Source organism: Nicotiana tabacum, chromosome 2 (genome assembly GCF_000715075.1).
Source record: "Nicotiana tabacum cultivar K326 chromosome 2, ASM71507v2, whole genome shotgun sequence".
NCBI classification, from domain to species: Eukaryota; Viridiplantae; Streptophyta; class Magnoliopsida; order Solanales; family Solanaceae; genus Nicotiana; species Nicotiana tabacum.
Genome location: NC_134081.1, coordinates 79,813,453 through 79,885,541, shown reverse-complemented (window position 1 = coordinate 79,885,541; position 72,089 = coordinate 79,813,453). Strand labels below are relative to the sequence as shown.

The window sequence follows — 72,089 nt, the reverse complement described above, 5'->3', positions numbered from 1 at the left end:
ATCCTCGCAATCTGCAAGCAGATGCACAGGAAGGAAGAATGATGTTTCAAATGTTTCTTCCATTTCCCGAAGTATGGAAACTAGCACTAGCAATTTCGTCTTCCCAGAGCTAACTGTTAGTCCATTGAGAAGGTTCCAGTTGATTGACTCTGATTCTGATGAGCCTTCTAAAAGTGAAGTCATGGAAAAAGAATCAGAACATGTAAATTCTCCTTTGAGCGGTAATCCACACAATACTGGTGCAGATTCAAGTTGCCAGAGAAATTCAGGATTTTCTGTTGGAAAGTTAAAAACTAGAGATCTGTGGGAAGACTTCTGTTCAGATAAGACCTTTAATATTTCAACACCTGCTCTTGATGAGGTTTGTGAAGAATATTTCAAATCAGTAAAACATGGAAAAAACAAGCAGACTATTAACAGTGGTTTAACTGAAAGTAGCGTGCGACCTCAGGGGCCCCTTCTCCCTGCTCACTGTTACTTTTTCCATAAAGATCCAAGAATCCAGGAGCTAGTTCGTGATCGTTTGCCTAACTTTTTTCCTTTGGGTGCTGAGAACATTCCTGGACAAAAGCAAGATGATGCATCAGTTATAGATTACATGTAACTCATTTGCTTCTTGCTTCTGTGCTAGTTTTTTTTGTCATGAATTATATGACCTGTTCCAAAAATCTATGTGCATGTTGTCTTCAGGGGCCAATTTTGTCATGAAGGATCAAAAAAGACTTCTAAGAATGGCGCTGTTGCGACAAACTCTAGAAAGAGCAGAAAGAATGTGAAACAACCAAATTCTGTGGAGGAATCACAAGGATCCGAGAGATGGGTCAACCCTAAAAGATCTGCTGTGATTCCAAAAGATGCTGGCAGAAGAAGGGTCCAGGCAGTTGGCAAATCAGCGGGTCATTGGTACACAACTGGAGATGGAAAGAAAGTAAGTTGATATTTTATTCAAGTTTTTGGAGCAGGTCATAGATGTACTTGTTGAATTCTTTTTTGTTTAAACAGTCATTGACGATCTTAGCAAATTCAAGAAGCTGTACTATAGATGCTGGTTGCTGCTGAAATTTGGGTAGAGTTTGTACTTGTTTAGCATGCTTAATGTCTAACCATGGTTGGGATATGAATGTCAGTGGGTAAATCACTAAATTTTATTCCATTCTCCTGCAACTTGGAGTACTCGTTAGACATTTGTGTGTTTGTGTAGTTTCATGGAATCTCCTCGTTCTTCTAGAATTGATTTGTGACATTCATGAAATCTCTTTGGTGTAATTTTAGAGTTGATTCATGACATCCTATCTTCTGTACATTAATCAAAGAGTTGATCTACTGCTCTTTATCAGGTTTATGTCGCCAAAAATGGGCAGGAGTTTTCTGGTCAAAGCGCATATAGATGTTACAGAAAGGTATATGTTTCTCTATTTTCTTCATTGCTACAGTTAGTAATGGATGTGAACTCTGAACTCTTTGTTCTCTTTTTATGTCAATGTCTTTTTGGCTTGATATGTTGTGATAAATAAAGTTTGATAATTTGAATATCTTTCTGTATGTTTGTGTTTGCTTACCATATGATTTACCTGTGACCAAATTAGCCCGGTCATCTTTAATCGCATAGAACTACTCTTTCGGTCTGGGAATTGGCTTGCCTACACAATGATTTCAGACTTGATATTAGTTGAAAATAGATGGTTATGGTCAACATTTTGTGGATCCTATATATACACAATCATCTGATGAAGGCATATCCTGTATTTTCCCCTTTTGCAGGAGACTGGAGCTGGTTTTAAAAAGTCAACAAAGAAGACAACCGGTAAAAGGAAAGCAGCTTCAAAGAAGAAATAGAGCCCCTGTAAGAAAAGAATATACACCCCGTGTATTTGCCATGTTCATGTCAATATGTTCTGGAAAAAGAAATTTCGATCAACCAATGTATTGTATACGAATTTGTTTTCTATGATGACAGATAATACAAAATAACTCAGTTCTTGATATTTGACAACTTATTAACTCAACCCAATGCATGATATTTCTACCTTCATTTTTTTCTTCTTTTTCTAATTATGATCCAATAAACTGTAATTGCTTAGGCTATTCGCACTGAAAATGATCATTCTACTAGCAAAATTAATAGCACTCTTTGACATGAAATTTAAAACATAAATACTGTGTAAAAATCATCTCATTATTTTGATGCGTGGAACCATTCATCTCCTCTAAAGTGCTGCTAACGCCATCTTTTGCTATGAAGAATATTTACTCGCAGTCAGTGACTGCACCAATCTACATTCATATACCTTTGAAAACAATTAATGGATGTGTTCATATAGATTAGTTAAGACTTAATACATAAAAATCCTCATAAAATTGGCTAAATTTGCAAATCGCAAAATTAAAGTATGTGCGGTTTTCTATTAGTCTCATGATATATACTTTTTAGCGTTTATTACAAATATAGAACAAAATTTAGTGGGAGGTGTTGTTCACGCGCCAGATATGTGACCAAAGTATCTGCTATGCTCATGCTAATATGTTGTGGCAAAAGAAATTTAGATTAACCAAAGTATTGTCTATATAGTACCAAATTTCTTCTATGATTACAGCAAATACAAAAAGATTCAGTTCTTGATATCTTATAAATTTAAATATGATAATCTGAGGCACAATCTAGCCACGTATAGCGGAATCTCAGTGCACCAGAGTGCCCCTTAATAGGCACACCATATTTGATTATGCAATGTTCTGCCAAAGGTCTCTGGAGTTGTTAAAGACTATACGCATCTAATCCTATCATCCTTCATTCAGTCTCTTAGATAGAATTGGTCTAAAAAAGATAGATAAAAATCAAAGCACAAATAAGAACAAAAATATTGTAAACTAGAAAAGAAAAACAAGTTTAAGAAAGAGTAGAGATATACTTTTCTATAATTCACTTTTTAATTTTGTTTTCTTCATATTTATTTATGTATAACTATAAAATAAAGTAGTTAAATTACATAAAGGATAAAGTTCAAGATTAAAAATTTAAGAGATTTTTACATTCTTATACACAATTTAAAACTTTATTACCCTCCCTACTCAAGTTTCAATTTAATTACTTCCTATATACAAATTTACCAATTATATACACTTTAGGAATTAAATGAGTATCTTGCGCTCTCTCTCCCTCCTGCGCTCTCTCTCTCTCTCTCTCTCTCTCTCTCTCTCTCTCTCTCTCTCTCTCTCTCTCTCTCTCTCTACGTCTCTCTCTATCTCTCAATCCCTAATTCCAATAATGTAGAGCAAAGGAAAAGAGAGCAGCAATTCCACCATTGACAGTCATTAAAAAGCTTTGAAGCTTTGAATTCGAATTTAGGTTTTCAAAAATCATTATTTGTTTGGATTGAGTGTTGTTGCAAACAATTAAAAATATTGTTTGGAGTTTATATCTCAATTTTGAGGGTGTTTTGGTGAAGATTAGACTTGATTTTGACTAAATTTCAGATTGAAACCGAAGAAGAAGAAGAAGAAAAAGAAGAAGAAGAAGACATGACATACATTATACTTACGAAATTGTAGTAAAGTTATAGAAAAATTGTATTATGTTGTTTATATATATATATTTTTTATTTAAATATTATATGAAAGTTGAACAATATTGTATAAAAATTGTATTTCAGTTGTATGATATTGCAGTTGTATATAACTGGGGTAGAAATAATGTATATAAGTTGTATAATATATAATTAGCTGTATAAAATTTATTTTTACTATGTATAAATCAGACACAAAATATCCAAAATACATTGTATAAAGTTTGTATAAAAATTGTAGTTAAGTGGTATGATATTGTAGTTGTAGATAAGTTGTATAATATATAATTATTATGTATGCAATTTGTTTTTTGTATAAATCAGATACAAAATATACAAAAGACATATTTGTATAAAATTTGTATTTAAATTTGTTGGGTGTGAGATGAAAGGTTTATTGTTATTTTCATATCTCTTCTCTATATCATTAAGCAGCTCTCATGCCAAAGTCTGGTTGATTATGGATATGTATATTTTGCCATAAAGTAGTAAGCGTGGTGATTTCTATATTTTGCCATAAAGTAGTAGAAGATGAGATATGGGGAGAAAGAGAGGATGACGGTACTCGAGATCTGAGGGATTAGATTCTCTAAATCCCTAAATATAAGTTCAATCTGGAGAGCTGCTTTTCTTCATCAAAAGATAGGTTTCAGAATTAACACTGTGATTTCTGCAGAAAACCGACAGCACTTTTGGGGAGGGGGGGAGGGGGGGGGAGTTTGACCGAACCACTGGTTATATACATCTCAGTAAGCTCGACCAGGTTCAACCAACTTTGCTGAACTTTTTCCTGAATGTTAAGGATGATTTGTACTTACTGCAAATCGATACTAAAAAGCTTGGGAATGGGTTGGTTTACGAAGCTATCAATGACTCATGTTCAGAAGAGTTTACGAAGCTTGTTTGTTGTAAGAGGGGAGAGAGGAGAGAAAAAAAGGAAAATGGTGTAACTAAATTCCTTGATTGAAGGCACAAATAATGGATTGAAAACTTTTTAAGATGGATTGTATACATTTTGTAAGAAAAATGTGTTTAGGTCGGGTAAATACCAAAACATGAACATTTTTCGTAATAAGGTTTCAAATAGTGTATAGGAATGAAAAAATCCCAAAATTTAAAGTCAAAAGTTATATTCACGGTTTATAATATATTTAAAGATTAGCCGATTCGCTCAAACTTCAGGACGTCGTATCCTAAAGTTCGAATATTGTGTCCAAAAATTAGAAATTTATGTCCTGAATTTTAAATTAGCAGTTCAGAAATTCAGGACACTTAAATCTGAATTTTAAATTATCAATTCAGAAATTCAGGACATTTCTTCTTGAATTTCAAATTAACAACTCAAAAATTTAGGACACTAAGTCCTCAATTCCAAATTAGCAGCTCAAAAATTTAGGATACTTATTTATGAAGTTTGGACGACTTGTCAAATCTTTAAATACATTATAAATTATGGATATATTTTAAATAGTAGACTTAAAAGTGGCTACCAGTGGAAACAACCCAATAACACAACAAACCAGCCCACTAAAGCCCAACTAACAACCCTTAAAACCCGCGAAAAGAAATGACCGGCTCCCCGAAATCTTTTATTTAAGGGAAAAGGGCCAAATGTACCCCCTATTTTCATATATTGTCTATATTTAACCTCCGTTATACTATCGGGCCAAATTTACCCCCTACCGTTATACTATCGGACCAAATTTACCCATATAATCAACAAACTTTTAAAAGTACCCCTTGATCTGTTAAGTAATCCAAAATCTCCCAAATTTTTTTTATTTAAATTACTTGTTGTTCTTCTTGATCCACTATTTTTGAAATAATTGGCATTTACCTGCTTTCTGAATTAGAGAAAAAAAATAAGAGAAAAAAATATTAAATAATATAACCGAATAAATAAAGTATAGTAAATTGAAAAATATAAAATAGGTAGCTTTTCTAAATTCTAAAACTATTTACAACATCCCAATTTTAATGAGTTCGTTGCACCAAATGTATGGAGACTTTGCAAGTATTAGTGATTGAAGTTGAAGTTTCTCGGAGACTTTACATTGTCTAATTGCTTTAATTAAATGCCTACACATTGTGCACTCTTAAGTTAGTCGATCGAACTCTATACTAACCAGACAATGATAAAATATATTTGAATATACATGTAGATACATGATGATCAGCTGCATATAATACACAATAAATAGATCCACTAAATTCTACGGTGTGTATATGATTGAAAAATAAATAAAATTTTAAATCAATTTTATTTATTACAAGAAGAGAAATGGGTGCATTGGTAATTAAAAAAAATGAATAATTTGTATAGTCTAGTAACTTAAACATTCACATCAATAGTAATTTTTGAAAATAATGGAGCAAGAAAAACAAGTGATTTAAATAAAAAAAAAATTGGGAGATTTTGAATTACTTAACAGATCAAGGATTATTTTTAAAAGTTTGCTAATTGTAGGGATAAATTTGGCCCGATAGTATAATGGTAGGGTTAAATTTGGCCTGATAGTATAACGGAGGTTAAATGTTGACAATATATGAAATTAGAAGGGTATATTTATTTAAACTTTCTTTCTAAAGTCCAAAACACAAAGTTCAAAAGTTTGTCGTTGAGATTATAAAACAGAGCATAACAAAGCCTAGGGCTTTTCCCTTCTCACAATCAATCAAAATGACAAGTAAGTCTTTCTTAGTTCATGTGATGTTATCTTATTGTGATCAGAATCTATTCAGTATTTTAACTTTATAAGTTTAGAATCTTTTGAACCCATAGTTCATTCGATTTTTTTTGTTTTTCTAACATATTATTTGTATTTATCTAGTGAATTCTTAACACATATAGATAGTGTGTGAGCCGAATCTACTGGATCGGTTCAACTTACTCCGTTAAACTATAAATCGCCCCCCGCATTGTGATTATAATATGTTCTTACGGCCTATGACTTTTAGGTAATCGCTGCAGAATTCTGCAACAATATACTATCAGATTGTAAAATAGTATTCCCTCCGTTACAATTTATGTGAACCTGTTTGATTTGGCACGAAGTTTAAGAAAAAATGAATATTTTTGGAATTTGTGGTGCTAAACAAGCCACAGTATTTTTGTGGTTATAAAAGTTTCTCACTGAGGTAGTTGTAAGTTTAAGCTAAATTATTACCAAATTTAGAAAGGGGTCGTTCATTTTGGAACAGACCAAAAAGGAAATAGGTTCACGTAAATTGGAACATAAGAACTGATTTAGGGCTAAAGGGCGAAATTCCCCTGCATCTAACTCTGATTCCTTATTCAAAATGATTAAGATTATTGGACTGTACTTATCTATTAGATTGATCAGTTACTTCTTTTTGACAAACTTGTGGAAATTAGAGAAGATCAGCCTCACTTATACCTTGACTAAAATTTACAAAAAAAAAAAAGGAAAAATATCACAGATATGGTGTAGGTAAAACACTTTTTTTCCTTGTTAAGCATTAAAAAGGGAAAAAAAAATGTTTTACTTGCACTTTTCATTCATGAGTTTTTGTTCTTATATATTTCAATTAATCAGCTTCAAGAATTTTTACCTGCACTCATCTTGTTATCATTATGATGCCAGTACTCAATCGTGTTGCCCTTCCATTGAAGACTGTATCAAAACCTATAGCTTCTGGGTTGAACCCCAAGTTTCATTGATCCATCACAGGAATGGCTCAGGTAAATAAATTATTTCATATTTAGGTTGAACACTGAAAAGTATGGGAGGTCTACGGTTCGAATCCTGCTTGCATACCTCCTCGGTCGAGCCCGTCGTACGGGACATGCCTAGTGCGGTTTACCTCTTGTGTGGTTTGCGAGCTATTACACAGGAGCGAGGTTTACCCTATGCGCACCCAAAGGGTAGCAGCTGCGGGTTCCCTTGTTAACAAAAAAAACAATGTTCCCTAGCTCTGAATTCTGATTGTAATGTTTCTTAATACATCTTCAAATCAGCAATTCTACTCTCAGTTTAGATATACAAACTACTAACACTTGAACTTCCTTTTTTGGGGTGGAATTCAGAGAAACGAAGGCGAAAAGAATATGGTCAAAGGTGGTCGTCTTGAGGAGGAGGGACATTCAGGGCTAGCCAAGTGCATTCTTATAGTATATTCCTTTACATCAATCTGGCAATGCTATTTTCTTTTCTAGAACGCCATTGCAATTTACTTATGACTACCATTTTTCTTTGTTTAGATGATAGGTCTTGCAATATTCAATCAACATAAAACAAGTCAGGCACATCATCAGAGAAAGATGGCATTTTTGGAAGGATACAAGGCGGTAAAGCAAGATTTCTATATTTCATTAGGAAGTGTGATAAATACTTGGACACCCACTTATTATTGTTTGTTAAGGTAGATAATGTTAACGATATTATGTTTGAAAGCACATGTTATTTTTGATCTCTTAAATCTCATTATTGTGGCAGGCATTGCAACAATAGAGTGCTCGACGAAAGCAACTCCCAGGGTTGTTTACTGATGGGAGCGTCTCTAAATAATGACGCGCAATTCCTTAAATCTCTTAACATTAGGAGTTTGGTTAACATTGATACTATTGTACGTTGGATGCATATATTTTAATGTTTCATTGATTGAGCGCTTCACTTCTCGCTTTTTACTTCATGTCCTATCATTGTATATTTTTTTTCGTCTTTACCTTCAGTATCATTTGCTTCAACTTGTTTTTTATGGTACATGGACTAAGCATTAGATACCAAACGCAATGAGAGCAAGTATTTTACATCAATTTAGCTACTGCTCAGATCCAATTTTTAGAGCGGGATTGTTGAAACACTCAAACTTATCTTTAGCAGTTAATCGAAATTGGAGGATCAAAATTTTGACTGAAAAGGGCTAAAAATACCCCTATCATTTGGTAAATGGTTTACTTTTGTTCTCCGTCCACTTTTTGGTCCAAAATTGCATATAACATATCTTTCGGTCTATAAACATTCCCGCAACGAATGGAATATTGTGTGGTCTCTTTTTTAATGTGATGGCATCATTTCATTGGGACACGTGGAACCTCAGTCGGAATTGAATTCTACCCGCCCCAAATATTGTTGAAGTTTTTGTTATTTAAGATGAAATAGTCTTAAAATGAGGGTGAACGAGAAATGGAGGGAAAAATAAAATTTTTGAGTAAAATTTTAAGTTTCCCCCTCTTGACAATGAGACATTGTCCCATATTGGAAGCTCTTGACAATGAGACATTGTCCCATATTGGAAGAGGAAAAGATTTTTGGTGAGTATATATATAATTGCTCTTCTTGTAGCTCTTAAAGAGTTAAGAAAAAAGCAAGCCTCGCGCCGTCGTCGTCGTCGTTCGCTCGGCTTCGGCTTCGGCTTCGGCTTTGGTCAAATGATCGATTGATTGATTAATTTCCAATCTGTGGCCAAGTGCTTGTTGTATTGACCACCAACTGTAATAGCAGCCGCCTAATGCTCTTCCCACCATGGCCAAGTGCTTGCTCCACAAACAAGCTAGTGCATGCTCCACCATGGAGTGTGGAGGGTCGTTCATCTTTAAAGCTGATTGCTATAAATATGTGCAGCAGCTGTTGAAGAAAGACACCAAACTGAAAACGCTCAACTTTGGCTATACATTGCACTCCTTCCTCTCAGCATTTCCATACGATTTTCTGAGTTTCTACTCCTTTGTTCTGCATTGTTTTAACTTCAAACAAAGCAACTGTAAGTGTGATTTGCTACCGAACTTTGTGTTCGCTGAAACACTGGGGTTTGAAGTACCGCTACACCAGTGTGTGATTCGTTCTATCCTGGGAGGAAATAATCCATAACCTTGGGTACTAGGAGGGGATTAAATTCCTTAAGGAAACACTGTGAATTCAGTGGGCTCGAATTATTTACTGTTTCATTACGATAACTTATATTTCCGAGAATTATTATTTACAAATATAGCAATATTGGCGGGACTAACAAATACAACCATATGCATTATTGTGTGGTATTCCTTCACATCAATCTGGCATCGCTTATATTTCTAGAATGCCATAGCAATATATTTATGGCCATTTTTCTTTTTTTTTTAGCCGATAGCTCTTGGTCTTGGATTAGCAAAAGAAAATGAAAAGCGTCGGGCACAGCACGAGAGAAATTAAAGATAGCCTTTTCGCAAGGATACTTGCTGGTAAAGTGGAGCATTATGATTCTTTTTCTTTTTCAAAAAACGAATTGTTGGTAAATATACATTGGGCAAAACGTGTGCTTTGTGGTCGACCGTATAAGAAACGACACAATGATAATGGAACAGTAACATCTGGAACTGACATTTCAATATAATCATTAAGGTTGGTGGTTTAGTTATCACTTATCATATTGTTAGAAAGTTTCATGTCTTGTAAAGAACTATGGTAAATGGTTTCATTTCCTTGAACATACTGTATCAAATCAGCTGTGTAGCCCTTCAACCAGATGCATATATTGCTATAAGACACTTTAGCTTAGCCAAAGCATCCAAAAAGGATACATCTAAATGAATTATTTCGTATTTAGGCAAAGGAAAGTTTAGAACTGTCCTCTAGCTCTGATTATAAATTTTTTAATACATCTTTGAATTACCAATTATATTCTCAATTCAGATATGCAAACTACCAACACTTGATTTTTTTTTTTTTTATAAATATTATTTTTGTGTTGATGAATTCAGAGAAAGCAAGCTGAAAAGATGTCTAAAGTTGGTCGTGTTAACAAGGAGGAGAGTTCGGGGCTAGCCCTTTTTACAGTATTCCTTCGCATCAATCTGCCAATGCTATTTTTCCCCCCGAGAAAGTCATTGCAATTTATGTAGTACTACCATTTTTCTTTCTTTAGATGATGGGTTTTGCATTATACTATCAAGATAGAAAACGTCGAGGCTTCACGAGGGAAAGATTGCCTCTTTGCGAGGATGCACGAAGTCTAATCTCTTGTGTATCTTAGCTTATGCTTCACTAAAAATTGGATACCAGTTGTTATTATCTGTTAAGGTAGATTATGTTGGAAAGCAATGTTATTTTGATATCTTTCTCATTATCATGGCAGGCATTGCAAGAATATGGGTTTCGATTGAAGTGAGACTCTCATTTCAGGGGCGGAGCCATGCGCCTCAACAGAGGCGGAGCCAGAATTTCAAACTTATGAGTTTGAGATTTTAATCACTTTAAGTTATTGGGTTCTAAATTAATAATTTATATATAGTCAATGAATTTTTTAAGACAAATAGAAAGTTCGAATCAAAGCTACTGGGTTCGGCCGAACCCGCTCTCGACACTCTAGCTCCGCCCCTTCACCTCAACTAATACGCGCAAACTGATCCCAACTTGAAGTATCCGATTCTTAGAATCTCAAACTTTCGAAGTATGTTCGATGTTAAATTAAGTATATTTAATTGAAAAGTAATTGTTATAGTAATAAATTATTTACATGTTAACAGCTTTAGATATTTCATTAATTGAGCTCTTCAGTTCTTTTTTGCTTCAAAGTTTTATCGGCATCGTGTTTTTTCCCCTCTTATTTTCGGGTTAAAAATGCTGGAATTTCTGTGTTGACTTGTTCTTGCTATGTGTTACTACTTACTAATACCATTTGAGGAACTCGCTTTTAATTGGTTCACGGACTAATTATAACTGAGTGATTTGGGTCAATTGGTTTTTTCCTCGTTACAAACTTGTATTTAGTTTTATGATCTCATCTCTTTTTTTTATACATGAGAGATTTGTTTTTACACATAAGAGATCTTTCTTTTACACGTAAAAGATCTAAAAAAGATATTTTCTTAAATTCAACATTGTAAAAAGCCTTGTAGACCTAAAACCTCGATTTTTTATTTGGCCAAACTCCAGGGAAGCTAAATGCACTTTTTATTCTAAAACGATTTTTTTTTTCTTAGGTTTAGCATGTTTGGCCAAAAACTAAAAGTGATTTTATGCAGCAGTAGAAGCACTTTTTCTACGGGTGGGGAGAAGCTACAAATTTCACCGACTTGCTCTTAAATTAAAAGCAGCAAGAGCAAGTAAGTAGGCTTTTCTCCGTAAGAACAATCTTGACTTTCTTTATACTTTATAATATAAGGCCCTTTAAACGATCTTAAATGGCCTGAAATGTAATGACCTATGAGAGAAGGATTTTTAGAAAAGAAAGCGTATCAATCCGGCAAACAAAGCAAAACAACGGCTTTCTTTTTTCAAGGAGCAAATGGAAAAAAATATTTTTTTCAGGAAAAAAATATTCTTACAAAAAGTTGCATTAACCAAATTGTCTCTCATTAGTTTGAGCCGTATGGTTAACTAATTGAGGAACACTACCTTTTGTAGCATGTTTTATAATTTTTAGAAGGTGTGGTATACTTTGTCAAGTATGATTCCAACTTTATTATGGGTTTCTAGGGTGTTAGCTCAGAAGGTCAGCACCCCACACCCTTGCAATCTCAGAGTTGTGAGTTCGAGTCATAAATGAGTAATAACTCCAACAAAGGGAGCGGGGAGGAGGTAAAAGAAAAAAAAGAAGAAGAAAAAAAGAACACATTGGGACTTGGAAAACAATATCCTACATATGGTACATATTGAAAGACTCCTTGTGATCGATGAGAATTAACATATCGGGACTTTGGAGTAAGTCATAAACAAAAATTTTTTGAGAAATGGAACCAAATTAATATACTTATAGTTAACGGTAGTCATAAGCCCGTAATTCGATGAGATCAACGTTGAGTAGTCTTTTAGTTTACGACAATAATGCAACTGTAATAGACTTTGGCAGAAAGGCATTCCAGCTTAGCGTTGTAAAACTAGATTTAATTTCCCTCTCATTGCCAAGCCAAAAAAAAATTATAATAAACAAATAAATAAAGAACGAGAACTTCATTATCTCAATTCTCTGTTGAAGTTTTGTTTTTAAGATGAAATAGTCTTAAAATGAGGGTGAATGAGAAATGGAGGAAAAATGAAATTTTTGAGTAAAATTTTAAGTTTTCCCCTCTTGACAATGAGACATTGTCCCATATTGGAAGAGGAAAAAAATTTTGGTGGGTATATATATAATTGCTCTTCTTGTAGCTCTTAAAGAGTTAAGAAGAAAGCAAGCCTTGCGTCGTTGTCGTCGCTCGGCTACGGCTACGGATTTGATTGATTGATTAATTTTTTGAACGTAAGATTATCCGCATTTGTAACGGATATTTTCCAATCCGTGTATTGACCACAAGGCAGCCGCCTAATGCTCTTCCCACCATGAATGTGCTTGCTCCACTATGGAGGGTGGACGATTGTTCTTCTTCAACACTGGCTGCTATATATATGTGCAGCAGCTGTTGAAGAAAGACACACAAGACACAAGACTGAAAACGCTCAACAGATTTGGCTATACATTGCACTCCTTCCTCTTAGCATTTCCATACGATTTTCTGAGTTTCTACTCCTTCGTTCTGCATTATTTTTAACTTCAAACAAAGCAACTGTAAGTGTGATTTGCTACCGAACTTTGTGTTCGCTGAAACACTGGGGTTTGAAGTACCGCTACACCAGTGTGTGATTCGTTCTATCCTGGGAGGAAATAATCCATTACCTTGGGTACTAGGAGGGGATTAAATTCCTTAAGAAAACACTGTGAATTCAGTGGGCTCGAATTATTTACTGTTTCATTACGATAACTTATATTTTGCAGAATTATTATTTACATATACAGCAATATTGGCGGGACTAACATTCTCAGCATTGCAAAAGGCATATTCCTTTTGTAGGATCTAATATATAATGGATAAAGAAGTGGACAGTACTTAGATCCAAGTCTTTAGTTTCTTTCCCCACATGATCACGACTGGCTCAGAATTTGACCAAATTCGCAATTTGTGATTTCTACCTATATATTTCATGTAGTTCAGAAAAAAGTCGAGAAATTATAACTGTGCACCAGTGTTTTTAAACTTGGATCTTAATTCCTAACTTATTATGGTGCAATTCAAATTGTGACATTTTCTTGTTGTAAATGTAGTGTTCAGACTAATTTGTATGCATGTGACCAATTGATCAGGATGTTACATTACTCTAGCGTAAATATTAACTAATTTTGTCCACTTATACTTTGATACACAAGAAAAAAAATCATCTACTGATTGACCCTTTTTTTTTTGTCTTTATTGAAATTTGAAGTCTTTTCTACCTTCATTGACAGGATACTTCGAACTATAATATCTTAATAATTTATTTTCTCTATAACTATATCACAGTGATTAACGAACAATAATATTTTTATCATTAAAACAACTCAATAATCAAGATAAAAGATATTAAATGCAATGACAACAGTACAAATCTTAGTGACCGCTTTAATACTATTGAATAATTAGATCTTTTTTCCTATACAATTGAAAAGGGGGAAAAGGGGGATATATGTAGGAGTGGTAGGAGTCCGGAACCAAAGTGTGGTTCTATTGGACTCAAGCGATCAAAATAGGTGGAAAAAAAAAAAAGACTGGGCCCCATAATATATATATATATATAGCGCGGTTATTTATCACGCTATACATAAAAATTGAGCCCACTAATATTTATTGTATTGAATTAACTAACACACCAATAATTCATAAGGTATAGTGCGGTCAATAACAGTGTTATACATAAAAGTTAGGCCCACTAATAATTCTTCTAGACTTAACTGACACACCAATAATTCATAGGGGTATAGCGCGCATATTTAAGGCGCTATACATCAAATAATTGTACCCCGGGACCCTCCCTCCCCCTCCCCCCTCCCCCGGGACTGGTTTTTTCCTTATTTAAAGAGTTAAAAATCCATTCAGGATCTTTCAAATCTTCCGAAATATTTGTTCGTTAAGTTATTTTGGATTTTGTCATAATGTCTGAAAAGCGAAGAATTAGGGTTTCATTATGTTGGGGTAGGGGGGAGGTTGTGGTGGAGAATAACTCAAAACGCGATAATTGTTCTACACAGTGTCATGTTAAGTTGCCACTTACAATGGAGTATGATACATTGATATCGTTGTTATGTAAAAAAAATGAGTGTAAGCAAACGTTCGGTGAATATTAAACTAACCGGAAGATATTTGTATTCTGTTACTCCGCTAGGAGTTTGCTTGTTATGCTGAGTTTAACATCGAAGACGATGAAACTCTGAGAGATTTTTTGATGTTCTTGTGATAAAAATGTTAGAAATGTACGTCAAGGCTGAAGACGTTCGCAATAATGAGGTTCCGCAAAGTAGGGATATCCCTCAGTCATCGGGTAGTTATTTTGGAGCAGTTTTAGCAGAACATGTTCCGGGTGAAAGAGTTTGGCCTGATCTAAACTTATCTCCACGAGCGAATGAGGAATGGGGAAATAATTTCTCTCTAAATTTACATAATCTACAATCCGAGTGGTAAACTTCAATTTTTCTCTGTCTTACGATGTTTATTTTTATGTATTGAATTTGTATTAACACTCATATATTCCCCAGGGGGTACCGGCCATATATTAATTTTACAAGTTATGAACCAACGTCCAGTTGGAATATGCCTAGTTTTGGTGTGTTGGATTATGGTGGTCCATTCGGGAGTCATCGTCAACAAGATAATATGCATCATGGGATATCAACACAATATGATTTGTAAGTGAAGTGATAAAGTTTATATGTAAAGTTTTGATCAATTTGAGAAACTCATTATTTTATTGGTTGTGCACTGAAAATGAGCAACTTGAAGGTCCTGTCCTTACCCAATTGCCCGAAGATGGCATATTTAATCGGGATCTGACAGATGCGCAGAGTCAGGAAGAGAATAGTGATTATGACAACAATGCTGATGAGTGTGGAGATAACGCACCCTTCCTTGATGAGGGTGATGATGAAGAGGACGAGAATGTTGAACCTGATTTGACGAGGGAGCATGTTCCACCTCCCGTTAGACCAAGAGTGTACGAGTCATGCGTGCTGTTTCATTCAAGGGAGATTCCCTACCTTGATCATTTGCGAAGTATGTCGGATGTGGCTGCCCTCACAAGGGATCTTGATGAAATTCGGACATCAATGTGAGATGAATCTAAAGCAACAGTGTTGTAAAAGGACATGCTTTTTGCCGACAAAGCGCGCCTAAGCAGGGTGGTGCGAATGTACAGCATAAAAGAATGTTGTGAGATCATGGTTCATGAGTCATCTCCGGACGTATACAAGGTGATTTGTCGTAGATGGTTTACGGGTTATAATTGGATGTTGCGTACGAGGAAGCTGAAAACAAATATGTGGGTTGTGGGTAAATACATTGGTACTCACAATTGTGAAATGGACACATTCAGTGGGAATCATTTTAACTTGAATGTTGACTTGATTTCTCTTGTCTTGATTCCACACATTGAAGCATCCATAAGGTACAAGATCAAAGAGAATATAACATTTGTTCACTAGGTATATGGATGTACCATTACCAAAAGAAAGCATTTTTCGGGCGCAAACGTGTGTTTGAAATTATTTATGGTAACTGGGATAAGTCCTTTGCCTCTCTACCCAGGTACATGCCTGCATTGCAATACTTTAACCCTGGGACTGTTGTTAAATAGAAGCTTGAGCGGAGTCCGGGAATACCATAATACATATTTAGATATGTGTTTTGGGCATTTAAACCAGCCATTTATGATTTTGTGCATTGTCGGCAGGTAATATCCATAGACGGTAGTAATGTCTATGGAAAGTATGATATTAAGTTGTTGATCGCCGTTGTAGTAGATGCTAATGAAAGTATATTTCCCCTAGCATTTGCTATTTGTGCCAATGAAAGCCAAGAGACGTGGATACTATTTTTGAACCACTTAAAGGAGCACGTTGTTAGACAGCGTTCAGGTATTTGTCTAATATCTGATCGGCATGGCGGTATTTTAAGTTCTATACAGAATTTGTGTGCATGGCAGAAACCGTATGCCTACCACCGTTACTGTGTTAGGTACTTGAAGGCCAACTTCTAGAGGGCTTATCCGATCAAGGAATTGTATGATTTAATGTTGATGGCTACATCAGATCACCAAGAGTGTAAATTCAGGAGGCAAATGGAATTGATCAGGCAGAAAGACCAAGGAGCCTATAGTTGGTTGATGCGACATGAGCTTGACAAATGGACTTTGCATGCGGATGGTGGCAGGAGATGGGAAATTCTGATTACAAATGTGTCAGAGTCTTTCAACGGGTTATTGAAGTCTACACGTGGATTGCATGTCACTGCCATGGTGCGGATGTCATTCAAGCAGATGGCAGAGAGGTTTGTTGAAAGATCGAGAGGTGCATCGTCGTTGATGGAAATGGGTGTTGAATTTATGCCAATACCAATGAAAAGATTTGAGAAATACGGGAAGCGAGCACAGTGGAATTCTTTTTTGCAGTATTGCAACGAGCGAAATATTTTTGAAGTTCGCACTACTATTCATCACAACCAGGGGAATAATACTCACACCATTAATGAAGCCAGAAGGTTATGCTCATGTAGAAAATGGTCCATCTATCATATGTCGTGCTCAAATGCCATGAAGTGCTTTCAACATACAGGTTTCGCGGCAACGAGGTACGTTAAAAATAATATAGTGTTGCTACATACTTAAACACCTATAGTGGACAGTTGCAGTCAGTGGGTGCTGAGCATTATTGGCCGTCGAAACTATTTAAAATGGTGTGTAACAAGGATTATGTGCGTCAACGACAAGTGCAAAAACAAATGTGTATACGGAACCAAATGGATGTTGGTGATACTGTTTATGCGCATAAATGTGGCATATGTTCCCAAACAGGACACGACCGTCGTAAATGTCCTTCAGCTGGTTTGGCTAGCGGTGGTAATTCAGCTCCCGATGGAAGTTCATCTAATGTGCCCAATTATCAAGGATAGACGTAGTGTTTAGTTACAGTAATTTGTTGTTATAAATGTATGTAAATATTTAGATTGCAAAATATATGAAATAAAATTATGTTTCCATTGGGGTTAAATCTAATTGATATTTAGCATTAATACTTCAGTACAAAAATTTAACATACACCCCAAAAAAAAAAATTGCCATTCGCCATTATCGTCGTTGTCTAGAACTATTTCATTGTCACTGTCTTCATCTTCTTCGTCAACATCGTGTATGCACCCTTCGGAACCGAGGGCGCCGTAATCTAGACCCCAATTGACACACATTTCTCGCATTTCATCGCTATCATCAACAAGACCACTTGCTTGATTTCTACAATAATATGGGACTCATACGTCCAACGTCTGTGGTAGAAACTTAGGTAGTTCCTCCCACTCGACAACTATTGGGAAAACAGGATAATCACTGTCTCTATGCAATTTTTCATTTTCTAATAAATCCCAGTACTGATCCTCCGTTTCTCCCAGGTAGCTAAGATCATCCATTGCATGATGAACAACTAGTGTCTTTTCCATCTCTAAAATCTCCTTCGTCAAATGAGGAATCATTTCTGGTTCATCTTTGTGTGTTTGTTTGGAAGGTTGCAGACAGTGCTTGTGGCACAACAATCCCATGCGAGTGGCATAGTACTTCATAATCACATCGTTTTGAGTAAAGGAAAATCCATTATAATTTTTTCTCCCCAAATTCACATACCTTCAGGCTTTGTAGAATGCGTTTCGCCTTCAATAATATGCCCTGCAACTTTGAGATCAGTGTGTATATTGATAGACTTATTTTCCAAGGGATGCATAACACCATACCACTTGTCATCAACTAAATCAGTATAGCAACCTAGCGTATTGTTTTCATGTATAGCCACCAAATAAGTATAACAACATGATCGTCGGTAAGGCTGGCAGACTCGGTAGAAGAGGTAGTCGGTCTATCAGTAACCTACCGAATAATAAGATATTTTAGTATATGAATATAAATTACTAACGTACGTGTTAGCTAAAAAAATTTAATGGTCATACCATGGTCTCGGTCCTAAATAAAATCAGCTGTATCTGGCATGTCAGTATCCTACAAAGTGGCCTCCGTGACAGGCGATGATGATGTCTTTAAAAATAATAAAAACGCTTTAGATATTGACGACTAATTAATAAGATAAAAACAAATAGAAATAATAGTAATACAAACAAACCTGCGCCTGAGTAGCGACACACTCCTCAGCAACCCTCGATGATGAGCCATAACTCAGTCGTCACCCATTATGTCCCTCTTGTATTGGACGATTCTCAGCAACCATCGATGGCCCTGGTCGATCAAGAAAATACTGATCCCACTCCTGCTGCATAATGGTCGTGCCCGCGATCAACAATGGACCTGACGGGGTCACCTGCGAAGTCCCTGGCATCAGTAGAAGGCTGAATGACGGCATATCATGAGGAGCATCATCTGGCTCAGGGTGGTCACTCGGCTGATCAACTCCAAAATCCTTAACAGGTGCCTCAACGCCCCCTTGCTGGGGACCACGTCCTTTCCAACACCCATGACCTCGTGGGACACCCCTTCCTCTTTGGGCATACCTGCCACGTCGACCACGGTAAGGCTCCACTGCTGGCCCACGATGGTACTACTCTGGCAGTACGTAATCAGCCTTGTATCCTAAGCGCTCATGTTCTCGGGCTCGCCTCAATGTCCGAGAAGCCAGATCTGTAACCTGCCGGCCATACTCGTGCAAAGCTGTCGCTCCCTCGTCGGTATGATGTTGCATCTACAGTCCCAACTGGTAGAATAGATGTAAGCCAATAGCTTGCACAACATGTAAAATATTAATTACGGAACGATAGGTTAACGTTATAAGTAATTATAACAAATAATATACCAGTTCCTCATGCCTCCCAGCGTATGGAATGTACCGACCACCATCGCGATGAACGGGATTTCCGACGAAAACTTGGATAACGTTGTGATACCATCCCATATACTCATGCTCATCATCCCTACACTCAAGTGGAGGGGGTGGCGGAATCAGGTCATACCGACAGTCCCAAGTCTCAATTTACGCCTCCAGCCAGGACAGTATGTTTGGTCAACCCTGGAACGACCATCCCGCTGGTAATGTGTCCTAAGCCAAGAGGGCGGAGTAGGTACAAGCTACGGTCGACCAAACTGGCGAAGGACTCGCTCGGTGGCATGATGTTCGACAATATCGAGACACATTAATGGGACAGAAGAGCTCCACATAACTCGGCCGCTCGAGCAATAATCGGGCAAACTTGCTATTAGCTCGACGATGTATGACCTCCATATGAACTATTAAGTAAAAACATGAATCGTGAGAAAACACAACACATATAAATCCAGGCCAAGTAAACTTAAGTATACATGTACCTACGCTACCTCAAGTGAATCCAACAAATCCCTGTAATAGGAGAGATTATGTCGAGCCCCGACCCGCGTCCGTAGCCTCGCTTATCAACCCATATCCTAGCTAAAGGGAAAAATGGTAGAGGTGGTGCATCCTAAGCGATGTGTGGTAGAGGTGGCTGGAACTGCAGGAACCGCTCCTAGGCCAAAACCTAATATACATTGTGGATGTAAAATTTAAGGTATATTTTCACTATGTATGTTATAATCATGAAATAATTGACTATGTTTTCACCTGCAGCAGCGGAAAAAATCTGGCAACGTCTCGCTGGGTGCTCATGCACGCCCGGCACATCTGCCTATACAAGTAACCTAGAACAGCTGAACCCCAGCTGTAACCAGGTAAATCATCTAGCCGCTCAAGATGATGAAGAAATCTCAAGCTGACTAGGTTTCCCGAAGTGTTCGGGAACAATACCCCACCAAACATAAGCAACATCAACAATCTTGTGTACCAATCGATAAGAAGATCTGGTGTATCATCCGTAATGTCCGCATCCATCGCCTCCAGATGCTGCTGGACGGGCGTCAACTGCAAATGACTGGCCCCACTCAATGCAGTCTCCTCCTCTGGCTGGAAACCGGTGAGTCGCTGCAACATCTGCAGGTAATGCAATCTTGTATATTCTATAATAGCATGCGGTAAAGCTACGAGTAATCCATCAATCGACAGCCCATAAAGAACCTTCATGTCTTGAAGCGTGATGGTAGCCTCGCCGATGGGTAAATGAAACATGTGCGTCTTCGGTCACCACCGCTCTATCATAACCGTGATCAACGACCAGTCCAACTGCAATCAGCTAATCTCTATGATCATGTAGAAACTCGTATCCTGAAGGCGTCTAACTATACGGGGATAGGAGTGGGTGGGCCCTAATAAACTAATAAAGTCCCACATATCGTCTACCCATCTAGCGCGGAATGTCTAGGCCAAACACTGCCCCTACCATATGTACGAAGACCTATGCTTGGCTTGTAGCAATAGTAGCTCTAGCGATGCAGGTCCGGGATGCACAGGCGGAACCTCCATGACGACTACTGTAAATTGAATAATATTAATTAAAGTATTTTTCTTTTTAATTGCTTAACATCTTTAAATATATTGCAATATCTTTAATATTAATATTTATTCGATATTTTTACTATATTTTTAATTAGGTTGATATATTTTCTATATTATAATTTTATATTTTATATGTTAGTTTATTATTTTATATGTTAATTTATTATTTTATATGTTAGTTTACTATTTTATGTGTTTGTTTATTATTTAATATGTTTGTTTCTTATTTTATATGTTAGTTTATTATTTTATATGTTTGTTTGTTACTCACCTATTTTTGACTATAATAAAATTAAATAATTATTTTTCATAATTATACAATATTTAATTATTAAACATTCATATAAAAATACTTAGTTTGACAAATATTGTTGTTTTCTAATACTATTTTCTTACGTTTGTTGACTAGAATTCGAGAGAGTTTGTATTTGAACTATCAGCTTTTTTCAGATATTTTTGGGTTTAACAGATAATTAAATGATTAATTTCAATAACTACAAAGATACTACGCTAAAGGGCACTACATTTTATTACGCTAAAAGGGCACTACATTACAAATACGAGCACTACATTAAAATTACGGGCACAACATACCACTATAGGGAACTAAAGTCACATATTCATATATGTACAATAATAAAATCTAAATAAGATTAATTATTTCTAAAATAATAATTTATCTATTTTACTAATCTTTTAGCAAATAAATAATTTAAACCGGATAAAAATAATAAATTAATTTAATCACAAAAAATCACGAAAAAACATATACCACAGTCAAAATTAACTAATTAATAATTTTTTAACAACTAATAACAATTTATCTATTTTACTAATTTTTTTAGCACACTAATAATATAATCCAGATAAAAAATAACAAATTAATTAAATCGCAAAACAATCAAGAAATAACATAGAACACTGTAAAAAATAACTAATAGGCATTTTTTATACATGAGTTTTAACAAAAAATAAGTCGAAATGCCTTGATTTTAATTTTTTGAAAAGTTGAAGATTTGGTGATTTGGAGCTGAAACGAGCAACCCACTATGAGATAACGCCTCAGATACGATGTGTGATCGAGAATCTACACTTTTTGTGGGACCGGTGGGCTCCAACCGAGTTTTTTTGTTGTTAAAATTGGTGGGGGGAGGGGGCTGGAATTTTTTAAAGGAGAGGAGGGGTCTGGTGGTTCACGTCCGGTGAGGAAGGAGAAGGGTCATTTATTTATATAAGTATAACGTCAATATATACCGCGCTATACTATAGCACGATATATATGGGCGTTATACCTTCCCGCCTATTTTATGTTCAATTATAGCGCGGTTATACACCGTGCTATATCTTAACGGACAAATGTGCCATTAAAATATAGCGCGGTGAATAACTGTACTATATATATTATGGTGCCCAAATTTTTTTCCCATATATTATGATTTTTTGAGTCCAAAAGAATTACATTTGGTTCCGGTGCCGAGTGGTAGAGCACCGGAAGAGGGAACACGCAACGCAAGTGCGTGCATGAAGCCAAAATAGAGTGCACGTGCTAATTCCCTCGGATGCTTTTTCCCCTTTTTTCCCCTGTAACTAAATAATGCAACCAATCTTAGGAAGTGTACTACGCACCTACATTCGCCGGGCCCCTCACCGTACTATTATTAGACTCCTAAGTCCTAACCCATCTATTTAGGGACCATACACAAATAGTCAATCTGATTTACTATTACTTATGTATTTTAGCCAATAAATATAAATTATATATTGACGGTTATATACATATTTATTTGAATCATTGAATAATTATTGGTGTGAATTAGTACATAGATTCTTTACGGTTTTTTAAATAAAATTTGCATATTTTAAAATTGCATAAAAATACTATAAGTCTCAATTCAAAATATTCAAAAAATATATTTGCAAAAATATGGTAAAAAGTATTATTTAATTCTTCAAATAGTAATAAGTTTAGTCTTTTTTGAAACAAAGAAAAATATTATATATGACTGATACATATATTATATATTTGTCAGTTTAAAGAATTATGTTCCCCTTTATTTATAAACTAGGAGTAACTAGTAAGAGAGTTCTAATATCACTTTACCAAAAGAGCATAAACATGAAGAAAGCTAACATAACTAATATGCAGTACAAAGACAGATACAAGTAACACAACCAAAAGCTTTAAATTCTATCTAATATTGATTATTAATAGGAGGGATAAGCACACAAAATGTCAATGCTTTGGCACCTCAAGGGCGTTTTAGTAAACTTAATTAAAACGGAGCAATGCTATTGGCCAAAAAGGTATCTTATTGTAGCTGCCATATAAATCTTTGAGTTAGACTTGACTAAATTGCCCCTTGCTTATCACATCATACATCACCATAGTTTCCAAAAGCTTTTATGGAGATGTGGGTCCCATCTGAATTTTGTTTTACACGTTTCTATCATTTTGCATGTACTCCCTCCTATTCACAATTACTAATGTTTTTAATGTTTGATTAAGAAATCCATCTTTTAATATTAATTAGCAATGAACTTGACTTTATTAATTTTTATTATCTCTTTACATAAATACTCCTAACATATACTCTAACATTATTTACTACTCCAAGGATAATGTAGAAAAAAATAATTAATTCATTCTTGAAATCTGAAAAAATCATTTATTTTGGACCACAAAAAGACCAAAAAAATCATATGGACTAGAGGGAGTAACTATTTGTATTGTACAACTCATTGAAGAAATGGAGCCCATTTAAAGTTCTTATTCATATGTGACTAATGCTGCTTTGTTTACTACTAGGTGTAGTCTTACACTGCTATCTATACGTAAAAATTAGTATTTGATTTGAAGTACTGTAATTTAGTTTGAGTGCACTAAATGTGAATTAAAAGTGGAAAACTACATAAAAATATTTAGAATTTTAATGATCTTTTATATTATACGTATAATAAAGCATAATTTAGGTTGTCATCTTTTACGCCGAATACATTTATTTAGGAAAAATAGTATAGAAACATACAAAGAGTGTACTTGAATGAGAAAAAAATAATAGAATACTTAGCAATATGTATGAGTTTAACATAAATATCTTAAGGTTAGATTATATTATTATTAGCTTTTATTCATTTACAGTTGTATATGGAGAATGATTAATTAATGTGAATTCCATTTATGACATCATTAGAAAAGGTGGAAAAAGAATTATTTGAAGTTGGAATTTCATAAATTTTAACTTTCGTCTTCTCACAAATCTATAAGTATGTTGTCTAGCTTATATTTTGGGCGTATGTAGTTTCGAATTTTTCCTTCTCAAACGTGAACTTCATAGTAAATAAAAAATATATTTTTCATAGTTTCTTTTTAATTAAAATAATATATCTTTCCGTCATAATAAAGAAAAATATGTCTAACTTCAGCATATTTATTTTTAAAATCTTATAAAATAAAATTAAAGTCCCTTCTTTTTGGTAAACAAGGGAAGCTCATGGTTTTAAATTAAAATTGATTTTTCATTTCTATCACTATAAATTAATATTAATCTAACTTTAGCAATACACATCTCTCAAAATCTTATAAAAATAAAATAGTATAGAAAAATAGAGTCCAACTTAACGTGAAAAAGAAAAATAAGTAATGACCTTGCTTGTAAAGTTATTTTCCTAATTAATATTTAAATAACTTTAAAAGGTGTATTTGTGTGTGTGTGTGTATGCGTGTAAAGTTATTTTCCTACTACTGGTGTCTTACCAGTACATTTAGTAGCTTTCATGGACTTTCCTATGATCGAAAATATATTTTATTTGAGCTAAATTAATTTGGCAAAAGTAATTATGACTTTGAAAAATCAAGAAGGCATGTATTAGTATTTTTCCAAATTATCCTTGAACCAATAAATGATCTACAAAATATGAGTATATATAAAGAGTAATTTAAGAAGATATAAAGGATAACTTCGTTAAATAACACTTATATTAATGCTATTAAATGATTCTCTTAATGCACGTGTCAAAAACTAAGCATTTATTTTGAACGAAAGGTAACATCGTCTAATAAACTATCCATAACTATCTTAAGTAAACTTTTATGTTATCGGTGCATATAAATTAAGAAATTCTTTAACACATACTAATTAACACAACCTAAGCATTGTATTATTGGGTTCATGCGTAGCATGGGCCATCCCTTACTAGTTTCTTTTATACGTATCTAAAATTTGATCGGAGCGATCACGATGATCAGCTATTCCCTGACTAGATTCCACCCATGCTTACGAAACTACGCTTATATTACACCGGCTAATAAGATTAGCTAAGTAACTTTTGCCTGAAATTAATTAAGCTAGGGAGAATTACACGCATTATCACTTGGCCCAACAACTCATCAGAAAATGGTCCACGTTTGAAAACTTTACTCGATATGGTCCAGATTGTATATATAACCTGAAAATTACGTAAAATGACACGAGATAGCCACTCTAAAGGGCTGGTATTAAGAATTAGCCAGTGCGTTATGAATTCCAACTTTTCAGTTCAATTTTCAGCAAAAGAATTTCCTGAATTGTCATGAAGTTAAGATTTTTAGTTTAAAATTTCGGGACAAAAAAAATACTGGCTAATCTCTAAATATCACCCATGATAATGGCTATATGTGCACTTGCCCCAAACTTTTTACCCGTTAGCCCACCCTTTTTAATTATTTTATTTTTATTTTCTTCGTTCGTCTTCTCCCCGTGTCATGACTTTGCACCCTAAAATTTTTTTATCATTGTTATTCTCCTTCAATTATCCTTCCAGATTCAAAGCTGATAGTCACTATTTGGATGAAGAAGAAAAAATAACATGTAAAAGAATGAATTTTTTGGAGTCATATGAAGATCATTTCTTCCATTATAATGGAGAGAACTATGTTTATTGCCATGCACTAAAGAGGTTCGCTTGGTAGGTTGTTGGATCATCAACCTAGAAAGAAGGTGTTGACATTGTCTCAGTCTTATCCTCGTTTAAAATATAATTAATTCCAGTGGTTGATTAAAAACTTGAAAAATAAAAGTCACCATTAAATGTTGTTTGAAGCTTTAATTTCAGAAATTGAATTTTGTGATTTGTTAGTTGTTTGGATTTGGTATTGTCCCAATTGAGTGGATCATCACGAGGAGTTTAAAACTTAAGTTTGAGGTAATTTAGAGTAGATTTAAGCTAGATTTGAGTTAAATTTCAGAAGATGCTCAAGGAAAAAGAAGAAGAAGAAACTTTGAAACTCCATTTATAGGATTCATTTGTATACTAGTGTATAATATTGCATAAGTAGTGTATAATAGTATATAAACACCTCTTATACATTATTTCATACATAGTTAATATAATATTTACATGTATTTAATGAATTTCTTATGTTTTCTTCTTCTTTTCTTCTTATACACCTATATTCATAGTATATCACGAATATTTTCACTACAGTGCTTATAAATCTTTATACACTTTTATACAATAATATACATAATATACCTCTTTGTATAAGTGTGTATAACATTGTATAAAAGTTTATAAGCATATAGCAACAACAACAACAACAACCCAGTAAAATGCTACAAGTGGGTATGGGGAGGGTAAAGTATATGTAGACCTTACCCCAACCCCGAAAGAGTAGAGAGGTTATTTTCGGGAGACCCTCAGCTCAAAAGACGAATTAGAGACAAAAGATCCTTACCTGCAGCAGCAACCAGAGAGCTAATATCAACATTGTAAAAGACAGAAAAATAGGTGGAAAGGCAATAACAAAATATTTACTAATTACACAATATTATGAAAATGAGAAAATAGTAAACACAACATACGTCACTAGTAGTCCAAGACAAAATACTATCATAATAGTCCCACCCCCGGTATAAAGTAGACTCGATTACCTCTATCATTCAACCCTAATGCTCGACCTCCACACCTTCCTATCAAGATCCATGTCCTAAGAGATTTGAAGTCGCGCCATGTTCTACCTGATCACCTCGCCCAAATACTTCTTAGGCCATCCTCTACCTCTTCTCATGCCTGCCAAAGACAATTGCTCACACCTCCTAACCGGGGCATTTAGGCTTCTCCTTCACACGTGCCCAAACCATCTAAGTCTCTCTTCCCTCATCTTGTTTTTCATGGGAGCCACACCCACCTTCTCTCGAATATCCTAATTCCTAATCCTATCCAACCTAGTGTGCCCACACATCTATCTCAACATTCTCATTTCTGCTACTTCCAACTTTTGGATATGTGACTTCTTGACTAGCCAACACTCATCCCCATACAATATGACCGGTCTAACCACCGCTCTGTAGAACTTACCTTTAAGTTTTGGTGGCACATTCTTGTCACACATGACTCAAGATGCTAATCTTCATTTCATCCACCCACCCCTACACGGTGTGTGACATCATCGTTGATCTCCCCATCCCCTGGATAATTGACCCTAGGTACTTGAAACTTCCTTTCTTGGGGATGATTTGTGAGTCAGCTTCCCTCGTCACGTCGCTGAACTTGTACTCAAGATATTCTGTCTTAGTCCTACTCAATTTGAAACCTTTAAACTCAAGGACCTGTCTCCAAACCTCCAATTCCTCGTTAATGCCGCCTCGCGTCTCATCTATTAGAACTATATCATCAACGAACAACATACACCATGGCACCTCCATTTGAGTATGGTGTGTTAGAGCATCCATCGCCATGGCAAATAAGAACGGGTTGAGTGCAGATCCTTGGTGTAACCCCATAACAACCGAAAAATACTTCGAGTCAACTTCCACAGTCCTAACCCGAGTCCTAGCTTTATCATACATGTCCTTTATCACCCTACTGTAAGCTACCAGCACACCTCTCACCTCCAGGCATCTCCAAATAACCTCCATAGGGATCTTGTCATACGCTTCTAGGTCAATAAACACCATGTGCAAATCCTTTTCCTATCTATTTACTGTTTCACCTACCTCCTTATAAGGTGGATAGCTCCGTAGTAGAATGATCCGGCATGAATCCGAACAGGTTGTCTGATATAGACACCGCTCTCCTCACGCTCTCTTCTACCACCTTCTCCCAAACTTTCATGGTATGATTTAGTCACTTGATACCCTATAGTTGTTACAATTATGGATATCACCTTTATTATTGTATAAGGAAATCATCGTACTCCGCCTCTACTCATCTGGCATCCTCTTTGTCCTAAAAATAACATTAAACGACCTTGTCAGCCACTCCACGCCTGCTCTACCCACATACCGCCAAAATTCTATCAAAATTTTATAAAGTGTATAAGCATATCCGACGAATTTCTTGTACGATTTTTTCACTTGCAATGCTTGTTCAAACTAGTCCAAATCTCCATCAAATGACTTTCAAACTTTGTATACAACATACTTAGATTATTTCTAATAAGTTCAAACAATACCCACTCTAAATTTCTCACAAAATCATATTCGAATTTTAATAGGATTAGCATTGAAGAAGGTGAGATTTTAGGTTTCTCGTGTCTGTTTTTACATTTTTGTAGCCGGGATAGGTATGTATAAACTTGAGGAAAAAAAAAAATAGAAACTCAGATATATTTCTCGCAAAGATCTAGAGAATCAAAAAAACAAAAAAACTTTTATTTTGGATATGAGCTTATTGTTATTTGGCTACATATTTATAAATTTTTAATTGGGCTAAAATACTGCAAGGTTCATTAAGCTAAAATTGCTAAACCGAGTGAATGTCCTTAACACTTCAACTTAGAGCCCGTTTGGACATAAGAAATTTTTTTCTTTTTTTCAAAAAATATTTACTTTTTTCCGAAATCAGCGTTTGTTCATAAAATTTCCAATTTTCACTTGAAGATGCATTTTGGAAATTTTCGAAAATTTTAAAAACCTCCAAAAAGCTGTTTTTCAAAATTTTCACTCAAATCACTCACAAAATTTCAAAAATAACCCAAAATTATATTCATGTCCAAACACAACTCTAAATTTTAAATATTATTTTTACTTGAATTTTGTTTTCACCTTTGTTTTGTAATTTTACAATTCTTATATCCAAACGCCCCCTTAATAAAATAGGAAAAGAAAATTGCAGCGGCAAAGTCATTACGCGCTCCCGCTGGAGAGGGGCGTGGGACCATGCCTAACGGCAGCCTGGCACTCCTGTTAAACTACATTTTTTAACCGCCACCTTCCAGTTAAGAACCAACCGACGCCGTTTTTGACCAAAACCACTCCATACAACCCTGTAATACAAGTTAACCATTCCCTGTGCGATTTTAATGTGAGTATCTAAATGCAATTACCAGATATAATGGAAGAAAAAAAGAAAGATTTATTGTTAATGAGAGACGTTGACCGTACAAGTAATCTACTTATACGTATTACATCACACACACACACACTGCACTTTGCTTCTCTCTCTGCCTTCGCCTCAAAACCAAAAGAGATCACAGAAAACCCACCCCCCCTCCTCAAACCTCATCACCCGGGCCCCCCATACTACCAGTCCCCTACCCCCCTCAACTCTAATACTCAGCCCATCTATGTCACTAACTCCCAGAAAAGGCAATAAACCAAAAGAGCTGAGTAATGGCTAAATCTGCGCATCAAAGATGAAGGTCACTGCTAACAAAGCTGAGCTTCCAACAATTACATCATCCAAACTAGTGAACCCTTTACCTGATTCAGATCTTTTACACAAACCCTTTTGCTCTCGTAAACCGCCTCGCCGGAAAACCAAGAACTCCGGCACCGGAGTGAGGTTAAAGAGAGATATTGCAGGTGGGAAAAAGAGCAGGCCCGAGACCCCTTTACTACGTTGGAAATATAACGAGGATGTAAATGACAATGCTGCTTGTACCTGGGACGCCGACAAGTCTACTGTGGAGCTTGGTCGGAAATCTGGCCGGAAAGTTAAAACCTTGGTTTCTGCAAGGAAGTTAGCTGCTGGATTATGGAGGCTGCAGTTGCCGGAAGTTCCCAATATCCCACCTCAAAACTTAGCATTTCAGGTAGTTCATTTAAGAAATATTAAAGAATGCAGCTTTAGGTTTTTTTTTTCCTCTCTAGTTTTGGTCATTTATATGTTGAATGTCAATTGTATTTGGAATCTAAATGATTATAATCCTTTTTGAATAGAGCGGAATTGATATTATATTGAGGATTTATGTAGCCGACCTCAACTAGTTTGAGATTACTTGCTTTACTTACATTGACTTTGGCATTTCCTTAAAAAAGAAATTGACAAAGCAATTATGAATGCATGATTAGAAACTGTAGGATTGAAGTTTAAGTATCATCTCTATAATCTATTTTAATCTTCCCAGCTGAGATTATTTTCTGGTCCCTTTGGTATAATTGTGAGCAGCTTCACTTCTGCTAACATTGACCTTTTCATTTTCTTATGTTGGTAGTTTAATTTTGTTAGTCCCTGTGATTTAGGACCATAACCGTCTCCAAGTTGGTACATTTCTGACCTTAGAACGAATGGTAAATTCGACTAGTGTGGTATTATTCTAGATCCTAAGTTAAGCAACTTTTCTCAACTTTATTTTTCCTTTCCTTCCTGCAGGCTGGTCATGTTGATGTGCCCTTTTATGGCCATCATCATCACAGTGAAGAGAATGATTCTCACATTAATGATACAGTGCAGAGTCCTCGATCTGTCTCCGGTCCAAGAAATGGTCTTTTTCACAAGGTATGTAGGTGCTTTCTCAATATTTTCTTAACTATCTAAGCTCTTTTATGTAAGTCCTAAAGTTTTCTTAATAGTCCTAAACAATGTAATAGGCGCAGGAAAAGCGACTTCCCTTGTATTAGGGAAATCCTAGAGTTATCGGAAGTTAATGAATGTTTTTCTTTTTGAGTATTAAAGACTCTTGGTATTCAGTTTAGTAATGGTACTATTTCACCATTGCTGTCTCATTGTTTCCGTACTTGCTCGTCTAACAAAAGGGTTACCACTATATTCTGTAGCTAGAACCGTCATTTCAATATTCAAACTCAGCTATGGAAGGGGCAACAAAGTGGGATCCAGTTGGCTGGCAAATAGCTGAGGAAATAAAGGAGATTTATGGCCATCACAAGGTTCCTGATAAACAGTCGAAGAATGCTGCAATGATTTCTAAGCTTGAGGGTGAATTAGAGCAGGCTCGCTCCCGGATTTATCAGCTTGAGATGGAGCGGCGGTCATCAAAAAAGAAACTCGAGCAGTTTCTGAGAAAACTTAGTGAAGAGAAGACAGCATGGAGAAGCCGAGAACACGAGAAAATTCGTGCAATTATAGATGATATGAAAGCTGACTTGTCCAGAGAAAGGAAAAACAGACAGAGGCTGGAAATAGTTAATTCCAAGCTAGTTAATGAGGTGGCTGATGCCAAGTTATCAGCAAAGCGCTACTTTCAAGATTACGAAAAAGAAAGGAAGGGTAGAGAGTTGATAGAGGAAGTGTGTGAAGAATTAGCTAAGGAAATTGGAGAAGACAAGGCCGAAGTCGAGGCATTGAAGAGAGAATCTCAGACACTAAGAGAGGAAGTAGATGAAGAAAGAAAGATGTTGCAGATGGCTGAGGTTTGGCGTGAGGAACGGGTTCAGATGAAGCTAGTTGATGCTAAGGTGACACTAGAAGAGAAGTATTCCCAGATGAATAGACTAATTGCAGAGCTAGAGTCTTTTCTAAGTTCTATAGGTATGAACCACGGCGAGGAAGTGATCAAAAGAGCTGAGCAGCTTCAACAGACAGCTGCTTCAGTGGATATTCGTGATATCACGGAATTCACTTATGAACCTCCACACCCAGATGATATTTTCTCTGTGTTTGAGGATGTTAATTTTATTGAAAATAATGACAGGGAGATTGAGCCATCTCCTGCATACAGTCCTGATGGTGGTGTATACAATAAAGACAACTTCCACAGACATTCTCACGCAGATGTCAATCAAAGCGATGATTTAGAGGAAGAGGGAAGTGAATGGGAAACAGTGAGCCATCTCGATGAACAAGGCTCTAGTTATTCTCCTGAAGGAAGCATCTCTTCTACCAACAGGAAGTATAGCAATGTCTCAAGAGGTGATGGTACACCAATTACAGAGATAAGTGAAGTATGTTTAGGACCAGGTCGGCAGCTTAAGAAGGTGTCATCTATATCTAGGCTTTGGAAATCGAATGGAGACAATTACAAAAAGATATCAGTAGAAGGAATGAATGGGAGGCTATCAAATTGCGCCGTTCTTTCTCCAGATCATGGTTCGAGTAAAAGTGGATTTAGCGCCTCAGACCTTGCTGGACAGTGGAGCTCACCCGACTCAACCAATCCACAAATAACACGAGGGATGAAAGGATGCATTGAATGGCCGCGGAATTCTCACAAGCACAGTTTAAAATCAAAGCTGTTGGAGGCAAGAATGGAGAGCCAGAAGGTCCAGTTGCGCCATGTCTTGAAGCAGAAGATCTAGAGGTTACAAGTTTTGAATGCCCAAATCGTCCGTGTCAGCTGGTATATCGATAAAACTAAAACTTAAGTCCACATTCTCCTGAGACTAGTATCTCCTCATTTTATGCTTACTGAAACTTCTTGCCGATGCATCGTCTTTGTATCAATCAGAATTGTTTTATTGGAGCTATGTAGTTGTTATCTTGTAATCTGGAAGGTGCATTATTGGCCACTGATTATGTCTTTATAATGTATTGTTTGGTGGCCAATTATCCACAGAAGTTTCAGTACGAAGAGAGGAGAACTTTGCATAATTGAATTCCTTTCATTCCTTTGTTTCTGTCTGAAATAATTGTCCTTTCTTTGCCTTTATTTATTAAAGTTGATTGCTGAAAAATGATCAAAAAGATTAAGAAGGAAAATAAAGTCATTGACAGAATCCTGGAAAATTTTGCATTGCTCCCCAACCCTTCCCCCATAGGAAATTGCTTCTAATGCTGATTTTCTTTGTAGACCAGGCTTCTAATAAAAGATAATGATATTTTTAAAAATCATGTACCATATACGTGTATGTATATCTGCATTGCCCGCATATATAGGCAAGTGATGAACGAAAAAACAAAAAAAAAACATATGTAAGCAATGTCTCAAAAATTGACTTATTTCACATTCCAGCAACGAACTAATCCTTTCGAGATCTAATGAAATCATAAAGACATCCACATATGATCGTATTAGCATCGACAATGAACAAAAATACATCTAATTGACTAATCTAATGACTAAGCAGCAGATGTGCTAATTAATTACCTTAGGTAATTTACCTGTATCTATTTTTCAATAGGATAAACTTCGGTACCTTGAATTAAAAAATTGAAAAATCATCTGAACTGTTTGTTTTATGTATTGCAAGGGTAAAAGGCAAGAAGTATATTTTGGAGGTATCAAATGTCACAGGTAGTGCCAAGGAGAAAAAATGGGGAAAGTTTTGCACTTTTCTAAAACATAATGACTCAAATTGACCCGGGGGCAACGTTTTGTCTCTTTCAGTTACTGATTCAACAATAAAAATCTAATGATTCCACCTCAATTCTCAAGTTAGACGAGTTGACAAATTTACTACTATCATAAGAAGGACCATTTGATGACCAAATAAAAGAGACCTTTTTTAAAGCCGAAAGAGCATTCTTTTTACAGATTTAGATGGGAGTTAAAAGGTTATTTTCTACTGGCTCGTGTAATTTTTCCAAAGCTACATGTGAATATTATATCTGCACAGACAGATAGGATAGAACATCTTTTAATAGTCAGAGATATTAAAATAAACAGAGATTTATAGAATCCGATGCATTGGACCCGGCCGCGCCATTTGCCCAATTACTTGTTTTTGACCGTTATTCCTTTCTGGACCACCTTATTAACGTTACGTACAGCGCGCTAATTTTTTTTTTTTTTTTTTACAAAATATTTGTATTTAATATTTATGAGTTTTTAGTCAAAATTATCCCTTATGTTGGGGTAAGTTTAATTTTGTCCTTTATCTATTGCCCTAAGCACTTATTGTCCTTTAAATTTGCTAAACTTGAGCAAGTTTAGTCCACTTAAGAGTTTTTAGCCACAATTGTCCCTTATGTTTGGGGGTAAGTCTAACTTTGTCCTTTATCTATTGCCCTGAGCACCTATTGTCCTTTAAGTTTGCTAAACATGAGCAGGTTTAGTCCACTTAACAAAACACCCAAACTGGTGGGTAAAAAAACTTTAAGTACTCAAATTTTGTAGAACCGATATAGTGAACCTAAACCTGTTTAACGGGCAGGGTTGACCCGGTTCCGGACCGGCCCGGTGGAAGGGGGCCAGGTAGGGCTGGGTTAGGGGGTTGGTTCGTATATATTTTTTTACCGGTTAACCGGATCGGTCAAACCCGGTCAATGAAAGTTACTTTAACCGGTTAACCGGACCGGCCCGACCCGGTTCAACGACTATTTTTTTTTATTTTTTTAAAAAAATTATCAAACTTGTTTCTACAATCTTAAATGTGACAAAGGGGTGGGCCGGACCGGACCCTTAGGCCTGGAATCGTTCCGGTTCAATTTTTCATCGGATGTGCCCGGACTAGTTAAGCCCGATTTTAAAAACTTGGCAACCGGCCAGGATTGGTGACCGACCGGTCACTATTTTTCTCAACCGAGCCAGTCCTGGTTAACCGATTCAACAGTAATTTTCATTGACCGAGTTTGACCGGTCCGGTTAACCGGTAAAAAAATATATACAGACTAACCCCCAAACCCAGCCCTACCTGACCCTTTTCTACCAGTCTGGGCCGGTCCGATTTACTACCGGTCTAGGCCGGTCCGGAACCGGGTCAACCCGGCATGTTAAACATGTTTAGGTTCACTACATCGATTCTGCAAAATTTGAGTACTGAAAGTTTTTTTATCCACGAGTTTGGGTCTTTTGTTAAGTGGACTAAACATGCTCAAGTTTAGCAAACTTAAAGGACAATAAGTGCTTAGGGTAATAGATAAAGGACAAAGTTAGACTTAACCCCAAATATAAGGGACAATTTTGGCTAAAAGTTCTAATATTTATAGTTAACCAAGGATTACAATAGCAAACAAACACTACTCGTTCACTACATCGATTCTGCAAAATTTGAGTACTGAAAGTTTTTTTACCCACCAGTTTGAGTCTTTTGTTAAGTGGACTAAACATGCTCAAGTTTAGCAAACTTAAAGGACAATAAGTGCTTAGGGTAATAAATAAAGGACAAAGTTAGACTTAACCCCAAACATAAAGGACAATTTTGGCTAAAAGTTGTAATATTTATAGTTAACCAGGGATTACAATAGCAAACAAACACTACTCCCCCCCCCCCATGGCTCATTACAAATTTTTAAATTTCATGTCAAATATATCTAAAAATTTATTTTATATATAAAAGATCTAAAAATAAAATATAACAAATTTTGCAGGCATTATATTGAACCATTTCTTTCTAAAAATATTTATGTTGAAATTTAAAAAATATTTTTTTTAGATCTTTTATATATAAACAATAAATCTTTTAGGTATAAAAGTAAATCTCTAATAAAAAAAATATAGCCATAAAACTAAAAATAAGTTTGCAAACACTTACACTGAAAAAGATAATATCCTTTCTACAACATGAAAATGTTATTCATTTTGTTGAATGAAGGAAAATAGTTTTTCTACACCATGAAAAAAAACTAGTCAGTTTGTTGAAATGAAAGAAAATATTTTTTTTACATCATAAAAAGAAAATATTCGTTTTATTAAAATGAAAGAAAATACTTTTTCTATATCAACCCCTAACCAAGAATTTTATTTTTTAAATTTAAAGTTAAATATAGAAATGTATTTTCTTTTTACATGTTAAAATGAAATAGTCACGGAGGAAATGACTTATTTATTTCTCTTATCCACGATATTAATATTAAAACTTAAAAAACAGAAAGTAGTGGTGTTTTCTTCAGATTCGTAACTTGTCTTTTGATTTTCAGCTGTCGTCAAGTTAAAGCAATTCTCGGTTTACTGTTAACCAATAAAAGAAGAAGAGCAATTTCCTATTTTTTGGTCAGTGCATATATAGATCTGGAACTATCGTCTTCCTTCATTATCTGTGTATCCTGTCCATTTACGAATTTTGAATTTATTTTCGTTATCTGACAGATATTTCGGGTAATTTAGCTGATTTTTTTCACCAAAATTTTTGGTTCCATTTCTCCAGACGCTGTTCATCTAGATAAAGGTTTGTTTTTTTAACCGCTTTTTCTGCTTAATTATTGCTGGTAATAGCCTATTGTGTAAAAGACTCAGCAAGTTCATTTTCTTTGTTTTTTTCGGTGTATAGTTTGTAGATGGAAGGTGCTATAGTTCGAAGGGTTATTCCTTCTGATAACAGTTGTCTCTTCAATGCTGTTGGGTAAACTTTATTTCCATTTTACTTTCTGCTGATTTTCTCCTCTTTTTTCCATTGGAGTGGATACGGGATGGATTTGAATCAATGTCTCGTTCTTCCTTTGTTTATGCAGTTATGTGATGGACCATGACAGAAATAAAGCCCCTGAGCTTAGACAGGTTTCAATTTTGTCTAAGCCCCCGAGCTTAGACAGATTTTTTTTTTGTTATGGGTCTTTGTTACTTATCAATCTCGAGAGGTGACCAAAGATCATTTTTAATTTCAATGTCGTGCCTAGGGAAACAAATTACATAAGAAAAAGAGTCATGTAGTAAAAAGACATTCCTGAGGGTTGGGTCTGAAATACATTTTTAGACATCAATAGTGGACATGAAATCTGGGTTTACAATAGTTTTGAAATAATTTGTTTGCCACAGGGAAAATTTATTCAGTAAGATCACTTGACAACCAGCTTCCGATTTCCTGTTTATTAATTCTATGAGTGAAAAGTGATCAAACTATTTTCCTTTATATATATATATATATATATATATATATATATATATATAAAAAAAATAAAGACTTAATCAATAGGTTGATATGGTTTGAATGCCTGGTGTATTGCTTATACGTAAAGCTAATCAGTCCTCATCCATGACTCTTTGCACATCTTAAATTTGAAGGTTATAGCTGCAACAGTGGCAAGTGACCCGACAAAATATTCTGATGCCTTTCTTGGGAAGTCCAACAAAGAGTACTGTGATTGGATTCTTAACCCAGAGAAATGGGGAGGTATGTCTATACTTGACGTCTGTTTTAAATTATCATATTCCTGCATTATCTCAACCTCTGAAGTCCTGTTCGGGTAAAACAATTAGTTCACTAGTCAATGCTCTCCTTTTTGGTCCCTCCATAGATAGTTTTACAGTAGAACTGGGTGATAAAATCTTGCAATTAGTTGTCTGTCTAGTTGCGATTATGTTCAGCTGGATGAACTCTAGTTTCTTGCTGCTAAGGAACATCCCTTTCATATTTAATCGTTGTAGTTCTTGTTATTTGTATTGTGTTTTCTCAACAACATTTCTGACCTTTGAAACACTTATTTTCTTAAGGCGCCATAGAGCTTTCAATATTGGCTGACTACTATGGACGAGAAATCGCAGCCTATGATATTCAAACCACACGCTGTGATCTGTATGGGCAGGTCAGTATTTAAGTAGCAGGATGTGTTCTACATGAGTAATTTTTAATTCCAAGTCTTCTTAACCACCTTTATATGGCTGAACGTTAAACAGGGGAAGAACTATCAGGAAAGAGTAATGCTGCTCTCTCTCTCTCTCTCTCTCTCTCTCTCTCTCTCTCTCTCTCTCTCTCTCTCTCTCTCTCTCTCTCTCTCTCTCTCTCTCTCTCTCTCTCTCTCTCTCTCACACACACACACACACACACACACACACACACACACACTGTCTCAAAGGGAAAACAGGTTCGAATTTTGGAGTGTGATCCACAAGCTGAGGTTGGTTACTTTTATTTGGACTTTGTCTAGACTCTTATCAAATCAATGAGATAGGATTAGTGATCTGAATCCGATATAGCAATTGTTGAAAAGGCACAGATAAATGATATGCTGGGTTAGTCTGTTGGGTTTAACGTGCTTTGGGCGTTTTGGCTCAAATTTTATTGTTATTGGGTTATTTTGTTTTATAATACTCCCTCCGTTTCAATTTATGTGCCAAAAAGAATGACCCATTTCCCTATTTGGAAACCATTTACCTTTATGCAATGATTTATACACACAAAATATATGTGCCTCATTTTACACCACAAGTTCAAAAGTCTTCTCTCTTTTCTTAGACTCCGTGCCCAGTCAAATGGGTTCACATAAATTGAAACGGAGGGAGTAGCATATTTGTAATGGGTAGGAGCTCCTTATATCTTTGTTCTTCGGCTCGTATAATTGGGTTTGTGCCCATCGCTAGTGCCATTCCTAATGAAATTTTGCATTTACCCATCATAAGAAATGTGAAATTATTAGCTGCCAGTTAGTAGAGTATGAGATCATCAAGCTAACATTTGTATGAAGATTTTGCTATCTTTTGACAAAGCTGCGTGGAGTTAGATTTCCTTTTTTTAAGTTTATACTATCCCACTTACCCCTTGTTTCATGTGTTCAACCAATAGATGTCCCCTGCTGAAGGAGCTCCAGAGGAGTTTGATCAGACAATCTTTACTGTGCAGAGAGATGGCACTGTAGGACCAGCTGAGAGGCTTGCTCTTAATCTGGTTAAGGAGCAACAACGGTAAGCATCAGAAAATTCCTTTGAAGCACCCTTATGTCTTGACAAAAATTCCTCAAGAAACAAAGAAACCAGCAAGAGTTAGAGTTGGGGAAGTTTTGTACGGCCGGATGATAATGGGCTCAGATTTGATACATCTACCTGGTTCCTTAAGTTTCTTTGTTAAAATGCTTTTCCACGCTATTAGTATAGGAACTAGTCTTTTGTGGTTAGTGTGCTGGAGATCTCAACTTTCTTTACTTCAGATTGATTTGTTATTTTTCCTGGGAATAATGCTTTTATTCTCTTCTGGGTGCTGAAAGAGTTTGTATCTGATCTAACTTTTGTTACAAAGTGAATATTTTGCCTAATTATGTTAATTGCGAAGCTAGCAAGGGAGTTAACCAAAAGTTGGAACTATGAATAAACACAACGAGTCAGTTCTAGAATAAGTAGAAGTGAGACGGATTGTGGTGCCTAAATGCGGACAACTCATATTTTTTGGTTCAATCTTCCAGAAGAATGGCATGATTGGTGAAAATGACATATAATTAAGATATGATGTTTGAAATTGTGGAGTGCCACAAATGTGTTATGCGATATGGAGAAACGTAATAAAATGAGATGCAAGTTTTATTGAACAAGTGTGAGACCAACATGTTATATGGGAGTGAATGTTGAGTCTTTATGGTCTAACATATCCTATACAATGTATGTAGTTGAAATTCAGATGTTAAGATTTGACAAGGTTAGAAATGATCTCATCAGATAGAGTGCAAGTAGCACAAATATAGGATAAATAAAGAGAAAGCTGCTTGAGATAGTTTACCCAAGTGCTACATGAACCTCCATATGCACCAGTTGGTAGGTGCAACACTGTTGTGGTTGAAGGTGATAAAAGGAGACGAGGTAGACGTCACATCACAAAAGAGAAGTTGTCTAAGAAGACCGACAATATAGCGGAGTCACATCACAAAAGAGAAGTTGTCTAAGAAGACCGCCAATATAGCGGAATCAAATCAGACTCGACTAGGAGTAGAACATAATGGAAGCAAAGAATCCATATCGACGATGCCGACTTATTGGGATTGAGGTATAGTTGTTGTTAGATTTACATTAGGTCTGGTATTTGTTTGGAGTAATGATAAGCGTACGATCTAGTGAACTCTAGTTCTAGAAAACCCATCATTTGCCTTGAAAAAAAAAATATTTAGATTGGAATTGGAATGATACTCTGGTTAAAGCGGAATTGATACAAAAAATTCATAAACCTAGCACTAATTAGTTTGAGATTGAGGCATAGATGATTGATTTATATATATTGCTTAATCGATTTGGTGCTTTATACCTATTTCCAGACAGCTCCCAGTGAGAAGTCTTTTCTCTAGTTTTTATCCATCTCTATTTCTCTCTATATTTATGACGTTTGAGTTTTTCATTTCCTTGTATTGTTTCACATGCATCAAGCTCTTCTTTTTATCATCATAATTCTGAGTACCTCTTTTTGGTTGCTTCTCCTATTAAACATTATTTACCTGGATTGATTAGAAATGGTCGATTGCTGAATTAATATTTAGGGGCAGATCGTACTCTTCCGCTTGCTTACAGGAAAGTTAAATGATAACGCAGCTGACGATACTTACAGAAAGGGCTTGATCTTCAAGCTTTTTACTATACAATAGATAATGATGTGCTAAGACAATACTGGATGAAGCTGTTCAATCAGTGCCATTTAGGACATGGCTGTTGTTGCCTCTGGCTTTATGGATCATGATTTCAAGCCATCAATGGGATTTGGAATCCAGATATTTAAATATCCTTGGATTTACAATCTTGCAATGTTTGATCTCCTTTTTTGGATACAAGAGCTCAATCAAGGATTTCTTTATTCAATTAAAAAGCGACATATCAAGGGTTTAGCATTTTTATACCCTCGACACTCCCCAGAAAATGTATCCACCCTCTGGGAGCATCCGTGCATCCTGTAGCTCTTTAGAATCTTGTCAGATAATCGCAATAACTCCTTCACTAAACCTGGTGTATGTAGGCAATCTGCAGCACCGTCTGGTAAATCCCAGTTTTTCTTTTACTTGTCTCTTCCCTCATTTTAAACACTCAGTACTCCGGAATCATCCAACTTAAATAAGTTTTGGCATAAGTAAACTCCAGAATCAATTTTGAACAACTATATCTAAGTTAAAGCTGTCAAATTCATGCAGTGTTGGCAGCTAAAATAATAGCTATATAGCATGGGAAATTTTACTTTGGCTTGTCCAGAAGGTGCCCAAAAGCTCAAGGATCTATTGGTAAACAGTCTGTTCTGTGTGTATAAATATTCTGTACTAAAAAGGCTGCTAGTAGCTGTGACTTCTCAACTGGCTGTGCATCATCTGTTCAGCACAACAGCAAACCCAATGTAAACCCACAAAGTGGGGTCTGGGGGAAAAAAAGACGTCTGTTCAGCCATCTTATCGTTTATTCGAAGTCCATTCAATATCAGCTAACAGATCTGCAAGGTTGGAAATTGCATTTCAAGCGCGCGTTGTAGGGGTCGAATACAGTCTTGAAATACAGATTTGGGTTGTGATTTTGCTTCCCTTATGTTGCATGCTTAAAATAAATAATTTAATGATAGTGTTCCCCGTTAATAGCTTAAACCCATTCAAACAATTCAACTATTTGACAGAAGTCATGAGTTCGAAGCTCTGTCTCATAAAGGAAAAAAAAGTTTCCACGTGTGGCCTAAGAATAAAGAATCAAGTCCAGGGTCATGCTTGCAGCGTGTGAGGAGACGCGTGTTTGAATAGAAGACTTCTCTTTCCAATAGTTTTAACTTTTAGGTTATGCTTTTCACACAATTCGATTCCTTTGTAGCACATTTACTAGTTCAAATATGAAGCTTTGAATAATAGAAGAGATTCATCATTCATACAGTTGGACAGCATTTGTTTGTTCTGAAGAACAACATACTACTTATATAATCATTTTCCTTGTGGGTCAAATCTATCCATAGTTCTCTTTGCTGAGTTTGTGGTGTAGTTGCTCGCATGGACAACAACGATAAGATGTCCTAACATGATAAACTTAAGGATCTCTTAATAGACATTGCGCAGTTGTACTCTCATGCATTTTGTTAGTTGGTGCGTTCTTGTCACTTAAAGTCCTCGGTTCTTATGCTGTTTGCGTTTATGGTTGGGTAAAATTGGTAAGATCTGAAGTTACAGAATTTTGAGAGGAATGGCATGATAAGAATTAGAGGATTTGCGGATAAGAGTTATATAGATTATTTGCATTTTGAGGTTATTGGCATGATAAGAATGTGGTTGTGAGGGCTTATTTTACTTTGTTCCTTGCTTTTTTTTTTTTTTGTGTGTGTGTGTGTGTGTTCTAACTCTGAGCTGCTGTTCTTTTTTATCTGATCTTATTTTGCTTCTAGGATATGAATAGAAACTACTTAAATCTACTAATCACTATGCTTTTGCACATTGCAGGAAGAGGAGCTACACTGATACAGCCAACTTCACGTTGCGTTGTGGAGTTTGCCAAATCGGGGTCGTGGGCCAAAAGGTTTGACCAGCACAGCTTATATCGTGGCTTGCTTCTTGTTATTTTTCTGCCTACTTTCTTAAACTTGTGCTTTTTGCTAAAAATTGCATTTGATATACAGGAAGCTGTTGAGCATGCACAAGCAACTGGACATGTGAACTTCCAGGAGTTCAAATGAATGAAACCCAAAGGACAAGAAACCAAGCAAAATATATTGATTTCATTTCTTTATACAAGTGGAAACCAATTTCATGAAGTTTTTCAAATTTCATAGGAAGGTGTATGGTCTACTCAATAAATAAGTTATGATGATGTAGAAGTTAAAGTATGAAAGCACCCTGTTTATTTTGGTGATGCAGTTGTTGTGCAATAGAAAATTGTCTTGCATTTTAGACAGAGAAACATAATAGGGATAGTAGAGGATGGATTGCTGGAAGAAATACAGCTTTGCCGTGCATTCTTGTACAAGTATTTGTGACAAGTACTATGCTATCCTATGTGTCATTTGGATTTGCGCTTTGTCTTTATGTAACTGTTATTTTTTCTAAAAATTAATTAACCATCTGACTTGCACTATAGTTTTCTAGTGTTTCTGCATAGATGTATATAGTCCAGCAACTACCGTTTATTGTTTTATTATACAGGTGCTGTTGCAAATTTTGGCTGGTAAAGAACATTCGAAAAACCCATCAAGGAATGATCTATCGGTCTGTTATCTGATTTGCCTATTTGAATTGTTATCAGACCTGGAAAGGTCTTGACAAGGTACCTGCAGATTGAATCCTATTTTGGTTACTCCATGACTTATGGTATGGTGTCTCAGAAAATTTTCTAGTTTGATTAGAGAATTGTGAAGTATAAGTGAGCTATAAAAAAAACTTAATAGTTTTAAAACCTCTTCAAGTTTTTCCTTAAATGTAAACTCTTTAGCATTGGATGGGATATTAGATCAAAGAACTAATTATCCCTATGCCAAACAAGTTAAAAGCCTACTAAATATCACAATCACAATGTGATTAGGCCAATACTTGACTGAGTTTTGCTTTTGATCTTAATTTACAGCTTGTTTGGATGATTGCTCCCGTTGTATCGTATTGTTATCCCAAAACAATGTTTGTTTTGATTGATTAGTTAAAATTGGTTGTAATGTATTGTTAAATCCATTGTTCCAGAACAATGAAAAGTCCCCTTTTTTTTTAAATAACCGATTTAGTGTGATAAGATTATTTTCTATTTTGCTTTCCAATTATGCCCAAACTTCTTACTTTATAATTCTATTTTACCTTTCACTTTTTTTTTTACTCCAAATCTCCTAACCTATAACCTACGTCGTTATTTCTTTTTTCCTTCTCCCACTCCCAACTCCAAGTCAGGTATATGTTTTGCCTTCTTTTTGTTTTGTTCTTTCTTCTACTTTGATTTTTAACTCCAATTCTAATTACTTCATCTCCAATTAGCTATATAATATTGATTTTTAATTCTAACTCTAATTACTTTATGTGTAATTCTTGATAATATTTAAAACAATTAAGGGTATTTTAGTAAACTTATCAGTTACAGTACAATACGATACAGTCAAACCAAACAGCAAAATATTATTTGACAACAGCAAACAATACAATCTATCCAAACGTTGTATTCATAAAACGATACAATACAATATCATACAATACAATACGATACATTATAAAACGATGGGTAACAATGATCCAAACAGAACATTGGCATAATCACATGTAATATCCATGGCTGTGCACTAACAGCACAAGTTCCTTTTAACTAGTGTTGGTTTGTCAATCAGTAACAATAATACAAGTAATTTGAACGTGGTTATACAATGAAATACTGAGTTCTTAATAAGGGAGCTGAAGAGCCCTTTACATATAATCTGCCAGCTCTGGGAATAGAATCTAAAGCAGAGAGTCAAGAGCCCCTGAATTAAACACTAAACTCCTCTTATTAAACTTATAACCCTAGCGATGAAAGTTAAGACTCATCCATTTAACTCGTCTATTTAGAATACTGCTATGCAGTCAACTTCAATTTTTGCATCCAGTGGTAGTGCTGCTGCCTGAAAAGTTGAACGTGCTGGTTCAGGTGATGTAAATTCTTCAACATACCCAACGAAATTAAATGAATTTTGCAAAACCAAGGAGGCAGTACGTGGTAAAGTACTTGTACAAAAACTAGTTATTTCAGTATATATCACGACTCACATTTAGCATAAATTGCATTAACTTTCTGGAAGTCCTTTAGATCAGCCAACCTGTAAGTTAATGTAGTATTATTCAGTATCAGTAACCAAGACTACCTGTGTGATACGAGCACAAAAAAAACACAAAAATAATTAAATGACATGCATAATTGTTGTCTTAACAACTGAAGAGTAGTTAACACCTCCAGCTTTAAGTATCTCCCCAATATTCTTGAGAGCTAAAGATCGATATCAAAGTCAGATATTTTAATTAGACACCTAAGATGAATTAACAAAGATAAACTGCAAGGTAAGTTGATTACTGAAATACCTGTTCTGTTTGATCCTCCACACTGTCAGATACAAAATTTCCAGTCTACATTCAGTTACAAAAGAGGTTAACAGTGGAAAAGGAATAGGAAAATGCTAGCATGTCACAAGTTTAAATGATCTAAGATTAAAAGACAAATAACTGAGATGGTAATATCACAAATTTCTAGCCCGAACACCACAATTATCACAAACCTCTGAAACAAGACCTAGAGTGCCAGAGACATGAATGAAATTATAAGCCTGGAGCCTTATCAGTATTAATTAATAGCCTCCTTTTTACTACCTAATATCACAAGTAATAGTATAGCTTTAGACTAAGTAACAATATCAATGGAAAGTGATTGTATATACATTCGGTATTATTGTGTAGCAAAAGGAGTACATTTAATTTGTTAAGGACATGTGCATAAACTTTTTCTTTAACTGAAGTGCAGTGAATGTGCATTCACTGCTTACATTTTTTTTTGATGACCGAGAAATCCGTCTGGGGCCGATCCTTTGGACCAATCGCAGCCTTCGAAACTCGGTGGATAATGGGCCCGCCCCTCTACCCTTCTCCACTTAAATACCAGGCTTTGCTTTGCATGGTGTGGGGGCTTGAACCTGTGACCTAAGACACAAATCCACCACCCTTTGCCACTTTCACTGCTTACATATATGTTGAATCACAGCCTGAATCAAAGTAAACTTCAAGTTCTGTCTTCATTACCCGTACTATCAGTAGAACTGCTTAAGCAAACAAACGCTTTGAACGAGTTGACCGTGAAGAAGATCCAACGAAGCTGCTCGCCTCAGCAAGTGACACGCGTCCCATTTGAGTTCGACTGCTCACGCCATTTACGTCCAATATTCTCGGCATATAGAAGCTCCTCGTTGCAACTGTACTCAACGCCATTTCAATTTCCAACTCGATCTCTATTGAAGTAAGTACTAGTATTTCTTTTGATCCTGCTCTACAGTGTCTTTTTTATATCGATTTTGTTCCTTTTGTACCTTCCTCTTTTTTAATGTTTAATTTCCATAATGTTTCTAACACTCTGGTACTGTTCTTTGGCTACCAGTACTCGTTATCGTGTCGTAATATAATTTTGCTCCTTTTTTCACCGTCCCACGTTCTTCTCATTTTTCATATTTCCAAGTAATGTGGATTCCGGATACACCAGGTGCGAAACCAAAAAGAAAACCTTACAATGTTAGGCGCGTGGCGGCATACTATCTAGTACTTCTATAAAGTTAAATTAAATATACTCAATCGTGCCCAACCGTTGCTTCAATGAAAGTTCCACGTTCCACATGATATTGTTTTCTCTGTTTTTAACTTTAGAAGGCTAATTAAAGCTCGGTAACGTAACTTGAATTCTTCTCAAATAATATAATCACTAAATAATATTATGCTGATGTGTGAGAAAATTATATAATGCTAAGATTGAGTGCAAAAGATGAAAATTGCCGGTTCGCCGTCTGAGTTAGATTGTGGATGTTATATGGTTTCTTTGCATTCTGCATTGTTAGTGGAAGGACATGAGTTGAATTGTAATAATCTTATAAAAAGTTTTACTTCAAAAAATAAAACTTTTCTCGTCACCTTCGGCTATTGATTGGTAAACATATGAGAAAATACTTGAAAATAATAAAAAGGTAAAGAAACTATTAATGAAAAAATAGTTAGTTTTAAAATCTAATATAACAGTGAAGAGTAGGACAAGGCTAAACAGGGCAATGCAGGGGAAGCCAAATACAGGAAAGAGTTAAAAGGGCAACATTCCTTGTTTCGCCCCACACTATTGCAGGGGGGCAGAGGTGTAGGTTACAGGTTGGTCCAAATAAACACTTTAAGCTGAGATACTCATATCACCGTTACTTGAATGAGATAATTAGTAAGCAGCATAATACCTTATTAACAATGTCTTTGACACCAGAGAAATCATGCCTTTCTTTCTTCACGGCTTCAAGAAGAGAAGTGACAGCACGTTTCTGTTCTTCTGCCTAACAAATCATTTTAGGATGCCAACCAATCAGTCGAGGAAATTTTAATTTTAAATAAGAAAAAAGATGATATGCACATCTTGTGAAAAATGATGCATTAGCTCTTCATTTACAAAAGAGTGTAAGTAAATAACTAAGACCACCTTCTCTAACATAGCCATCAAGTAACTGATCTCGTCCTTTTTGGCTTCAGATAGGTAGTGTCTCATGACTTCTTCAGTATTACTCCTGCAAAATGACTAGCTATTACTAGAAGTTCTCTGACTAGCTATTACTAGAAGTTCTCTATATTTTCACTGGCATATAAGACTCCACGAAGCATTAGGACCGAAAGTAAATATACTAACACTTAAAAAGATAGAAGCCTTGTTCAATAGTATCAAAAGCCTCAACAACCATCAACATTCTCTCATTTAAAGAACCACGAAGAAGTTTGCATAATAGACAGATATAAACTGAATTGTATGTTTTAATTTTACTAATTAAGAATTCAGTATCTGGATATGCAGTATCCACCATGACGATACCTTTACATAGAATTACATATTACTATCTATACCTATTGGTAGTGAAACGAGAATGCTTTTTCGTGCTCTTTTCTCCTTTTCCGGAGTTTGTTGTCCATGTTTTTCAGTTGACCATCCAGACCACACAATATCTAGCATGCACTAGACATTTACTACCTTAAGAGTTGTCCCAAGGATATGTATTATATTCAGAGATACTTTAAAAATATATACATAACCATATGCCTTCGTGATACACATGTAGTCCAACAAATGTACAAGTCCATCTATTGAATAACATGGAAATTCACAAAAGAAGTCCAGTTCCAATTTCAAGAAACCAAGAATAGCCTGTGGAAGATAACTATTGTGCTAATAGTGCATCGGTACATTGACCATCAACAAATAGCTTCTACAACAAGAATTAGTTCCAACGATACTTACTAAGGAAGCTCAGCGGACCGGCAAGTACCCAATAATTTTTATAATCTTTTCTTTACGCTACCACTGTGATGATTGGAATGAAAAAGATTTGAAGGTAAAAGTTCGAAATAATGAAGAAGGGGGCTATTTATAGATTTCACAACGACGGTTCAAAATTGGCAGTGATCGACCATCGACTGACGCGCATTTAATACCTTGGTAACTGGACCGACGGGACATTTGTCACATACGTCACAGTCGGGCTCGTCGCATACGTCAGTGTTCATCTAGTCGGAAGTTGAAAAATCATATCGTTTCTCACCACATTCTTTCCGAGAAAGGAGGGGACTATCTGTATATGAACAAAACCGAGTTTACCCTTCATGTGACTAAGCAGGATTGGAGCATGATGGACCGAGGTTCATCATTATAATATCGAGCTGTGATGTGAAGTTGGGTTGTCGATTTCGAGATCTAGAGATTGATCAATACCGAGATCGATACCCAGAGACCGATCAATACCGAGATGGAGACCCCGAGACCGATCAATACCGAGATCAAGCAAAGGTCGAGCTCGAGACCCAGAGACCGACCAATACCGAGACTGGCCAAGATCGAGACCCAGCCAAGGAACAAAAAAGCCGTTATAGCCGCATTTGGGGAGAGAATCTCGGCGGAAATCACGGCTTGAATCAAAGAAAAGCTTATTAATTAATCTATCATGGGATCCCCAAAGTAGGATTTCCCCACTATATCAAGAGTGGTTATCATTTGTAAAAGGGCATACTCATTCATTGACACATTCAGATTTACTGAGATTTACATAACATCTAGCAAATATTATCTTTTTGGGCTTTGATATTGATTCATCTTGTTCTCTAATCAATCACTCTCTATTCAATTTGGGTTTGTATTCATTCTTTTTACAGTTAAAGTTCGATATATCTTTACTTATTTTTCTAATTTGTACCAAGTTATACCACGTATCTTTAGAACTACGTATAAATTCAACTCTATTCATTTTTCGGGTAAACAAATATTACAAATAGCTTCTACACTACAGAAAATCAATGCTATATTTTCGCTTATTTTCTCACGTTTAAAGAGTTATAATAAGATATGATTCAACTTCTACGTTAAAGCTCTCTTTCAGGTCAAATTCTTTGAGAAAATTGGAAAATCAGTAGTCAATACATCTTTTGACTCTGTCATGGTGGTGTGCAAACTGTAAAGTTATTAAGGTATTAAAGCTGCACTAGTGGATTGTACTGCACTTGGCAAAGTATAAAAGCTAACAAGACAGTTCAGAGGTAGCATGGGAAGAATAAGATGAGAAGAATAACCAAAACCAGAGAAGCAGAAGTATAAACTATAAAGTATCTAGACAATTTTGATGCAAATTATAGTGTACAAATGTCTGTTCTTCAGATACACCTACAGCACAAATCCTTTCCTAGAAGGTCATTTTTCTTGTTACACCACAGGTTATATGCATGGGTTTGAGGACTCAAAAACTTAGTACTCTATGTCACTTGTAACAAGAAAGACTACTATAGCACTAAGGATGTTCGACACAGTTTTTTAGCACATATGCGCAGGTCCAGTTATCATCTAGAGTGGATTTCCTTCACGTGGTGTGACCAAAACAGAAAAATAGAATTCCAGAAAGCTTTTTCTAAAACAATAGTGGGTAAAAGAAAACCATTCTAATCCTGCTTATGCAATTTTGCAGAACGGGAGTAAGCATACCTCTCCAGAAACAAGGGGTTCAAGCTTCCTTCCAAGCGTTGTTCTTCCACAAGCTCCTCCACCATGTTTAGAGTTGTTCCTGCCTACAAGTAGGAAACACGATCCCAAGGAAAACCATATCACACATTATTCCAACTTAACAACCAAAACTCACATAAGCATTCCAGGTTAACATCATATCAAAAGAAATGGTATTGGAAAATGCATTTTTCCAAATAAATGAATTCAGTCAGCTGAAATGTGGACATAATTAACTTGTTGGAATCTGTCTTCTATAATATCGATTTGCATGAGCAGTAAGTTACATAATCAAACGAATACATGAGGGAACCAAACAATTCTTAAGGAAATTTATGGCCCCTTCTTTAAAAATTCTCATACAGTTAATTTCCTTCTCTCTTGTGAATCTCTTCTCCAACGGCATAACTAGGTTTTACAAGGCAGAGCTTTCTCAAACAGTTTCCAATACATGGAACCTTTGTTCTCATTAGGCATAATAGAATAAATGATCACAGTAAATGAAATTCTAACTGGAGGTGTCAACCTACACTTAATCCATATGAAAGCAAAGCTTTATCTGAATTTCTCAACATTACAATGAGAGAGACTTCTAGGAAAGCACATTTGATAATCTAGAGGTAAATTGATAGATATTTTCCAAGAACTTCTCTTTTCTACAATATTCAATCCTCAGTAATGCTCTATTATCTTCAGATTTTGTCCAGAAGAGGAACAAGTCCAAGAAGAACTTATATCTCGGTCGAAAAGTACACATCCTGAAAAGTTACTAGTGCAGTGGTCAACTGAAGACCAGTTGGCACTTGGCAGTCCTCATAGTAACTTTTGCAATTCTTTATTTTTTTATTCACCTTACAATATGGACGCCAGGAGAATCTAGTTTAGCTGTCAGCTAAACGGATAAGTACGCTCTTGAAGGACAGAAAATGAAATTTCACGTTTAAAGTAATCATGATTTTTTACTTTCAAAACCATATTTTATTAGAAGTTGAGAGATGTTTTAGTAGAAGTGAGAAGGTAGAGTAGATCTTGCAGAATGCTTAGTTTTGAAGCAGCAAAGGGAATATTTATTATGTAAGGTTTATTCAATTTTTACTTCTCCAGAAATAGGATGCATATTTTCTCAGATAACTTTAATAAACTAAGAAGCATATGATATGTACCTGTGTCTCCTCGCATAAAGACTCAAATTCATCCTGCAACATTTGAAACAGACAATTCAACATTGCCCTTCCAATTAAAGGAGAGAATAACAAAATCTAACAACTAATATATTTGATATAGTCAACTCATATCTGTTCAATTCAAAATGAGAAGCTCGTCAAAATTCTATAAGTTCACTAGTAAACATGGAATAGTACTTTGAAATAGCACTATAACTACAACAAAAATAAACCCAAATGGAGAGACACTCTATATGTATTCCCTTTCCACAAATAAGAACTATTATCCAAATGACCCGTACTCACATTGAGAAGGAATGAAGATTTAATAAGAAGTTTCAAAGAAACGCACGTGCATTTAACTATAATATCTTAAACACAAACTAAAGATTCATTTCATGTATCAATTTTCCTTTTCTCCCTTTTAGTGGAAGGGGGGGACAAGCAATTTGAGGATATGAAGTAAAATAGACTTCTTCAAGTTCCTTTGACGGAGAAGAGATAACACATGAAACATGAAGAAAGCAAGAGTAAGCAGGTATGCGTAATATTCCAAGTTCCAATTGATAATGAATCATGATATTATAGAGTAGAACATCTAAACGCTAGTATTCTTCAAAGCTCTCTCTAAGCAAGAAGCATCATGCCTGATCTACTGTTTCTTTAGGGATAAAAGCTAAACATCAGTTGAGCTTATTGTGAAATAGAAATACCTGATATAGATAGACATCACAGACACAAACCATGTATTTGACAGGCTATTAATCAATAGAAACAGTGAGCAAGAGAATCAATTGAATAAATATTCAATCACAAGTAAAGATTATGCTTGTAGTGTTTTAAGATGCATACATCAATTGACTAAGTATTCATACATCAAACAGACCAAAGCCCTAGCACTAAGGGAACAAAATCAAAGATGCTTGAGATTAGGAAGATTCATCAAAACCGCCAATCAAACAAGCACAACAATTATTACTAAACGAACCGAGATGATTGATAGCAATAAGTTGTACACGTCTTTATATTCTTCTATTAATTTATTTATTTATGAAGGTGGTGTTTAGGCTAGCTTGCGGGCACCTCCATTATTCCATTAGGTACCTGCTACCTCCCATCAACACAGGTGTCGCGTAACTCTGCCCCCCAAGGATTACGCAGAAGACTAACTTTTCACCCTAACACATAACCTTCATTCTTTGTAATAACAATAAACATAATTCTGTGCATTAAATTTCACCAAGGGAAAAAAGGGCCATTAAATTGTATTCACGCTAAAGCCAAACCTCAAGAAACTCAAAAGAATATGTCTACAGATTCACAAAAAGATGATGAGAACAAAACAATCACAACTACATCCACATCTGATCAAGTTGAGACTAGCAAGCAAAAGAGTGTAAGCACGGAACAAGGAAAGAACATTCTGAATAAGAATGAGGAATCTCCTAAACAAAATGATCCTTCTGTTCAAGAGAGAGTTGACAGGGAAAAGAAAAAGGAAAAAGAAAAAAGGAGGGAGAGAAGGAAGAGAACTGCTATCCAGAGAATCATTAGCAAGAAAAAGACACAAAAAAAAAGAGATTCAACAGCATTTGGTGGAAGATGAAATTGTCTCAATTGGAACTGATGCTAATAGAGAATGCTTAGCTAAAACTAATGAGTTAGTGGAAGTTAGGACTGTGCATAATTTGGTAAATACCGAATTACCGTAACGAAACCGAAAATTTTGGTATTTGGTATTTGATATGGTATTTGGTTTAAGTTTTTATAAAAATTTGGTATTAGGTATGGTATTTGATATTTACAAAAATAATACCGAAATACCGATACCGTTCCGAAATATATAATAAGTTACACTATACACATATTATTGATTATAACGCATTGAGTTACATAATACTTTTCTTTAGTACACATGTTTAGGGCGTTTCTTCTCGTGTATTGAATTGCATCTGTTGGATTAGTCCTTATTGTATTCTCTAACTTCAGCAATTAGCTCTAAGCAAATAACAAGACATTTTCAATGATGAAATTTATTCCTTTATGTACGTTTTTTCTCTCTATAGGTTGATATTTGCTGGTTTTCGACAAAAAATTTGTCAATAGTCATATGAGCTTAGAAAGTCTTTATTTTTATATTTGTGAGTACTTTATTTAAGAAAATTACAGTCTATGACTTTATGCACTAGTTAATATTGAAACCGAACAAACCGAAGTTACCGTACCGAATAAACCGAAACCGAAACCGAAAGGAGAACAGCCGAAAGTATAGCATATTAAGAAATTGAATACCGAAAATACCGAACCGAAATGTCTAAATACCGTACCGTACCGTACCGGCCGACGAACACTCCTAGTTGAAGTTATTTCTAAACAACCCGGAGCAGATGTTAACGAAGAATGCCAGCCTACAAATATTCAGTCAGTGGAAGGTGTTTCTAATCAACCTGGAACTGTTGATAAATTCGATGACAATGGGAACAACTCTACCAAGCAACAAAGGAATGGTGTGCCTAATACTACTAATAGTGATGCTGAAGAAATATGTACTACCATTGAAACTGAAGCTATAGAGGGTGAAACTCATTGTTCAGGAGTTGAAGTGAATAAGGATAACAATCAGATAAGTAAGAAGATAGAAAATAATTTTGGAGCCAACAAGATGATGGTACAAAGAAGAGTGGTAGTGGTTACTGGATCAGAAGAAAAACAATCTTTGTGTGTCCGACAAATCCTCCAATCACAACCAACAACTCTTTTCAAAATCTTGATGAGGTTACTAATGAAGAGCAGGTCGATCCACATGAAACCAACCTTGAAAACTATGAGAATGCTACTACAATAAGCAATGTCCAGCATATAAACAATGAGAAAAACAATATCTGGAAGACAAAAACAATGAAGGAAGGGACAATAATTTTGTCCCTAGAGCAGGCAGTCTAATTAACATAGACTCCCCTATCCCTGATCTGGAGTTACATGATGTAGTCGTGCAACAAATTACTGAAGTCATCGACAAAGGAGGACTATCACCAAGAGGCACCAAGACACAAAACAAAACTACAAAGAAAACTGCAAATGTTCCTTTAACAAGAGGCAGAGGAAAAAAAATCAAAACCCCCCAATAATTATTTTTTAATGATTAGTTCTATCAGTTGGAACATTAGAGGGGTTAAGTCTAAGGGTGCTTTCACTAGACTCAACAAGTTGGTAAAGAAACATAGAGCTTCTTTCATAGCTTTGCAGGAGCCCTTTGTAGACGAGAAAATTGGAATACTATAGGAGGAAAACTGGTTTTCCAAATGCAGTTGCTAACTGTAATGGAAAATATGGGTTTTTTGGGAGGGGAATTACAACTGTAGTGTTGTTAGTAACAAAAAGCAGCAGATTACTCTGGATTACTGTGGTCTATGCCAGCACCAAATCAAGGAGGAGGAGAAGACTAAGGAATTACCTTTCTAATATTAATAATCGGATTGATGGCCCTTGGACCATCATGGGTAACTTTAATGTTATTATGAAAGCCAGCGAAAAGAAGGGTGGAAAACTTCACAGGCTTAGCAAAAGTCTGGAATTCATTAATTGTATGGATGAGTGTGGGATGACAGATGCAGGATATTCTGGTACTAATTTTACTTGGACTAATGGAAGAAAAAGAAAAAGGATCTTACAGAGGCTGGATAGAATTCTGTATAATGATTCTTGGTCTACCATGTTTCCAATATCAACTGTTTATCATCTACCAAGGACTGGTTCAGATCATAGTGTTTTGTTGTTTAAGTGCACAGGAACAGTTATCCCTCCTATCAAATACTTAAGTTTTTGAATTTTTTGGCTGAACAACCAGATTTCATGAAGGTGGTCAAAGAGAGTTGGGATGAGCAAGTTCAAGGAAATGCCATGTATTCTCTTCATCAAAAGCTTAAAAGACTATCTCATTGTCTTAGCAATTGGTCTAGGGAGAGTATTGGTAATGTTTTTGATAAAGTGGATGAATTAGAAAATAAAATTGCTGATATGGAAGCTATCTATGAGCAAGATGGCAATGATACCAACAGGATCAAACTACATTGGCTCTATGCAGAAAAAATCAAATGGATGAATATGCAAACATCCATTCTTAGACAGAAAGCTAAGATAAACTGGGAAGAGGAAGGTGACAGCAATACGAAATATTTTCATAGTGTTATGAGGCAAAGAAGGAAGAAAGCTTACATTCACAGAATCAAGAATGAGGAGGATAATTGGATCAACGGTAATGACAAAACTGCTGATGCAGCAGTTGCATATTATACCAGCCTATTCTTTCAACCTCATCAGGACTATGATCTGGATTTTATAGAGAATTGATAGAATCATTACAGAGGAGGATAACACCATGCTCCAGAAGTTTCCTACTAATGAAGAGATTAAAGCGGCTGTCTTATCCCTTCACCCTGATAGTACAGCTGGACCAGGCAGATTTAACCGCAAATTTTACGAAATCAGTTGGCATATCATTTCTGAAGATGTTTATAACATGATCAAGGATATTTTTAAAGGAGGAAAGCTCACTAAATTTTTTACTCATACCTAAAGTGGACTCTCCTACCAACTTTTCCCATATGCGACCTATTAGTTTGAGTCTCGCAACGACCCAAAGGGGCGGGGGCTATATATTTGCTTGCAAGGCAGGCTGTTCGCCTTTCGAAAAGGGTGAGCCTATTTGATACAAAGGGCGCTACTAAACTACTCTAGTATAGCTAGTGTTAGTACTACAACAGAATGTCGTCAACCCCGGCACTTACCCGCATGATTTGGCCCATCTTTCTTTCCTCCATGAGAAAACACTGCCCAGTGAGACAATATAGTCAAGTCAACAGCAACTAGAGCAAGAGCAAAAGATTGATATATAATGACAGTTCACCTTCTTGTGCCAAGAAAGACAAGCCTTAAGGCAACTAAAGCTAGGAAGGTAGGTTAAAGTAACTAGTCTTTCTTATCCGAAAGCAAGCAAGACAACAAGGGAGGTTTTAGGCAACTCGCTGGTTTTGAGATGGGTTTCCTTGCGGGTGTGTCCACTTGTTTTCCTATTCAAGTTCTGGTTCTAATTTCAGAAAATTTTCTCAAACAAAATCATCTCTAAAATCCTCTCTAACAGGTTGACTGACTTGTTACCCAAATTAGTATCCGAAAATCAAACTGGTTTTGTTAAGGGCGGACTCATTACTGAGAATATCCTTTTGACTCGGGAGATAGCTCAAAATATCAATAAGAAGAATAAAGGTGGAAATGTTATGATCAAGTTACACATGGCTAAAGCATATGATAAAGTCTCCTGGCACTTTCTTATGCAGAGTTCTTCATTGACATGGTATACAGGTTACTATCTAATGTGTGGTATTCTGTGCTTATTAACGGCATTAGATACGGCTTTTTTCAGTCTACTAGAGGATTAAAGCAAGGATAGTAGGAGACCCTCTATCCCCTGACTTGTTTATTCTAGGGGAAGAGGTACTATCTAAGGCTTTAAATCATCTCCATGAAAAGGACAGGTTTGTTGGATATACTATGAATAACATGGGTCCTAAGATAAATCATCTTAAATATGCGGATGACTTAGTTATCTTCTCGTCAAGGGAAAAGCATTACCTAAAACAAGTTATGACGATCCTTCATAAGTATGAAAATGCTTATGGTCAAGACAATAGTAAAGACAAGAGTTTCTACTTAACCTCCATCTACATTTCTGATCATCATAAAAATATGATCAGAAGGATCACAGGTTATAAGTATCTGTGAGAAAGCACGGGAGAAAATATGTTATTGATATTAGATGAAGAATACAATACAAGAGGTCCTTATTTATAACTATACACTACAAGGACATATTACTCATATTCCAATGTGGGACAAGACTATATTATATGCATCACTCTGTAAACTAACACTCCCCCTCAAGCTGGTGCATACAAATCATATCACTGAGCTTGTTGAATATATACCTAATACGAGGACCAGTGAGGGACTTGGTGAAAATATCTGCAAGCTGATCATTCGACCTCACAAACTTTGTAGCAATTTCTCCTGAAAGTATCTTTTCTCTAACGAAGTGACAATCAATCTCAATGTGTGTAGTTCTCTCATGGAACACCGGATTTAATGCAATATGAAAGGGCAACTTGATTATCGCACACAAGTTCCATCCGACTGATTTCACCAAATTTCAACTCTTTGGGCAATTGTTTGGTCCAGACTAGCTCACATGTTGCTATAACCATTGCTCGATATTCTGCTTCTGCACTAGACAGAGCAACTACATTCTGTTTCTTGCTCTTCCAAGACACCAAATTTCCTCCTACTAAAATACAATATCCAGACGTAGAACGTCTCTCAGAAGGTGATCCTGCCCAATCAGCATCTGAGTATCCAACGATCTGCTCATGACCTCGATCCTCAAACAGTAATCCTTTGCCTGGAGCCGATTTTATATATCGAATAATGCGGACAACTGCATCCCAATGACTATCACAGAGAGAATTCATAAACTGACTTACAACACTCACATGATAAGAAATGTCGGGTCTAGTCACTGTGAGATAATTTAATTTACCAACCAGCCGCCTATAGCTTGCAGGATCGCTAAGCGGCTCCCCCTGTCCTAGCAGAAGTTTAGAATTCGGATCCATCGGAGTGTCAACAGGTCTGCAACCTATCATCCATGTCTCCTCAAGAATGTCTAAAGCATATTTTCTTTGAGAAATAACAATACCTGAGCTAGACTGAGCAACCTCAATACCTAAAAAGTACTTCAATCTGCCTAGATCCTTAGTTTGGAAGTGCTGGAAGAGATGCTGCTTCAGATTGGTAATACCATCCTGATCATTGCCAGTAATAACAATATCATCAACATACAGACTACCAGATACATACAGAGACTTGAAGCAGATTGCCGATAAAACACAGAGTGATCAGCTTCACTACGAGTCATGCCAAACTCCTGGATAACCGTGCTGAACTTACCACACCAGGCTCGAGGAGACTGCTTTAGACCATAAAGTGACCGATGCAGGCGACATACAAAATCACGAGACTCCCCCTGAGCAACAAAACCAGGTGGTTGCTCCATATAAAGCTCATCCTCAAGATCACCGTGAAGAAAGGCAGTCTTAATGTCCAGCTGATAGAGAGGCCAATGACGAACCGCAACCATGGATAGAAAAAGGCGGACTGATGCGACTTTAGCCACGGGAGAGAAGGTATCATTGTAATCGAGCCCAAATATCTGAGTATATCCTATGGCAACAAGACGGGCCTTAAGTCGATCAACCTGGCCATCGGGACCAACTTTGACTGCATAAACCCAACGACAACCAACAGTAGATTTACCTGAAGGAAGAGGAACAAGCTCCCAAGTACCACTTGTATGTAAAGCAGACATCTCGTCACTCATAGCTTGTCGCCATCCTAGATAAGACAACGCTTCACCTGTAGACTTAGGGATGTAAACCGAGGACAAAGAAGATATAAAAGCATAATGGGGAGATGACAGACGATGATAACTTAAACCGATATAATGGGGATTAGGATTAACTGTGGTCCGTATACCTTTCCGAAGTGCAATCGGTGTAATAGGAAGAGACAAGTCCGCAGTAGGAGCAAGGTCAGGTGCAGGACGAGAACCAGTTGGGCCTAATACAGGGCGCGGTCGTCGATGATAAGTCAAGAGTGGTGTTCCTGTGGCTGGGGATCTAGGAGGAACAACACTAGACTCCTCAATGGTTGGTATGGGTGAAACTTCTGTGGTCGAAGGTGGAAGAGGAGCTATAGTAAACTCCTCAAAGGTCGGTATGGGTAAGACCTCAGATATATCATGGTGGTCAGCAGAGATAAAGAAAGGTTTAGACTCAAAAAATGTGACGTCAGCTGACATAAGGTACCTACGAAGATCAGGGGAAAAACAACGAAATCCCTTTTGAACACGAGAATAACCAAGGAAGACACACTTAAGAGCACGAGGAGCTAACTTATCTTTCCCACGGGCTAAGTTATAAACAAAACACGTGCTCCCAAAAACACGAGGTGGAAGACAGTATAAGGGTGACTGGGAAAACAATACTGAATGCGGAATCTGATCCTTGGTGGGAGATGAAGGCATCCGATTAATCAATAACAAGCGGTGAGAACTGCATCGCCCCAAAAAACGCAACGGAACACGAGATTCAATTAGAAGTGTGCGAGCAGTCTCAATAGGTGCCTATTCTTTCTCTCTGCAACCTCATTTTGCGGAGGGGTATAACGGCAAGATATCTGATGAATAATTCCTTGAGAAGTCATAAACTGCTGAAACTGAGAAGATAAATATTCTAAGGCATTATCACTGCGAAAAATGCGAATAGAAACACCAAATTGGTTTTTGATTTCAGCACAGAAACTCTGGAATATAGAAAATAACTCAGAACGATCTTTCATTAAGAAAAGCCAAGTACATCTTGAATAATCATCAATAAAACTAACAAAATAACGAAATCCCAAGGTTGAACTGACTCTACTAGGACCCCATATATCAGAATGAATTAAGGAGAAAAAAGACTCTGCGTGACTCTCAACACTACGAGGAAGGAGGCTCGGGTATGTTTCCCAAGTTGACACGACTCACAATCTAATGTAGACAAACTAGATAAACTAGGCACCATCTTCTGAATTTTGGATAAACTCGGATGTCCTAAACGTCTGTTGATTAGATCTGGAGGATCTGTAACTAGACATGTTGTGGAAGGACTGAGTGAGTTAAGGTAGTAAAGGCATTCTGATTCATGTCCTGTACTAATTGTCTGTCCCGTACTGCGGTCCTGCATAATAAAAGAATCGTCAATAAAATATGTACCACAATGAAGGGCACGAGTCAAACGACTAACAGATGCAAAACTAAAAGGACAGCCAGGGACATAAAGAACGGAATCTAGGGTGATAGAAGACAATGGATTAGCTTGTCCAACTCCTTTTGCCTTAGTTTGACATCCATTGACAAAAGTAACAGTGGGAAGAGACTGTGAATATACAATATTCGACAAAAGTAATATATTACCAGAGATGTGATCAAAAGCGCCTGAGTCCATGACCCATGGTTCAAGAGTACTAGACTTGGAAACACAAGCAAAAGAATTACCAATAACACAAGTATCAGTCTGAGCAACAGAGGCTACTTGTGGAGATGTTTTCTTACTTGCTCAATACTGAAGGAGCTCATTATATTCTTCTTTAGATAAAGAAAATTCCTGGTTACCTGTAGTCTCGGTCTGAGCAATGTAAGCATTTTTGGGTGGACGACAATGTAAGGAATAACACATTTCACGAGTGTGTCCAAGTTTGTGACAATAAGAACACGTGGGTCTAGATCTTCCAAAGCGACCTCCTCCTCGTTTATTTTCTATAGTTTGAGATGCCCGAACATCCACTGTCTGGGATGCGAGAACAGAGGAATCAAGTATCTATGATGAGATCACTGGGTGACTTGGTGCTGCAGCAAGGCGGAGTAATCGAGAGAATACTTCAATCACTGGGTGACTTGGTGCTGCAGCAAGGCGGAGTAATCGAGAGAATACTTCATCAACTATGGGGGCAGTCGCACTAGCCAAAATCTGGTCGCGTACAGAATCAAGATCATTAGGAAGTCCAGTAAGGGTAAGAGCTAGAAACATCTTCTGTCGCTGCTCTTGTTGTTTTTCAACACTAGCAGAAACTGACATCAACTACTCAAATTCCTCCATGACTGCATGTACTTGACCCAAGTAAATAGACATCTAATTCCTGCTTCTTTAAGTTTGTCATACGTGATATCGCATAATAGAAGGGAGATATGTCATTAGTGTATAAGGTACGAGCCTTTGCCCAAACCAAATAACATGTCTGGAATGGACGAAACAAGGGCATCAACTTGGAATCAATAGATCGCCACAAGATGCTACATAACCGAGCATCGATCTTTACCCAAAGTGCTATCGCCTTTTCATATCCTTCGCTAGACTGTTTAATTAGATGATCTTGAACACCTTGACCTCTACACCACAACTCGACAGATGAAGCCCATGCTAAGTAGTTTGAACTTCCCATTAAAGATTTTGAGGTAATCATAACACTAGAGCTTCCAGAACTCATGCTTCTAGACCCAAAAATATCAAATCCCAAAGACATCGTTGCAAATTATTACCAAATAAGAGACAAATCAACTGTAATCCACTGAAACAAAGTAAGGAAACACTGAAACAGAATAAGGGAATACTGTAGCTGTCGGAATCTTACTGTAGCTGCCGGAAAAAACTCAAAGTGGTCGGAATTTGTCGGGGATAGCACTGGTAGACCTGAAATTGGCGTGCGAGTAAGCTTTCCTGAAGGAAGTTCGTCAAAAAATATCTGTAAGTGGTCTCACGCGCCCGGCGCATGCACAGATATCGCCGGAAAATTTGGACTCTGCCCGGCGCGTGAGAGCGCGTGGCTATGAGTTTTCCGGTGGGATTTCTGGGATTTGGTCGCGGGACTACGGCGGACCTTGTGGTGGTGTTGGTTTTTTCACAACACTGATAAATAGTGACTTTGATATAAATAGTCACTTAGGTCAGTGGAAAATTGCACGGTGACTGAATTCTTTCTTCCCGGATGTCGCTGGAATGACGCGCGACGATCTTTTCTCACCAAAGCTCTGATACCATGTGAGAAAGCACGGGAGAAAATATGTTATTGATATTAGATGAATAATACAATACAAGAGGTCCTTATTTATAGCTATACACTATAAGGACATATTACTCATATTCCAATGTGGGACAAGACTACATTATATACATATCTGTAAACTAACAGTATCAATCCTTTCCCTTTATATATTTGGGTTGTCCTATTTACTCCGGTAGAAAGAAAATTTGCTATTTTGCGGACATGGAAAAGGAAGCCATGAATAAGTTTGGTAGCTGGCAAGGTAAGTTAATATCCCAGTTGGTAGAGCTATCTTAATCAAGAATATCCTTCAATCTCAATCTATTCATACTTTAGCTGTAGTTTCCCCTCCTAAAACTATCATTAATCAAATTGAAAAACATTTCTCAAACTTCTTCTGGGGAACAGCTGAGAACAAAAGCAGATACCACTGGAGCTAATGGGTCAACCTTTGCTTTTCGGAGAATGAGGGAGGTACTGGCTTTAAAAATCTGGTATGTAAGACATTTGCAGCCAAAAGATGGTGGAGATTTAGGGTCAATAACAACCTTTGGTCTCAGTTCATCAAGGCCAAATATTGTCCCAGAAGTTACCCAGTGGCAAAATCCTTAAGAGTCCAAACACTCTGCGGCCTGGAAAGAGCTTATGATCATTAAAAAGGACATTGAACCATACATTCTTTGGAAAGTGAATGAAGGAAATATATCATTTTCGTGGGATAATTGGGCCGGGATTGGTCCTTTGGGGTCCTATATTCAGAGGGATAAAAAACCTGGCAACATGAAACTTATGAAATGTATTAGGGACAATATCTGGGATGAAGATGCTCTTTCCAGATTGGTCCCTCTTAATTTGTTGGATCATATCAGGAGAATTCCCATTGGTGATAGACTATTAAGGGATATCCCTATCTGGATACCTACCTCCACTAGTGTTTTCTCTTGTTCCTCTGCTTTTAACTGCTTAAGAATGAAAAAAGAGATTCTTCCTCTTTGGAAAGATATATGGAAAGGGCATATTCCTTTTAAGATGTCTTTTATTTTGTGGAGGGCAGTCAAAGGAAAATTACCGGTTGATGAGACTAAGAAAATTTGGAAAGAACATGGTGTCCAAATGCTTGTGTTGTAGGAATCCAAAGAATGAAACCATCTCACAAATTTTTCTGACAAGTGACATTGCATTTCTAACTTGGAATTTTTTAGGTATCCAGTCCAATGCTTATTCTATGCACAAACCCTTCAAGACTGGAGGAACAACAACAAAAACCCAATGATGAGAATTACGATCCAGGAAGCAGCCATATTTATCTTCCGGGAACTATGGAAATGCTGGTGTTCAATTAAATATGGGAACAATAGGATTTCAGTCTCAAGAGTGAGACAGGAAGTTCTATTCCATCTAAAAATCTATATGAGAAGTAAGGGAGTCTTTATTGATATGTCTTGGTCCTGGCTTCAGCTTTGTAACCACATAGAGAGATACAGACCTACTATCAGTAGCAGAGCAGTCATATGGGACAAACCTCCAGATGGAAGAGCAGTCATATGGGATAAACCTCCAGATGGATGGCGGAAAATTAACACAGATGGTAGCAGTCAAATCCATACCAAGATTGCAAGGATAGGAGGAATTGTTAGGAACAAAAATGGAGAGCTCATCATGGCATTTGCTAAGAATCTCCAGTTTTGCAGTAACAACCAACCTGAAGTCCAAGCAGCCTAATATGCCTTGAATTGGTGTCTCTACAATAATATCCAAAATGTTATTCTAGAAATGGACTCCTCACTGGGGATAAACATGCTGAAGGATATTTTCAAACCTCCATGGAAACTAACAGATGATATCAACAACATGAAGCAGATCATCTTCTCTCAAAGGGTAGTAGTGCAACATTGCTTTAGAGAGGGGAATGAAACTGCGGATGCTCTAGCGAAGTATGGTGCTAAACTCAGTTTCCATGCTTTAGAATCAAACAGGTCAGGAAAAATTCAAATGTTTAAACTGTATAGTAGTGTAGCTATCTTGTACATCCTAGTTTGTATATCAAAGTCTAATCTGCATTGCTAATTGTAACTAACCAGGCTACTAGGAACAACTCTTTTTTTGTAAGCTTTACAATTTCCTAATGTTGGGAATGCCCAACTTACAAGTGAATCTTGGAGAGGTTAGGCAATATGTCCCCCTTCTCTATGTCTTCACCTACTGGATTTTGATATATACAGGTTAGGGGTCATGCCTTAACCCCTACACCACAATGGTGGCTTTTGCTGAAAAAATAAAAAATAAAATTGTATTCATGACATACCTCTATACTCTCGGTCAAACAAGTAATCACCTGAAAGAGAATAAAACACTCATAGGAGAAGAAAATAATAAAGCTAGTCAAAAATATGTAAATAACTAGAATTAAGCTAAAAACAAGGATTTAAATTATATACACTAACATTGTAAATAATTTTTATCGAGTACAGCAAGCTATTACTCTATTTTATAGGTTACTATAAGGCTTGCTATGAAGATTTACCTATTGTTGTAAGTCAATTTAACCTATCATGCAAAAAATTTATCACCGATAGTGTATAAAACTTAAACTCAAAAGGATTTCAGTTATATCCGCTGACAATGTAAATAACGTTTACACCACATGTCAATTTCTATACAGATGAACTTAAACTCAAAAAGGATTTAAGTTATAGCATAATCTAAGAATGCCACATGAATGTAAATAAGTTTACACGGAACTTAAACTCAAAAACAATTCGCGATATCTCCAAACTCCAGTGATGAATTTTAACTTACTTAATGAATAAGTCCAATTTCCAACTAGATATTCTAAATTTCTCAAATTCTGAAGCCTTTAGAAAATATGTTAAAAAAACGAATAGAATAAGAACAAAAGCTGACCTCAAAATATAACTGATGAAGGCGTTCAACTTCTGCTGGAGCGAAATTGGGGAAAGTTTCACCAAATTTCTTCAATTCATTCATCAAAAAAGAAAACAATAATTAAAGTAGTGGTTTTAGGGCATTTCTCAAATTAATGGTATATTCACTGCATTTCTCAAATTAATGGTATATTCACGAGAGAAAGAAAAAAGAGAGAGAGAGAGAGAGAGAGAGAGAGAGAGAGAGAGAGAGAGAGAGAGAGAGAGAGAGAAGTTTTTTTATTGTACCTCTCTAGAACAAGAACTTAACAAGCTGCGTACTCCAATCACAAAAGATTTCTTCAAATTCGAGTACCTTGTGTTCTCCATTTTCAGCAATGACAGGAGACTGAAAATGAGGTGAGGTCAGAATTTTGATTTTTATAAAGCTTCGGCTTTATATATATTTGGTCAGAATTATTGGATTTGCAGGTTTGGACCAGTTTTTGACGCCCTTTCAAACGTAATTAATTAAGGAGATATTTCAAAGAAGTAGGAGGAGAGAGGACGGCCGGACAGAGTAGGGGGGAGAAAGGCGTCGCCGTTGTTATTATTTCGTACACATCTAGATAGATTGCTTCTTACGCGTTGCTAATATTCTTCATGCACCAATACTATCATATTGTCATTTAATTATTTTTCTTACAAATCAAAATAAAATATTTCTTCCTAGTGTTCCTCAGCTGTATCGAAAGTGTTATGTGGGAGTTGGACTTGTTATTTGCATGCAGCTGACTATGTAAGTTTCTAGGAAATTCATTTTCCTTAAGAGTGGTTAGATTTTTGTTAATAAGCTCAACTATTGTGAAATGAAAGAAGGTTAATTCGTTGGAAAATGACAGGTAAATCAAGTAGAGAACTGTCCCATGTCTAATTTGGTGTCTAGTTCCACACTTAGCCCGTTTGGATATAAGAAAATTTTACCTTTTTAAAATAAAAAAAATTGAAAATAATGTTCGATTATCAAAATCTTACATTTTTTTTCAATCTCACTTGAAAATGGGAAGGTTGCTGGTGTTTAGTTGCAAAATATGATTGAAAAAAGACATCCAAATATGTTGTAAAAATTATAACCAAACTGTCACGACCCAATTTTCTCTCTGGTTGGTATCGTGATGGCACCTAGTACTAGGGACTTAGGTAAACCTAACATTAATTGAAACAAAAATATTATTTAAATAACATCTAACAAGTTAAATAGAAATCTCTTAAAATTCCCAAAACCTGTAGAACAAGTCATAAGCTCTACAGAATTTTCTAAAATTTTTTAAATACAACTATTTGAAATAAAGTAAACAATATGGATATAAATCAGAAGGTGACTCTGAAGCCTGCGGGCGCAGCAGCAGGTTTACCTTGAGTCTCCACAATAATAGTCTGCACATCTAGCTAATGATCAACTCACTTCGAAATACCTGGATCTGCACAAAAATGTGCAGAAGTGTAGAATGAGCACACCACAACGGTGCCCAGAAAGTATCAATGTTAACCTCAGTGGAGTAGTCACGAGGTACATTCAAGACACTCTCTAGTCAAATAACTTGTGCCATACTAAAATAATCGAGAACAAATAGCATTGACATAAACAGCAAGGCAACAAGAACACCACAATTTTTACTCTAACAAATAAGAAAGAACACAAGTACAACCAATTAAACAAGTATTTCACATATAATCTCTTCAAATAAATACCCGTCAAGTATATTTCTTCAAATAAGTATCCTTCAAATATAAAACTCTTTCAAATAAATATCTTTAAAAATATAATTCTTCAATTTAAAAGTCACCATGTGACACCTCATTTCATAATCATAAAAATACGGGTCTCAGCCCATTTTCAGATTTTTTTTCGGCCCTTCGTGCCCATAATTAAATCATCATATTTCTTCGGCAGCTCCTGCCCACTTTTCATATTACAGTTGCACGGACAATTCACGTGCAATATTATTATCAATGTATATAAGATTCACATGACCAATTTATTCCCAATAAAATAAGTTTAAATTTTTTAAATCAAGTAGAAATCAACAAAGGAATGAATTTATTTTAGAATTTATTTGGGTGGAGAAAATAACATTTCAATTAAAATAAAACGCCTAATAGTTACTGATTTGGATGTAAAACTTACAAGAATTAAAGCATACAAGAATTTCTTTTATTCAAAACAACTTAACCTTAAAAATTAGTAAAAACTAAAAACACAAATCCTCAGAGTCTCGTAAAGAGCCAAAGCCAACACATTACAACAAGGAATACAAACACATAATAAAATCTAATAATACATCACAGAAGAACACAAAAAATTTACATATCACGGGAAAAAAAATCCAAAGGCAAGTGCAACCATAGAGAAATATCAACAAAGGGCACTCCTGAGGTACCGCCTCGTAGTCCCAAAAGTAAATATGCAACAACAACAATGCCCCCAGGTCATCACAAATCAATCCCCGACATAGCCCACCTTGTCTCGCCATGTGTGCAATAGTAAATTGAATGCCCGCCTTGTCTCGCCACATGCGCACAATAATATTTTCACCTTATCTCGCCACATGCCCTATATATATATATATATATATATATATATATATATATATATATATAGCCCGCCTTATCACGCCGCATGTGCATAAATCAATAGCAATAATAGCACGGCAAAAATATCGTGCAAACACCCAAACAAAACTTCCCAACAAAATAACGTGCCAATATCACATCTCATAAATTGTACCTCAAGTGCTCAAATATTACAATTTGCCATAAAATTCAATAATACATAAATTTTCATAATAAGGAGCCCATTGCTCGACCATAGTGTGCAAAATTTTAACAAATAAACAACTCAACAAATAATATTTCACATAAGAATCAAAGTGCCAATTCTACCAAATCATCATGTAGAAACAAAACTAACAAAACAAGAATTTTGGCAAGACAATTAAAGGATTTAATAAGTACCAAAAATTTTCCATTTAATACATAAGGCGTCTAAGGATTTTAACCAATGTAATTTGCACATATAACCCAAGTACGTACTCGTCACCTCGCGTACTTGGTTTTCAATTACACAAATTGTACATAAGACTTAAGGGGTAATTCCTCCACTCGAGGTTAAGTAAGACACTTACCTCAAACTGCGCTCAATCAGTCAAGTAGTGTGCCCTTTCCTCGTTTTTTACGACTCCGATCGGCTCGAATCTAGTCATAATTAATTAGACTCAATCAATACAAATTGTAGGAATAAATTCCATATGAAAATATAAATTTTCTACAAAAATCCGAAATTTAACCCAAAAATCGCATGTGGGGTCCACGTCTCGAAACCCGATAAAAGTTATAAAATATGAACGCACATTCACTCACGAGTTCAACCATACTAAAATCATCAAATTCCGATATCATTTCGTCCCTCAAATCGTGATTTTTCGTTTTGAAAATTTTCTTCAAAACCCAACATTTTCCTCAACTCAAAACACAATTTAAATGATAAAAATAAAGATCAAATCATGGAATATATTAAATACTAGGTGAAGAACACGTACCCAATCAAATTGCTTGAAAAACCCACCAAGAATTGCTCAAAACCGAGCTATATAAGTCAAAATATGGTAAAAATGGCCTAACCCTCGATTTGAAAAACTTATATTCTGTCCAGTTGACTATGCATCGCGATTGCGGAGATTGGGTCGCGATCGCGGAAAAGGGAATTGAGGCTGCCAAGAAAGACCCTTCACGATCGCGAGTGAAGGGCCGTGAACGCGATGAACAATAGACAGGAGCTTACGCGAACGCGGGGTAAATGATGCGAACGCGAAGTAGAAGAAAGCAGACTTTCGCGATTGCGAGAGGTACTATGCGAACGCGATGAAGAAAAATGGGGCGGATCAACAGAACACTACGCGATCGCGACTGGAGGTACGTGATCGCGAAAGAGAGCACCAGACACTAGAAACCAGTAATCCAAAAATAGAAAAAATTGGCCCGAGGCCCATCCGAAACACACCCGAGGCCCCCGGGACCCCGTCTAAATACACAAACAAGTTCCATAACCTAACACGGACTCACTCGAGGTCTCAAATTACATCGAACAACACCGAAAATACGAACCGCGCCATGAATCGAACATAAGAACTTTCAAATCTTCCAACTTTGAAAACTCGTGCCGGAACCTATCAAACCAACCCGGAATGACGTCAAATCTTGCAGGCAAGTCATAAATGACATAAAGAAGCAATTCAAATTCCCAGAATCAGATTTCGACCCCGATATCAAAATGTCAACCCCCGGTCAAACTTCCCAAAAAATTATCTTTCGTCATTTCAAGCCAAATTCTTTTACAAACCTCCAAATAATTTTACGGACACGCTCCTCAGTCCATAATCATCATACAAAACTATTGACATCATCAAAATTCCATCCGAGAGTCATTTGCTCAAGAGTCAACTCTCCGATCAACTCTTTCCATTTAAGCTTCTAAGTAAGGATTGTTCTTTTAATTAAATTCTGAATCTTCCGTAAATCAAACTCGACCACACCCGCGGGTCATAATACATATTGCGAAGTTTCTTGAGACCTTAAGTCACTGAACGCGGCACAAGTAGTGTGCCTTTTCCTCATTTTTTACGACTCCGATCGGCTCGAATCTAGTCATAATTAATTAGATTCAATCAATACAAATTGTAGGAATAAATTCCATATGAAAATATAAATTTTCTACAAAAATCCAAAATTTAACCCAAATATCGCCTGTGGGGCCCACGTCTCAGAACCCGACAAAAGTTATAAAATATGAACGCACATTCACTCACGAGTTCAACCATACTAAAATTATCAAATTCCGATATCATTTCGTCCCTCAAATCGTGATTTTTCGTTTTGAAAATTTTCTTCAAAACCCAACATTTTCCTCAACTCAAAACACAATTTAAATGATAAAAATGAAGATAAAATCATGAAATATATTAAGTACTAGGTGAAGAACACGTACTCAATCAAATTGCTTGAAAACCCCACCAAGAATCGCTCAAAACCGAGCTCTATAAGTCAAAATATGGTAAAAATGGCCTAACCCTCGATTACAGCTGTACGGACAGTTCACGTGCCAATATTATTATCAATGTATATAAGATCCACATGACTTTATTTTAGAATTTATTTGGGTGGAAAAAATAACATTTCAATTAAAATGAAGCATCTCATAGTTACTGATTTGGATGTAAAACTTATAAGAATTAAATCATACAACAATTTCTTTTATTCAAAACAACTTAATCTTAAAAATTAATAAAAACTAGAAACACAAATCCTCAGATTCTCGTACAAGAGCCAAAGCCAACACATTACAACAAGAAATACAAACACATAATAAAATCAAATAATACATCACGGAAGAACACAAGAAATTTATATATCACGGAAAAATAAAATAACCAAAGGCAAGTGCAACCATAGAAAAATATCAACAAAGGGCACTCCAGAGGTACCGCCTCGTAGTCCCAAAAGTAAATGTGCAACAACAACAATGTCCCTCGGGCCATCATAAATCAATCCCCAACATAGCACACCTTGTCTCGCCACGTGTGCAATAGTAAAGTGAATGCCGCCTTGTCTCGCCACACGCGCACAATAATGTTTCTACCTTGGCTCGCCACATGCGCCAACCCACCCCCCACCCCCCACCCACACACAATAATATGTGTGTGTGTGCGCATAAATCAATAGCAATAATAACACGGCAGACACCTCGTGCAAACACGCGAACAAAACTTTCCAACAAAATAACGTGCCAATATCACATCTCATAAATTGTACCTCAAGTGCTCAAATATTATAATTTGTCACAAAATTCAACAATAAATAAATTTCTATAATAAGGAGCCCATGGTTCGACCATAGTATGCACAAAATTTTAACAAATATATTCGAGAGTGAACAACTCGAAAAATAATATTTCACATAAGAATCAAAGTGTCAATTCCACCAAATCATCATATAGAAACAAAACCAACAAAATAAGAATTTAGACAAGACAATTAAAGGATTTAATAAGTACCAAAAATTTCCCATTTAATACATAAGGCGTCTAAGGATTTTAACCAATAAAATTTGCACATATAACCCCATGTACGTACTCGTTATCTCGCGTACTTGTTTACAATTACACAAATTGCACAAAAGACTCAATGCCTAAGGGGTACTTCCCCCACTCGAGGTTAAGCAAGGCACGTATCTCAAACTGCGCTCAATCAGTCAAGTAGTATGCCCTTTCCTCGATTTTTCCGACTTCGATCAGCTCGAATCTAGTCATAATTAATTCGATTCAATCAATACAAATTGTAGGAATAAATTCCATATGAAAATATAAATTTTCTACAAAAATCCAAAATTTAACCCAAAAATTACTTGTGGGGCCCACATCTCGGAACTCGACAAAAGTTACAAAATATGAACGCTCATTCACTCACGAGTTCAACCATACTGAAATTATCAAATTCCGATACCATTTCGTCACTCAAATCGTGATTTTTCGTTTTGAAAATTTTCTTCAAAAACCAACATTTTCCTCAACTCAAAACATAATTTAAATGATAAAAATAAAGATAAAATCATGGAATATATTAAATACTAGGTGAAGAACACTTACCCAATCGAATTTCTTGAAAAAAACCCACCAAACATCGCTCAAAACCGAGCTCTACAAGTCAAAATATGGTGAAAATGGCCTAACCCTCGATTTGGAAAACTTATATTCTGTCCAAATGACTATGCATCGCGATAGCGAATATAGGGCCGCGATCGCGGAGAAGAGAATTGAGACTGCCAAGAAAGATCCTTCGCGATCGTGAGTGAAGGGACGTGAACGCGATGAACAATGGGCAGGAGCTTATGCGAATGCGGGGCAAATGATGCGAACGCGAAGAAGAAATAGCCAACAGTTCCCAGCTCCTAATTTCTACTATGCGAACGCGAGGGAACAAATGCGAACGCGAAGCAGAAGAAAGCAGACCTTTGCGAACGCGATGAAGAAAAATGGGGCAGATCAACAAAACACTACGCGATCGCGACTGGAGCTACGAGATCGCGAAAGAGAGCACCAGAAACCAGCAATCAAACAATAGAAGAAATTGGTCTGAGACCCATCTGAAATGCACTCGAGGCCCCCGAGACCCCGTCTAAACACACAAACAAGTTTCATAACCTAACACGGACTCGCTAGAGGTCTCACATCACATCAGACAACGCCGAAAATACGAATCGCACCATGAATCGAACTTAAGAACTTTCAAATCTTCCAACTTCGAAAACTCATGCCGGAACCTATCAAACCAACCCGGAATGACGTCAAATTTTACAGGCAAGTCATAAATGACATAAAAGAAGCTATTAAAATTTCTATATTCGGATTCCGACCCCGATATCAAAAAGTCAACCCCCCCCCTCCGGTCAAACTTCCCAAAAATTCATCTTTCGCTATTTCAAAGCCAAATTCTTTTACAGACCTCCAAATAATTTTACAGACACGCTCCTTAGTCCATAATTACCATACGGAGCTATTGTCATCATCGAAATTCCATCCCAGAGTCATTTGCTCAAGAGTCAACTTTCATGTCAACTCTTTCCATTTAAACTTCTAAGTAAGGATTGTTCTTTTAATTAAAATTTGAATCTTCCGTAAATCAAACTCGACCACACCCGTGGGTCATAATACATATTGCGAAGCTTCTCGAGACCTTATGTCACTGAACAAGGCGTAAATTCTTAAAACGACAAGTCAGGTCATTACATTCTCCAACTCTTAAACAAATGTTCGTCCTCGAACGTGCTAAGAATTATTCTGAGGTTACCAAATCGATGATTTTTTTTACTTTTACACATATACTCACGGTTGATCCCATGTTACCGCATTTGAGATAAGCCCGACAACACCATCTCATTTGAGATTATTTATTTTATCCATATTTATAAACTTTAAAAC

General features: G+C 36.2%; 4 protein-coding genes and 1 pseudogene across 8 annotated transcripts in view; 4 read left to right on the top strand and 1 right to left on the bottom strand.

Moving 5' to 3' along the window:
• Positions 1 to 2,001, top strand: part of LOC107767836 (uncharacterized) — a 4,018-nt gene extending 2,017 nt beyond the window's left edge. Inside the window, exons 2-5 of the mRNA XM_016586932.2 lie at positions 1 to 600; positions 691 to 928; positions 1,338 to 1,400; positions 1,762 to 2,001. The exon at positions 1 to 600 is cut by the window's left edge and continues 67 nt beyond it. Of these exons, the coding sequence (XP_016442418.1) occupies positions 1 to 600; positions 691 to 928; positions 1,338 to 1,400; positions 1,762 to 1,836 (976 nt within the window). The 3' untranslated portion in view covers positions 1,837 to 2,001. The remainder of the gene's footprint in view (positions 601 to 690; positions 929 to 1,337; positions 1,401 to 1,761) is intronic.
• A 4,167-nt stretch (positions 2,002 to 6,168) lies between these two features.
• LOC107767839 (uncharacterized) lies at positions 6,169 to 8,206 on the top strand. Of its 2 annotated transcripts, none has more exons than XR_012698398.1 (5): positions 6,169 to 6,250; positions 7,169 to 7,266; positions 7,612 to 7,695; positions 7,786 to 7,872; positions 8,021 to 8,206. XR_012698398.1 is itself a non-coding variant. In XM_016586936.2 (5 exons), the coding sequence occupies exons 2-5, from the start codon at positions 7,258 to 7,260 to the stop codon at positions 8,172 to 8,174; spliced, it is 408 nt and encodes a 135-aa protein (XP_016442422.1). In that variant the 5' UTR covers positions 6,169 to 6,250; positions 7,169 to 7,257; the 3' UTR covers positions 8,175 to 8,206. The 2 variants fall into 2 exon arrangements, 1 of the variants encoding a protein (XP_016442422.1); XM_016586936.2 differs by having other exon boundaries at positions 7,786 to 7,946.
• Positions 8,207 to 29,236: 21,030 nt separating this feature from the next.
• Positions 29,237 to 32,737, top strand: LOC107767834 (uncharacterized). The gene is made up of 3 exons (XM_016586931.2): positions 29,237 to 29,967; positions 30,528 to 30,653; positions 30,932 to 32,737. Exons 1-3 carry the CDS (start codon positions 29,569 to 29,571, stop codon positions 32,408 to 32,410), a joined length of 2,004 nt encoding a protein of 667 aa, XP_016442417.1. The 5' UTR covers positions 29,237 to 29,568; the 3' UTR covers positions 32,411 to 32,737.
• Positions 32,738 to 35,842: 3,105 nt separating this feature from the next.
• LOC107767833 (OVARIAN TUMOR DOMAIN-containing deubiquitinating enzyme 2-like) lies at positions 35,843 to 42,654 on the top strand (annotated as a pseudogene). The gene is made up of 10 exons (XR_012701486.1): positions 35,843 to 35,982; positions 36,079 to 36,157; positions 36,260 to 36,331; positions 36,441 to 36,486; positions 36,991 to 37,099; positions 37,420 to 37,511; positions 37,603 to 37,631; positions 38,443 to 38,607; positions 42,075 to 42,150; positions 42,251 to 42,654. The product of XR_012701486.1 is annotated as an OVARIAN TUMOR DOMAIN-containing deubiquitinating enzyme 2-like (transcript).
• Positions 42,655 to 43,834: 1,180 nt separating this feature from the next.
• Positions 43,835 to 64,788, bottom strand: LOC107767832 (uncharacterized). 3 transcript variants are annotated; one of them, XM_075235106.1, is made up of 11 exons: positions 64,367 to 64,788; positions 64,098 to 64,166; positions 63,499 to 63,528; positions 55,289 to 55,330; positions 50,502 to 50,534; positions 49,321 to 49,403; positions 46,786 to 46,870; positions 46,550 to 46,642; positions 44,655 to 44,699; positions 44,346 to 44,395; positions 43,835 to 44,200 (listed from the first exon to the last, which is right to left on the bottom strand). In XM_075235106.1, the coding sequence occupies exons 1-10, from the start codon at positions 64,445 to 64,447 to the stop codon at positions 44,387 to 44,389; spliced, it is 570 nt and encodes a 189-aa protein (XP_075091207.1). In that variant the 5' UTR covers positions 64,448 to 64,788; the 3' UTR covers positions 43,835 to 44,200; positions 44,346 to 44,386. The 3 variants fall into 3 exon arrangements, with proteins under 3 accessions (XP_075091207.1, XP_075091209.1, XP_075091211.1); XM_075235108.1 differs by lacking the exon at positions 55,289 to 55,330 and having other exon boundaries at positions 64,367 to 64,783; XM_075235110.1 differs by lacking the exons at positions 55,289 to 55,330; positions 63,499 to 63,528 and having other exon boundaries at positions 64,367 to 64,784.
• Between the last annotated feature and the right edge of the window lie 7,301 nt (positions 64,789 to 72,089).

Bases quoted from the DNA above. Each gene is read 5' to 3' on its own strand.
- LOC107767839 (XM_016586936.2), top strand. The intron at 7,696-7,785 runs GTATATTCCTTT...TTCTTTGTTTAG, and splicing joins TAGCCAAGTGCATTCTTATA to ATGATAGGTCTTGCAATATT. The intron at 7,947-8,020 runs GTAGATAATGTT...TTATTGTGGCAG, and splicing joins ACTTATTATTGTTTGTTAAG to GCATTGCAACAATAGAGTGC.
- LOC107767834 (XM_016586931.2), top strand. From the start codon at position 29,569: ATGAAGGTCACTGCTAACAAAGCTGAGCTTCCAACAATTACATCATCC. The intron at 29,968-30,527 runs GTAGTTCATTTA...TCCTTCCTGCAG, and splicing joins CTCAAAACTTAGCATTTCAG to GCTGGTCATGTTGATGTGCC. The intron at 30,654-30,931 runs GTATGTAGGTGC...TATATTCTGTAG, and splicing joins GAAATGGTCTTTTTCACAAG to CTAGAACCGTCATTTCAATA.
- LOC107767832 (XM_075235106.1), bottom strand. From the start codon at position 64,447: ATGGAGAACACAAGGTACTCGAATTTGAAGAAATCTTTTGTGATTGGA. The intron at 64,167-64,366 runs GTACAATAAAAA...AATGAATTGAAG, and splicing joins TAAGTTCTTGTTCTAGAGAG to AAATTTGGTGAAACTTTCCC. The intron at 50,535-55,288 runs GTAAGTGCCGGG...CAAATGTTGCAG, and splicing joins AGATGGGCCAAATCATGCGG to GATGAATTTGAGTCTTTATG.